At 39.9% G+C, this 60,948-nt stretch overlaps 5 protein-coding genes and 1 long non-coding RNA gene across 13 annotated transcripts in view; 4 read left to right on the top strand and 2 right to left on the bottom strand.

Annotated features, from left to right (window-relative positions):
* Positions 1-439: 439 nt before the first annotated feature.
* ptrh1 (peptidyl-tRNA hydrolase 1 homolog) lies at positions 440-8,131 on the top strand. Of its 4 annotated transcripts, none has more exons than XM_044333030.1 (6): positions 442-678; positions 1,025-1,150; positions 5,375-5,594; positions 6,899-6,998; positions 7,293-7,338; positions 7,438-8,131. In XM_044333030.1, exons 2-6 carry the CDS (start codon positions 1,043-1,045, stop codon positions 7,714-7,716), a joined length of 753 nt encoding a protein of 250 aa, XP_044188965.1. In that variant the 5' UTR covers positions 442-678; positions 1,025-1,042; the 3' UTR covers positions 7,717-8,131. The 4 variants fall into 4 exon arrangements, with proteins under 4 accessions (XP_044188957.1, XP_044188965.1, XP_044188980.1 ...); XM_044333045.1 differs by having other exon boundaries at positions 1,022-1,150; XM_044333038.1 differs by having other exon boundaries at positions 442-863.
* Positions 8,132-9,368: 1,237 nt separating this feature from the next.
* Positions 9,369-37,217, top strand: LOC122968063. The gene is made up of 4 exons (XR_006398741.1): positions 9,369-9,380; positions 19,485-19,496; positions 28,793-28,801; positions 36,151-37,217. It is a non-coding gene; the product is annotated as an uncharacterized LOC122968063 (long non-coding RNA).
* A 1,908-nt stretch (positions 37,218-39,125) lies between these two features.
* On the bottom strand, positions 39,126-44,624 carry tor2a (torsin family 2, member A). Its single transcript, XM_044333002.1, has 5 exons — positions 44,421-44,624; positions 41,486-41,751; positions 41,207-41,382; positions 40,691-40,818; positions 39,126-39,761 (listed from the first exon to the last, which is right to left on the bottom strand). The coding sequence occupies exons 1-5, from the start codon at positions 44,539-44,541 to the stop codon at positions 39,517-39,519; spliced, it is 936 nt and encodes a 311-aa protein (XP_044188937.1). The 5' UTR covers positions 44,542-44,624; the 3' UTR covers positions 39,126-39,516.
* Positions 44,625-47,269: 2,645 nt separating this feature from the next.
* sh2d3cb (SH2 domain containing 3Cb) overlaps positions 47,270-60,948 on the bottom strand; it is a 37,794-nt gene continuing 24,115 nt past the window's right edge. For all 3 annotated transcript variants that reach the window (XM_044332909.1, XM_044332920.1, XM_044332929.1), the window contains exons 6-11: positions 52,791-53,245; positions 52,530-52,645; positions 51,166-51,337; positions 50,095-50,206; positions 48,898-49,104; positions 47,270-48,002 (exon numbers count right to left, since the gene is read on the bottom strand). In XM_044332909.1, the coding sequence (XP_044188844.1) occupies positions 47,833-48,002; positions 48,898-49,104; positions 50,095-50,206; positions 51,166-51,337; positions 52,530-52,645; positions 52,791-53,245 (1,232 nt within the window). In that variant the 3' untranslated portion in view covers positions 47,270-47,832. The remainder of the gene's footprint in view (positions 48,003-48,897; positions 49,105-50,094; positions 50,207-51,165; positions 51,338-52,529; positions 52,646-52,790; positions 53,246-60,948) is intronic.
* Positions 54,366-58,496, top strand: LOC122968042 (UDP-glucuronosyltransferase 2B31-like). 2 transcript variants are annotated; one of them, XM_044332981.1, is made up of 2 exons: positions 54,366-54,455; positions 56,173-58,494. In XM_044332981.1, exon 2 carries the CDS (start codon positions 56,187-56,189, stop codon positions 57,765-57,767), a length of 1,581 nt encoding a protein of 526 aa, XP_044188916.1. In that variant the 5' UTR covers positions 54,366-54,455; positions 56,173-56,186; the 3' UTR covers positions 57,768-58,494. The 2 variants fall into 2 exon arrangements, with proteins under 2 accessions (XP_044188916.1, XP_044188924.1); XM_044332989.1 differs by lacking the exon at positions 54,366-54,455 and adding an exon at positions 54,626-54,698 and having other exon boundaries at positions 56,173-58,496.
* Positions 54,369-60,948, top strand: part of LOC122968030 (UDP-glucuronosyltransferase 2B31-like) — a 7,163-nt gene continuing 583 nt past the window's right edge. Inside the window, exons 1-2 of one of the 2 annotated variants that reach the window (XM_044332942.1) lie at positions 54,369-54,455; positions 59,547-60,948. The exon at positions 59,547-60,948 is cut by the window's right edge and continues 583 nt beyond it. In XM_044332942.1, coding sequence (XP_044188877.1) covers positions 59,561-60,948 — 1,388 coding nt within the window. In that variant the 5' untranslated portion in view covers positions 54,369-54,455; positions 59,547-59,560. Of the gene's footprint in view, positions 54,456-54,609; positions 54,699-59,546 lie in introns of those variants that run through there. The other variant, XM_044332953.1, reaches the window with a different exon arrangement.

The following is a 60,948-nucleotide window of genomic DNA, read 5'->3' as shown; positions in this document are numbered from 1 at the left end:
TGGCAAACTGAGGGCAAAGTGGTATTATTCCATCATAGGAGTACTGTAAGGCTGCAACCAACTATTATTTTCATTTTCAATAAGTCTTACAAGCTTACATTATTCATTTCTAGTTGACATTGTGAGTGTATGTGATGTGCTTTTGTGTGTAGCTTTGTATTTTGTATTATGTGTCCTGTGTGTTTGTTATTGTTCTGTTAGGGTTAGGGTTGTTATGTTTTAATTGTGACCTGCCGAAGAGACTGCAGATGAAAATTAGCTATAAGCTAACTTTGGTACAGTACATTAAATGGTAAAATTTCTGTTAGCACTCTACATGGTCCCAGTAAATAAATAAGACTTAAAAAAAACCCAAGGATGTTGAGGGGAAAACTAGCAAATATAAGAACTTTCTCAGTCGCCAAGCTAGATGGTGCTGCAGCCCCGCAGAGCAGGAAAAGCTGGTCGCCATGTTGTCTTTGTAAAACTCACTGACTTATATGAGAAAAGCATGACAGGAAAACTAGCTAACATCACCTCCAATGAGCCTTGAGAATACTCTAGAAATGTCATATTTTTTTAGTTTAAGCTGTATTTCATGTTAACCTCACTGCTGCCAGTGTACTAAACGTATTATGTGGTTATTTTAAGTCTGTACGTTGGTGTTTAGCTGCCTTGAAGTAGCTTTTAGCCGGCAAGGTACAGTAAGCTAACAAAATCAGTGAAAGTTACCTTCACACTGTTATGGCATAAATATGATGGAAAAAATCCAATTCAGTCTCTAATATAGCTAATAAACTAAAGGTGAACACAGTTAAATACAGCTAAAGATTCACACATAGAGAATCCCGTTGAGAAACCAGTCAGTTGACAGTTATCATGCGGTGTGTTTTCATTGGGAAATGTTTTATTAAGATGAATTATCGTATAAACTTCTGAAATTTAACTTCAGTGATAAGAGCAGATAGTCTATTTTATCAGCCGAATGAAAAAAGACACGGTTTTAAGTAAAATTTGTCGTTTTTTGTCGCATTTTTTCAAGAAGCTGTTGAACTTTTTCACAATGCGACGACTTTTAACGAGAGTCATAAACCGAGTTCTGCTGAGTGAACCGTTTACAGCAGCGATGATCTCTGAAGCAGAAATACACACACAAGGTCGCCGAAAACTGGTAAGTTTAAATCCTCCAACACATACTGTTTATTATAAACCAAATAACTAAACTGTAACTCAACGGATAATTGCCAATATATGTGTATTTATCCCCAGTAATCAATCAATCTGAGAGGATTGACACACCAAACACCGTTCAAAAATCTGATAATTTAATAATATTTCATGCACAGGTTGAAGGCTTTATGTCATAAAATAAATGTAAAGACATTTTCTGAATCAGTGTAAACTACTTCTCAATGCGGCATATATTTTATTAAAGAAAATTGCAAATTTACAAATGATCTGTGCTGCTTCAGAAAAAGTGTCATATCTAATTTGCCATGTTTTTTCTAAGTAAGCCTATTTTTAAATTGATAGATTTTACAATGGAGTTCTGTGGCATCATTTGGACAATCCTGTCTTCTTTTAATACATTTGTCATAATTTTAAGATATTATCTTTACTATAATTTGTCAGTTGTCTCCCACAACTTGTTCAATGTGTGCTGCTCAAGTAAAAAAAATAAATAAATAAATAAATAAATGCTCAGTGTGTAGAAGCAGAACACAATGTTTGCAATGTGTCAGCATCCATAGAGCCAAAGAGTCTAATACAATGTAGTCTATAGTATTTCTGTTAACAGAGCTGCTGCCGCTGCCAGTAAATCAGTACCATCAGTACAAGGCAGCGGCTGTATATGTGGTCTGTTGATATCAGTGTCCTCAGCTGACGTTAAATTCTCTCTGGCTAAAGAAAAAGGCTTTTAGCAGCTAAAATCCATCCTTCAATCCTCCTTTCAGTGTTTTTAAATAATTTAATTGGATGTCACTCAATCATGTTTTTATTTCAGCTACATACGGATCATGTGAGAAATCTCGTACTCAAACTCCAATAATCTCTAAACATGTGTACAAAAGATAAGTTTAAAAACACCCATCATAAAACAACTAAAACTTCTCCAACCCCAATTAAAAAGTCAGTTTTCTCTCTTTGTAGTTGTCACATCAGCCTTCATGTTGTTTTCTGTTACTTTTAATCTTAATTACAAATGCACAAATCTCATTTCACCTTAATATCTGGTCGACCAAGCAGTATTATTAAGGATGACAGCAGTCTTGCATGTTTTAAACTGATATTCTGAACATTATTTATGTTTGTCTATAAGCATCACAGTGTCTGTCTGTCAGTATTAAGGCTGCAACTAACAATTATTTTTACTATCGATTAATATGCCAATTATTCTTCCCATCAATCAATCATTTTATCTATAAAATGTCAGTGAATAGTACAAAAATGCCTGTTAGATCATTTCCTAGACTCCAAGGTGACGTCCAAAACCCCATATATTCAGTTTACATCTTCAGATCTGAGAAGCTGAAACCAGAGAACTGACGTCATTTGTGCTGAAAAAATGAGACTAAAACAATAATCAAAACAGTTTCAGATTAATATTTTGGCAGCCTTCATTGTTTGGTCTATGAAATGTCAGAAATCACTGTTTCCCAAAGATCAAGGTGACGTCCTCCGTTGTCCTCAGCTTCTAAAATTAATGTAATATAATACAAATGAATATTTTCTGGTTAGTCTTCACAGATTGTAGATCATATTTGTGATATTTTTGGGGTTGTGACTGTTGGCTTTTACAAAACAAGACAATTGAGGACGTCGCCTTGATCTTTAGGAAACAATGATGAACATTTTTCACCATTTTCTGACATTTTATAGACCAAACAACTGAGGCTGCAACTAACGATTATTTTGATTATTGATTAATCTGATGATTTATAATTGTTTTTTCTGTAAAATTAATAATAATTATTATTATTTTATTATAACCAACAGTCCAAAACCCAAAATATTCAGTTTATCATCACGTATGAAAAAGAAAAGCATTTGAGAATCTGGAACCAGCAAATTTTTGGCATTTTTGATTTTAAAAAATGACTGAAACGAATCAAAATAGTTGCTGCTTGATAATCGAGTGATTAATTGATCAGTTTAGAGCTGTAACAATTAGTCTATTAATTGATTAGTTGCCGACTATTATATTAATTGTCAACTATTTTGATAATTTATTAATCATTTTGAGTCATTTAGGTCACTTTAGGAAACTGTGATCAACATTTTTCACCATTTTTTGACATTTTACAGACCAAACAACTAATCGATATGACAAATGGAGAAAATAATCAAAAGATTCATCAATAATGCAAATAATTGTTAATCTAAAATATATAGTTTCATTTTTTTCAAAAAAGGTTCAGTAGGGGAGACCAGGGACAGTTGTAACACTTTTTTTTCCAGATAAATCAAAAACCATTTTCACTGGAACTGTCCATTTGCTTTATAATAAACTTCAGTGTATCAACTACTGGAACGATGCATTTCAGTGGTTTTATGAAATATGTTGAGGTTGCAAAATTGATTTAAATACAGTCACTCCACTGTTACAACCGTCACCAGCAGTGTACAGGGACACTATACATAATGAATCAATGAAAAAGATTATTTAACATTCATATTATTGTGACTATTCATTTCTTTTTTTTAAATAATGAATACATTTTTCACTTTACATGACAAAAAAAGAGGGGAAGCCATCAAATTATAATGCAAGAAAATTATTTAATGAGTGGAACACAAATCCTCAAAAAGGTTTAAACTTGAAATCAAAATGGATTAGTCTGAGGACAACATTCAGTACAGGGTCACATGGCAAACACCGTATGATTCGTTTATGTAGGCCTTTTATAAATGAATCCCAGTATCACCAGCCATTCTTTCACCTCATGTTAACTAGCTTGACTGCTAGTTTGACACATTAGCCATTTCTATTTTTAGCTTACGAGACAGTGATTCTAATAAGGCTGTAGTGTCCTGGTCGACTGGTCGATTAGTTGGTCGATATGCTCTCGTCCAACCAAATTCTCAATGGTCAAATAATCTCCGTGTTACTTTCATAAGGAGAAAAGTGCGACATCAACAGCCTTCCAGGATTAATCCATTATTTCCTGCGGCGGGAGGGACAGACTATATTATGTATTCAAAACACCCCCGTTGTTTTCACAACTTTGAACTCGCCCAACCTGATGGAGACTGCTGGGTCTAACTGTACTCAACGTTTACTGAATCAGTGTTTCTCCTATAATTATAACAACAAGAACTCCCGCCAGGCCAAAAAAAATATTTTTTAATGTCAAAAATAACGCCAAATATCCATTGATTTGGAAATCAATAGTGTTTGGGAGTGTCTGTGCAGCGCTGTTCCGGTACGTGAGTCAACCACTGTGTCGTTACCAAGGAAACTGTTGGTTAACTCCGTTAAGGAATACGGCATTACGTAGTACGTTTGCGTAGCGAGCGGCAGGAAAGTGACGGTGGATACGAGCGGAGCAGAGGAAAAGGTTAGCAGTAAGTTGTCAGTCTGGCAGTAAATGTACAGTTCAGACTCCAGTGTGTAACAGTTAATAAATGCTAAAAAGTCAAGTCTGTTGTTTCCCCAAGTGCTGGAAAAGTGAAGGGGGTTAGCTCCAAAGTTAGCAACAATGGGTTAGCCTAAATGTGTGACTGCAGAGTTCACTGTGCACTCTCTCCCGTTACAGCCGACCCCCCCCCACCCCGCGACTAATCGATTAGTTGAAGATTATGTATGATTTCAGTCTTGACTACAGCTCTAGATTCTAATAATACTTGTTTGGATTCGTAGACATTTGATCTCAGGACAGTATCCAAAAAAATACATCTGATAGAAAAGTTACATTTTTACCTCAAAAAACAAACACTTTTGCTGGTAACTTTCTCTGGGTTAGTTTCAAACGTGGCTCCTTTTTTTGTGTAGAGTGAGTTTAATCACAGTAGCTTGTTTCTGATTGGAGGAATTCAAGGTGTTACAACTGTCCCTGGTCTCCCCTACTCTCTTGAAACAGCTGGTCACTGTAGTGTTTAACAAATGTTACTCAAACCGCAGTAAATAGTGCGTTTCTTGGGGACTATTTTCAGCAGCGGATTAATACACACTTTAGGAGCCAGGAGTATTGATAATATCAGAGCAGGATTTACTCAGAATAAACCACAGTGCCTTTGTTCATCATAATAAAGGAACATCAACAGTCCAACGTTGTGTTTTAGTCCAAAAAAATGTTTGAAAGTCAAATTTCTGGCTGCAACAAACACAAACGCTGCTCCGTTACAGAACACACAGCCTTTAATGTGTGTGTGTGTGTGTGTGTGTGCGTGCCAGGTGGTGGGGCTGGGTAACACGGGGATGGAGAGTACCAGACACAGCGTGGGCATGGCGGTGCTCGGCGCGCTCGCCGCCCGGCTCGGTGTGGCCGACCGTTGGCGCGGCGACAAGCAAGTGTCCGGTGAGGTCATCGTGTCAGAGGTACAACACACGCACGTGGTGCTGCTCCGTCCCAAGCTGCTCATGAACATCAACGGAGTGTCAGTGGCCAAAGCAGGTGAGGTCACCGTCTCTGTGTTTACAATCCGTCAGCATGTTTGTGTTTATTTATTTATTTATGAATAAAAGTAAACTAAGGAACAAAAGCTGCTTTCTTCAGTTTGGTTTGTTAGATTTCTTTTTTCTTTATGTCCTTTTCAACTCTGCACTCTGTCACTAATTGATTTTATTAAAAAGCAATTAGTTAAAAACAATTATAAATTGTCTGCGTGAGACAAATTATTAATTAAACTGAATGTAAATCAGCAGCAGAGTCACGCTGACGTCACTCAGCTCCGGCGTCTGTTGGTGTTTAAACCAGAACCAGTTTTCACATATTTAATGAACTCTGTGTTTTATATTCTGCTTAATAAAAGCAGTAATAACAGTCGTACAGTCACTGCTAATCACAGCTGAATCTCTTTATTGCTGCAGTCGATCCAAAGGAAATTAATCTGCACAGTTTCATGTGTTTAATCAAGCAAAAATGCAGCTTTTCTCTGTTTTGATATAATTATAAATGGGGCTTCAACTAGTGATTATTCTCATTATCTGTTAATCTGTTGATTATCTTCTCAATGAATCATTTAGTCCATAAATGTTTAAAACTCTCTAAGTAGTTGAAACTTGAAAATATTTGTCATTTTTGCTTGAACGATGACTTTAATGATTTATCAATTATCAAAATATTTGCAGATGAATTTTCTGTTGATCGACTAATCGTTGCAGCTCTGATAGTAAACTGAATATCTTTTGTTTTTGGACTGTTGGTCGAACAAAACAAGACATCTGAAGGGCGATTTTATATATTTTCTGACAATTTAAAGACTAAATAATCAATTAATTGATTAAATTGAATACATTCTGAAAATAATCTTGAGTTGCAGCCCTCTGCCAATCAAATAACTAAATGTTTGTTTTATTTTTATTATATTATTCTGATTATTGGTAGAAGTTTTAGTGAGTAAACTTCATATAAAACTAAGATGAACTGTATTTGTTTGTCATCAGCAGGTGAAGATGCTGATCTGAAGTTTTAATGATCTAAAGCAGCGACTCTATAAAACCTTCATATATAAAACCAGACGGATTGTTTTTCTCAGGTTGTTTCGTTTGAATTGTTTTTTAAGTCCGGAAGAAGTAAAAATATCTACTGCGAGTTAGATAACCATCAACAGAAATGTTTTTCCTTCCTAACAACCTGTTTTTCTTTCCTAACGTCTCACAATCTTTAGATTCATCTCGCGGCTCCGTTAAGGGTCGTTCTGACCTTTTTAACTACGCGTCCGCTGATCCTCAGTATCTGTTTTTCTTCCTCTCCAGCTGGTAAATACGGCGTCAAGCCTGAAGACGTCCTGCTGGTCCACGACGAACTGGACAAACCTCTGGGGAAGATCGCCGTCAAATACGGAGGAAGCGCCAGGTCGGTTTCACTCTGACTCATCAGGTTTCTGCCGGTTGCTTCTGCTTCTTTTTTTTTTTTATACCACAAGATACTTGAATTGTCACAGAATTTGAAAAACATGTTTATCTGTAAAGCTTTTGTTGTTTAACCCTGTGTGATCATCAAACCTTCCGTCTGTGAGTATGTGAAGCAAATAACAAGAATCACTGATGCAGAAATACATTTTAAGATGTAAATTTAAGAGGAGAAGTTTGTGCAACATCAACAAAGGACCCAAAATGAACTTTAACCCTGAATGATTCTTCCTCACAGAGGTCATAACGGAGTCCGCTCCTGCATCGACTGTCTTCAGACTGATGTAAGTAGCCTGTGAGAGTTACTACATGTTCTGCACACTTCCAGGTCGATATTTATGAATTTGTGTGTAAACCAGCGATCGTCTCGTCGTCTCCTGCAGGTGATGCTCCGGCTTCGGGTCGGGATCGGCCGGCCGACGGGGAAAACGTCGGTGGAGCGTCACGTCCTGAGCCGGTTCTCCTCGGAGGAGCAGAAGGTTTTGGACTCTGTTCTGGTCCAGAGCGTGGACCTACTCCTCGCTCAGCTCTCCCAGGAAGACTCCCAGCAGGACTCCCCGTCCCCCTCCTCACCAGCAGGGGGCAGACAAGCAGCACCGAAGAGGAAAGCGAGGGAGCGCTCAGCCTCTCCAGCTGAGGACTCTGCTGCCGGTCAGATATGAAGCTGAATGTTTCTGAACTCTCAAAGACACGACTGCCTCGAATAGAAAACACAGAGAGAAGGACTTTACTCAGATTTATTTCCTCTGTGGTGTGAGATACATTTATTAGAAGTGAGACACATCTAAGACAGAGAAGAGCTGCAACTAACGATGGTTTGTATCTGAACTGAACCATTTCCTGTCAAAAATGATGGAAGTCAGTCACAGGTTTCCAGTCTGACCAGCAGCCAGAAAACCCAAAGAATGAACTGTGTATTTACTCTTGTTTGTGTGATTATTGATTGAGATCAATACCTCAAAAACCTGTCAACAGATTTCAGTGAAATTCAGTGGACAGTTTGTTCTGTTGCAGAGGAATGAATTATAATGTTTTTGGTGCTGATCCAGAAATTAATTAAAGCATTTCTTAACATTGTAAGATATGAGTCTGTGTGATTTTCTCATAAAATACCCTGCGATCAACTGTCAGCGAGAGTATTTTGAAGCAGATCCTGATGCAGTTTAGAGATATATTCACATTTATTTGGATTAAAATAAATGAAGAGGATTGTGCAGCCTTGGTGGAGGTAATGAAAAGTCTGATGACAATAAATCAGCTGATAGTCTTTTATTTCCACACAAACAGCATAAAGAAACTTTTGACAAGGATTAAATTTTTAAAGAATTGTGATGAAGAAATGTACGAAACGTCTCTGATGAATGTCACCAGTTCGTGAGCAGATGCACCTGAGGAAGCATTAGAATAGTTCAACAAATTTAGCAGAGTCATTACTGGTGTCCCTTAACACCAGGCTTAAAACAATTAACTAGAAAATATATATTAATACAGCTGTTAAACATGTGTAATCAGAGCAGTTCTGTACTGTGACACACTGGGAATGTTTTTTTACATGAAGTAAGACGCTGAAAAACCTTTCTAAAGCAAAGCGCTCCATGACTAAAGATGAGAGGAGGTCAAGAGATGTGATCATTCAGGGAAATGGGTACGAACATATTATAGATGATGTCACACTGTCGGGTGTAACAGAGGATTGTCACCAGCAAAAAGGTTTTTATATATTTGTATATCACTTTCAACGAAAGCATCTGCAAAATTAATAAATGTAAATATAAAATGTTCCTGAGAGCTGTTGGAGTGAGAGAACATTTCTGACAATTAACAGGTATATGTTGCTGTGGGAAGTATGCCAATAAAATTTAAAAATGACAATGAATTCTGCACATTTCCAGGTGTATATTTATATTCTGGGGCTCTACTAGAATATCTTTGCATGATTCACAGTTAAAAACTCCTTATTGATCTTCTACTGGTCCTTCATGCAGCCTCTGTCTGAAACAGGCCGTCCTGTCTCTTTAAGGTCCCGCCTCCTGATGAGCCCGCTCTGTTCTGATTGGTCAGCTTCAGGAAGCTTCCTCCGGCTCCGGAGGCTACGTAAACAAACTATAGTAGCAGGATTTCGCTACTGTTTCTCCTTCTAGAAACTTCTCAAATCGGATCCAAAATACGCAAATAGACAACGTGAACGATCTTAGCAACAACGGCTAAGAAACAGACGGCCGTTTGTGGACATATGCGAATGGTCTGATGTCATCACAAGGAGGAAGTAGAGGTAACTCTGCAAACAAAGTCCTGACTTTTGTCTTACAGGAAGCATTTTACACACGTTCACCTCAAGTTAAACATGGACATCTGACACTGTGACAGTATATAAATGACAGAAAACCACAAAAAGCCTGATATGTCAAACCTTTCAGATAATGTTCAGGCATTATATTCAAGGAAATATAATTCTATTGCCTTAATCTGAACGACTATCTGTATATATGACAGATCTGGACCACATCTCGCTTGTACCAAAGAGAGAATAGTAAGTATGAGAAAACTGGTGAACTTCAACGAGTTCTCTTAAATCACTCGTATGAGCCACTTAAGAAAGAATCAGTCTCATCTTTCTTGTTACTTATTGATCGATAAATACGCAGATACCAATGTGTCTGTGATAAACTTTTCATGAGCTGATATATCAGCTGCAGCAAACTACAATCGCAGCTCTGGATTCCCAACAACAGCATCATCAGGGGACATTAATGAACTCACAGAACGTCAGCTGCATTTCAGTCACTTATTGATCCCCAAACGTGTTTTCGTCAGCTGGATCTTCTGCTGGAGGATTTGTGTCTCTAACAGTAGTTGGACCTCTTTTTTTTTTTTTTTTTACTCTTGCAGGAAGCACAGCTGTAGAAGTGAGCTTAAACTCCTTTATCATCAATAGTTTTAATTATAAGTAGTTAAGAGGTCAAAGGTCAGAACCGCAGAGCTTCTTTTGTCTACACTGTAAGAGATGCTTTTCCGCGGTGTGAGCACAGTAAACTTCTTATTCGGTAGCGATCGATATAAAAGTAAATTATAAGCATCAGGTCTCATTTGTGTGTATATGTGTTTGTGTGTAAAGTCAATAGACTAACAAGAAGTTTCTCCTAAGTGGTGCAGCTTTAACAAGCTGCCCGAGTGGAGAATTGAACCGGATAAAAACAAAAAAAAAAAAAACCTCTTTTCCTGCAGCTCGTTTTCTCCTCTTTTGTATCTAAAAGTGAAAGTGAGGCTCCTCGTGCCGCTGTCACCCCAACATACGGTTCTCCTCAGACGCTGCCGTCTTCCATCTTGTCCTCCCTGATGTGGCTCTTTTGGCTAAAAAACATATTGATTTCCTCTGCCGATTGTCACACTAATTACACTCTTCATCAATTAGGTGTCTTTAATGAGTTGCATCCAGTCAAGAGGCACTCTGCGTTCTCACACTGCGGAGAATGCCAGAGGAGGGAGGGAGGGAGGGTTCGGCGGGGGGGGAGGAGGAGGTGGTGGACACAAAAAAAAATCCAGAAAAGAGCATATAAAACAGCGGAAAGAGGCCGACGAGCCGCTGAATGAGGGAAATCAATACAAAAGAGGCCAGTAGATTGCAATGGAGGCCTGAAGAAGAAAGGCAGGCGAGAAACAAAAGGGGCCAAACATTGTTTAGACCCGGTTTGTTTGAGGCCTTCTGTCCTGCCGTAGCTCAGAGTCACAATAGCTGCAGGGACACACTTGTGGACATGAGGAGGAGGAGGAGGAGGAGGGGAGGAGGAGGAGGGGGGTCTCAAAGGATACACACACACACACCATGAACACCCCTCACCCTCCTAAACACCCCCCCACCCCCCGTCTTTCTCTGCTGTGACCCCCTTGAGCCACCCTTCGCCTCCATCAGGCCACTTTCCCAGCCCCTCCTGGCTGGTCAGCTTTAGGAGGCTTCACCAGCGGCTTCAATAACTTTTCTTCTGCAGGGGTCAGAGGTCAGCAGCAGGGCTGGACACCCGGGCCTTAAGAGGAGGCCCTAAATTTATTCAAGAATGGTGGGGGGTCCTCCCACAGATGTGCTAACTCTGCAGAATCACACAACAAACCTACTGAGTCTAATGCAACTGGGAATGCCAGAAGACCATCAGTGGAAACATTAATACACTCTTTAAAAGCTCCACTAATCAATATTTTTTTATCTTGATGCTCATTTAAAGTGACTAATCTGAAAGATGTTGCTAATGCTGATGAATGAAGGGAATTATCACCAACTCTGCAGCCCTACAGAGCTTTTTAACCTCTTTTAGCTCCAAGTTTTGGTTTTGTGCACCATTTCCTTTCCGGTTCAGTCTCAGCTGTTTTCTGATGGATCAACTGTACGTTACCGGCCCAGCAGCAAACAGCAGACTCACAAAGTTAGAGACTGGCTGGTTTGAAAACACCCTGAGATCAGTCCTTCACCACCGACCTGCTGCAGCAGCATGTGGTGTTAGAGGGTCGACACACAGGACGGTAAGAGCTGCTTACTACAGACATCTGTGGTTCCCAAACTGGGGTCTGAGGGCCATCGGAGACCACTTGCAATGACACCCAGAATGTTTTCACATTGGCAGTTTTATCTTTTGTCAACTGATGGATTTTTGTAACTGACATCTTCTGTTAATGTATTTCTATTTCCTGTTAAAAACTGGCAAACGCTCTGCGTCTTTCCTGAAAAAATGACACAAAGGTGCTTTTAGTCTTGGATGTATAGTTCTGGCGTAGCCTGTACAATGGCTGCCCTCGTTCACTCATTACACTTAACTTACCACATAGTATTCAGTAGTGAGCAGTAAGTTTGGACACTCACTAATCATCGTCATTTTGCGTCATCACTGTCAGCTGTAGAGTAAATGTAGCGTGTTGCATTGTGGGATTGTTAGCTAAAAGTAATATACATGCCATGGACTTTTTTTGTTCCATCGTGGAGTTTTTTAGGGCGCTATATACTTTAGTGGATATATTTACACACTCTGAGTTCAGACACTCAAATAAAATGGTGGAGGGTGAATGTGTCTTTTGATCATGTGACTCCAGAACGACACATAGCAGCATTTTCTAATTGGGCGCCCCTATCGGCCATAATCAGCAGGCCAACATTACACATCACTGCCAAAAGCGTTACACATCACTGTTAAAAAATAATGATATTTTATGACGTGACAAGATTGTGGTTAAAGTCTGAACCACTTGATTAGCTTTAGAGAAAGTTTGGGTTTAAATAATCACTTTGTTAAGGTTAGAGAAACATGGTGGTGTGGATTAAGGTTTCTACTTCCTTCCGTTGTCATGGCTACAATATACGGGGTTACCGTTAGGGGACGATTGTAATCACAGTATTTAAAAAACTGTTCCGATGTGTATTACAGTTCATGTAACCTCAAGCTAGCTAGCTTCAGGCTAATGAAGCGCTGTAAGCAGCACCATGTTCCTGCACATGCTCAGTGGCGTCTGCCGTACACAAAACTACTCTCCAGAGAATGAAAACCTGATCGCTGTTATTAGTCTTTGGAGTCGTTTCTAAACAAACTAACGTGATCAAACTCTTCATAATGAAGGAACATGTCACCCAGTGCAGCGATGTGAATCAATGATGCGTTTTTAATAGTTTTTGGACGACAACGGAGGAATAAGATATATCAGGCTTTGGATACACACACAATACTTGTCAGTAGATCAGTTTATTGTTGGTTTGGCTCCAAACATGAGTTAACAATAAGAAAAATATAGAACATACCATAGAAATAAGGTTGAAAATGTGTGTTTTAACTGTATTTCTTAAGTCTTATGGTCACATTATATTTCAATTTTATTTCCCTATATTTCTTTTTTTTGACAGTGTCTCTATGGTTCAGAATAGTGACATTATCATGCTTTACGGTATATTTATCTGCTTTGTCCTAGAGGTATCCTCATGATATTCCAATAATATTTCTACAGGGGCTCATCATGGAGCTGAATAGGAAGTTTATAGTGACCTTAATGTATTTTATCTCTTGGTGTATTACTGTAATGATCCAGTAGGGACCTGTAGTGTGTCTGACTGCCCTTCAAAATCACTACAGTTTCTTTTTTTTTCACAAGGCTTCTGTTTTTTTTCTTCAGCGTCACAGAGCAGACTGAAGCTGTCCTGGTTTCCCATGGCAGAGTGCTGTGATACAGTGAATCCAGACCCGTTGGGGATCCTTTTCTCATTCTCCTCTTTCCGATGAGCAAGCATTAATAACGCGTCCTTTTCCCCTTTCATAGCCATAATCTCCAGTGATCTCGGGCCTCCCGCACTAAATTATTCTTACAGGGCCATGAAAAGGCAGCAGCGGGGCCCTTTAAGAGGCAAATGAGCATCCAACGTGCAAAGATGTTCCCAGCAACGGAAATGTTAACTCACCGTACAGAGCCGAGCAGGGCAGAGGGAATCCACTGACATGTCTTACAAGAGGGGAAGGAAGGGTCCACCATCGCCCTGAAGGCAAAGCCTGCTGGGTAATTTATCCTTTAACCCCTTGTCTAGCTGTTTACATTTGGCTTTAAGCTGATAGTGTCGTCCAGAGCGGCTCACAAAGAGTGCAACAGTATAAAAAAGATGCACATGCTGGATTATCACCCAGGGAGCGATACAGATACAACAGAAAGCTAAATCCATCACATCAAATCCAGACCATCCTCCCCTCTGATACAGGTTTCCAAAAATGAGATGCAACATGTTCAAAATTCATTAATCCCATGTGCAATAAGTGTTCTCAATTCTTTATTCTTTTTGTTGATGTCTTCTTGGCTTTTAACATATAGTCCATCCTTTATTCTGAGTTGTAGTAGTAATAGTGGTACCGGCGCCTGTAATATCTTCAATTATTGTGTTTATCTTTCATGTTTTAGTGTTTTTTTCCAGTAGTATTCAGTGTTTCCCCCAAAAAAAGGTGTACTTATCAAGGTGTAAATGGAATTCAGTCCATTGTAGTTCTTTATTCGCCTCGTACGGTATGATGACTGTGTTCTCGTCTGATTATAGATGTGTCTCTCTTGAAAACAAGATTTCAATCTCAATGAGACTGTCTGACTGGATAAAGTAAATAAATAAATAAATAATCATAATAATAATACTTGCTGAAACCCAGAGTAAGGAAATCATTTCATGGTGAGCAGTTCTTGTTGAATTACCTCAAATGAGCACCTAAATGGACTTGTGAAAGCTGATATTGAAACCAATTTTCTTTTTAATTGCAGCTGAAAATTAACAGTTTCAGGCCCAAAACACGGATATTCAATATTTCCATAACAGTAAAATATTTGCAAGGTTGTAAAAACCTAATTTGAACTTTTGAGGCGTCGCAGTCGCCTCGTGATTAAGATTTATACCACGTAACTGCAACATGCTGTATCTTTCTCTCTCTCTCTACCTGTTTCATGTCTGTCTCTGCTGTCCTTATCCAATAATAATAATGTTGACCTTCATGTGACCTAAAAGCTCTCCTCTGCAACCAGACTAATCAAATTTTAGGCAAAACTTTGCAAAAAATCAGCCATAAAGACGTCAATCAGGACTCTGGACTCTATGTTCTGCAAAATTCTTGCAACCCACAACATCGTTTTTGCACAAAATCCAGTTCATTCAGGTTAAATCATTACAACTTGTGTATTTTCTTCTGAACAGTGACATGATTTGGTGTCAGAATCAACCTGGATATAAGAATTTGCACCATTGAAAGTAGTAAGTTCACAATGGAGGAAGTGATGGTTCAGTTTTGTACCAATCTTCACCTGTGGCATGGTTTGATGTCAGTCAAGTTTGGGACACTTTCTTTCATACAGCATAAGTCTAAGGTCAAGTTGATATTGTTTTATTTCCAAATAATTCAAGAACAGATTATAAATAACTCTCTACAGATGCAGGTGTGGGTCAGGTCTCAGCTTCATGCCCGTGCAGACCTCCTCCTCCTCCATGATGCAGGACTGAACAGATGGTGTGTTCTCAACAGAGCGTGACAGTTTGTAGGACTAAAAGCTGGAAGTATTCAAACTGTGGGTTCATTTTTTTTACTCACTTTTGATGCATGTTGTCAATTTTGTTTCAGTTTGTGCAAGAAAATAAGATTTTTGGTCATGCTTTTACTTTACAGGTCCTTCATTTCCAAACAGTAATTTACAAGAAATTTCCTGGACAGGACTTGTAATCTGGGACTTGTATTGATAATAATAATAATAATAATAACATTAAATTCGATTTTAAGTGCCTTTCATGTAATTCAAGGACACTTTGCATGCAGAAAACAAGCAAAATCTACACACTAATAGTCACTTTTACCTAGTTTGGGTCAATATAGCACCAACACAACATTGTGTTAACAGTTGCAATCCGTTATTTTGACCCAGTGTTCAATACAACAAGCTTTAGCTAAAAACTGTCACAAATGTGTTGTTTCTTGTATGAAATGATGTGCGTATGACATTCAAAAGATATACAAGTTACTAATGATCAATAACAAACCGTGACATGTAAGTTTAGAAAGAGTAGAGTAGATTATAACAAGCTTAAGTTTGGGTAAATAATTCAACAGTAAAATAAAAAATAACACTGAAACTGGGTCAAAACAACTGCTTGTCTTTGACTTTCTGGGTAACATTAACCCAGTATTGTGTAGGTGCTATATTGACCCAAACTGGGTAAAATTTGAACCTAGTGATTTTTAATGTTCATAAATGAAAAGCTTGGCTAAAAAGATGGTCTTAAGTCTATATTTCAGGTCTCCATAAGCAGCACAGTGCGGAGACTACCCTTGTGAGAGTTGTCAATGATATCTTGATGAAGGCTGATGAAGGCTGATTAGTGCTCGGTACTGGTTCTGCTTGATCTTAGCACCTCGTTTGACACAGTGGATCAAAGCATTATTACTGAAAGGTTGAAAACATGGGTTGGTATCTCCGTGACTACCCTCCAGTGGTTCCCCTCATACTTTTCTAACAGAAAATTCATTGTGTCTGTTGATGACGTTACCTCTTCTCAAGCATTGTCTATGTATGGGGGACCATTTTTATTTTCTCTTTATTTACTTCTTCGGGCCACATTATTAACAGCATGATATTTAATTTTATTGTTACGCAGATGATACTCAACTGTACTTGTCCTGCAAACCATCTGGATCAGCTAAGTTATCTTCCATGTATAATTGCTTAGCTGCAGTTAAGGATTGGATGGCATGTAAGTTTAGAGAGAGTAGACTAAAACAAGCTTATGTTTGGGTAAATAATTCAACAGTAAAATAAAAAATAACACAGAAACTAGGTCAAAACAACTGCTTGTCTTTGACTTTCTGGGTAACATTAACCCAGTATTGTGTAGGTGCCACAGTTATTTTTAGTGTTCATAAATGAAAAGCTTGGCTAAAAAGACGGGTCTTATGTCTATATTTCAGGTTTCTGTAAGCAGCACAACACAGAGACTACCTTTGTGAGAGTTGTCAATGATATCTTGATGAAGGCTGATGCAGATTAGTGCTTGGTACTGGTTCTGCTTGATCTTAGCACCTCGTTTGACACAGTGGATCAAAGCATTATTATTGAAAGGTTGAAAACATGGGTTGGTATCTCCGGACCTACCCTCCAGTGGTTCCCCTCATAGTTTTCTAACAGAAAATTCATTGTGTCTGTTGATGGCGTTACCTCCTCTCAAGCATTGTCTATGTATGGGGGACCATTTTTATTTTCTCTTTATTTACTTCTTCGGGCCACATTATTAACAGCATGATATTTAATTTTATTGTTACGCAGATGATACTCAACTGTACTTGTCCTGCAAACCATCTGGATCAGCTAAGTTATCTTCCATGTATAATTGCCTCGCTGCAGTTAAGGATTGGATGGCAGTGAATTTTCCTCAGTTTAATTCCTCCAGAGCAGAAATCCTTATTATAGACTCTGAGCACACTCATGGCTGGGTTCTGTCTGCTCTTGGCTCTCTAGCTCAGCATGTGGTATCCACTGTTAAAAACCTCGGAGTGATTTTAGATCAGAACCTCACTCTCTAGTCCCATCTTAAAAGGCTATTTTTTTTCCACTTTTTTTCCACTTGAGGAATATCTCTAGAATTAGATCTTTTATTTCTTTTAATGTTCCTCAAAAGAGTGATTCATGCTTTTATTGCCTCTCAGCTGGATTATTGTAATGCAGTGTTTACATGCTTTGGCCCAAAACATGGTTGCACTGCTTCAGAGTGTCCAAAACGCACCAGCTGGACTTTTAACCAAATCACAAAAACAATGTTTTCATGCTTTCTTTTATTTGTCCTTGTTTGTGAGACACTTTGTAACGGTTGTTTTGAAAAGTAAAGTTTTAAAGTGTTCAACTACAACCTATTAATTGCATTGTCTGGAGAGAGTAAATGGTTGTAAAGTTGTAAAAAAATGTGAAATTTGTCCACAGACAAGCACACAATTCAACATACATGAACAACAGTGTCTCAAATAATGAATGCATGGTGAATCATCATTTACCAGTTTAAATTGAGCTTTTCTTTTAAATAAATTTCTCTAATAATTGGCACCAAATCACATCATTCTTTCCAGGAAACCTCCTAAAAAATTACCAGGGAATTAAAGACCTGTGAGGTAAACTATTACCAGGTTTTTAGTTCACAGAAACTTTTCTAGGAGCAAAAGAGTGAAACACGAGACGATATCGAAGAATGTGGAAAAAGGTGAGTCGCATATTTGTGTGCTCAAGATGTTCTTAATGCTGACTGTAATAAACTGAATAAAGATCATATTCATGACGTCTCTCTTGGTCAAACTGAAAACACCTTTCTGTCTCATCTGCTTCGTCCGCATCGACTTCTCTGTGATCAGTATTGATTTAATGAGGGGAAATCAATCAAGGATATCAGTGCTGACCTGCATTCACCTCATCATGACAAGACTACAAGCACACAGAGATGATGATGATGATGATGTGTTTTCCTTCATCAGATTTTGTTTCGTCTTGCCAGAAAAGTCCAGAAAGTCTTCCAGATTTGTTCTGGAACTGATAGATGTGTTTCAGGTTTGTTTTCATCCAGTTTTGTTATATTTGCTATATTTTATCACCATCCATGTTGTGTAATTATGAAGAAGAAACATACTGAACACACGTCGGTCAGATGAGACGAGTTTCATCTCTGTGCGTCCAGGATGTGGTTAGCTTAGCTTAGCACAAAGACTGGAAGCAGGGGGAAACTGCTAGCCTCAATCCATCAAAAGAGATAATAAAATACACTGAATGACAACTTTTCACACTGTTGTGATTACGATGCATCATCGTAGTAACTGATAATTACATAAATGTATTATTTTAATGAGGAAAAACATTTAATTTAAAGTCCTCCTCCATGCAGAAACATGTTTTTCTTCTTGTTCCTGCAGCTGGACGTTTGTTCTTCTTCTCTGTGCAGAATGATGATGATGATGTTCACATTCATCTGCTGAAGGAGGAAAGTTTCTCACCTTAAATCTCAAATAAATTTAACACGTGAACCTACGAGCAGGATTTGTGACATCACAGCTAGTTTGGAGCCAATCGTGGTCCAGTATGTAACTTACACAAGTGTGATGTGGAAACTTGAAGCCTCCAGTTGCACAAACACTGAGAATGAACTTTCCAGTGAAGGAGGAGACATCTGGTGTCCAGCAGGAAAACTTTAGAAATCAATAATATTTACATATTCAGAGATTCTGTATTATTAATAAAAAAGAAGGAGGAGATGTTGGAGGAGAAGATTTAATGATATAATTCTGGAAAAATTACATCAGACGCGATTAATATCTCAGGTAGAGTGTTTTATATACATCTTAAAACATGTCTGGAAGGGATCTTTAATGAGTTTTGGAGGCAAAATGAAGTGTTTATATCCCTTTCTTATTTATTTGTGAAAATCTATGAAGCAATAAACTGCAGATTATCATTTTTTTTTAAACAGAAAGGTTGTTAAATTGATTTAATTTGCTTAAATCATAATGATCAATGGCTTCTTCAGTTATTTCTCTGTTTAATTTAAAAGATTCACCAGCATTTCAGATCATGAATATTTAAGAGGTATGAATATATACCCTTTTATTACAGGTATTAAAATAAAATAAGGTCTTTTAAGGATATTACTTTTTTTTACCATGATCTTTTAAATTATTCTTTACTGTTTTTGTAATAAACTCATTTTATTTGAGTTTTTAGTGGTTAAACTGTTAAATATTATTAGTCTTTAACTTTAGATGAATAAACTATACAAAGACACATAAGAGCAAATTAATCTTCACAACAATCTGAACTAGAACCTCCACACGGTCTCCAAGGTCCATTTAGTAGCAGTTCTGGAGCTTTCAGTCACATCAGCACTTGTCATGGAAGTGAATGTTCACTTGGATTTCAGAAATTAAAATTTGTATTTTTAAAACTAGTAAAAGTTGGGTTAATAGTAAAGAAATATGATCAAAATCACCCAAAGAAGAATAATTCAAGCAAAATATAAACAAACAATAAATTAACTACAATCTTAAAAAACATTTTATTTTGCAAGAAATACAATATTTCGTAACAGTTGACTTAAAGTCCCCCTTTATGGCATTTATAGGCTTTACACAAACATTTAATAAATGGTTTTTAACACACTATGATGTAGTTATGAGCAGATTTAATGACTTTCTTCAGTGTAAAACTGCAACGATTAGTCGATTAATCAATTAAGTTGATTGACAGAAAATTGTCAACTATTTTGATAATTGAATAATCGTTTTAGTCGATTTTTAAACAAAAGTGCCAAAAATTCTCTGTTCCACCTTCTCCAGTGTGAAGATTTAATGCTTTTATTTGTTTTACATGACAAACTGAATATCTTTAGGTTTTGATCCAAACAAAACAAAACGTTTTAAGACATTTTTCACAATTTTCTGACAGATTAATCAATAATGAAAATAATCGTTAGTTTCAGCCCCATATAAGTGTTTATTAATGTACAGTATTTATTAACGTTACAGTCTTTTTAGTGTCAAAGTCCCTCTTCTTGTTACTATTCTTCCACCTGCAGCTCAACAGGGAAACACTGTCTGAGGAAACACAAAGAGGGAATTTGATGCTAAAAAGACTGTAAATGTGTCAGATATCCACTTGATATGACTAACTCAGACTGATGAAGCTGAATAGAAGCTTCACAGAGACTTTTAAATGACTGTGTGGACACACTGTGGATTTTATCCTCCATCACTTCCATTGAAAGCACATTTGAAGGATCTTTTAATATCCAGTATGAACAGGAGGAATGATTACAGCGAGGAAAACCTCTTTCACTGTTCATACGGACACCTGACTGCTGGTTTAACACACACTTGGAAAAAGTGTGAACCTGCCCTTTAAATAAAATAAATAAAACAATTTAAAAATTACTTCATTCACCTTTTTGTTTATTGTGTTTTCCCACCATCACATCATCAGTGAGGGAAGCCTCTGAGCTCCAACTGTCTCTTACAGCAGCAGCAAAAAGGGGAAAACGTCATCTATAGTACTCAATGTGCATGTGTGTGTGTGTGTGTGTGTGTGTGTGTGTTTATGCAGGAGGGTTAACAGTGTTTTGATTGTAATTGGAAATGAAGAAAAAAGCAGAAAAAAAGAGAGAAAGAAAGAGAGAAAAAAGGGGGAAAAATAAATAAGACTGTTGTGTCTTTAAGAGGTTTGCTGGTTGTTCATTCGCAGCTGCTCTCTCTCTCTCTCTCTCTCTCTCTCTCTCTCTCTCTCTCTCTCTCTCTCTCTCTCTCTCTCTCTCTCTCTCTCTCCCAGTGCAGATTCATTACTTCTTCTTCTTCTCCTCCTCCTCCTCCTCCTCCTCCTCCGGGGCACAATGGGCATTTATCATCAACCCCCGCGGTGTGTGTGTGCGCGTGTGTTTATTCAAATCTCAGTACCAAGAGCGGACCGGCCCCACTCCCGAGCTCTCCCTCGGTGACACCGGGGCTTATTGTTGGAGGAGCCCCAGAAAAAGCCCCCTAAAATCGGCCAGTGGGAGAGAGGAGAAGGAGAAGGAGGAGCCCAAAAGGACCGGTGGCGGTGATAGTGGCGGCGGATTCGCCGTCCTCCCCTGCAACCATCCGGGGGAGCATCCAGCCTCCCTGCCCGCCTCCCTGCTTCCATCATCAGCTTCTTTTTCCCCCTTTTTTTTTCCTGGAGGAGTAACTGATTTGTCTGCTGGAACTACACGCGGAGGAGCATCCTGCAACCTGTCATTTCCCTTTTTTTTTAATTTTTTTTTTTTTTTTTTAAATCTTTCTGTGCAGGTTTGTGTGAGGAAAAAGGTGAAAGGATGTGCAGTAGATGCTAGTTTTTTTTTTAAAAGCTTTTTTTTTTTGGAGGGTGGTGGGGGGGATGAAGAGAGGAAGGAAGGAGGAGAGAGATGCGTCTTAACAGGTGCAGATATGGCGGAGAGGAGTTTGGGGTAAAAAAAAAAAAAAAAAACTGTTTCCCCCCGCTTTGATTCCCGGAATTCCTCTTTTTTTTCCTCCAAAGTTATTATCTGTGTTGAGATGTTTATGAAAGGATGTTGATTTGAATCTCGGCTGCTGTGTTTTTTTATTTATTTTTTTTTTTTTTGGAGGATTATTTCTGATAAATTGGAGAGAGGCCAATTAGCGGCTGTAATTGGATAATATGGCTGATGTGGCCTCTGATGTGTTTGAGTGTGAACACGCTGCCTCTGACTTCAGTTTGTGCTCACACTCAATGTGGATCGTGGTGGAGCAGCAGGTTCACTTGTGAACAGGCCTTTAAAAAAAAAAAAAAAAAATCTCTCTTTGTTGCTTTTTTGTTCCTGCTTTTCTTCTTCTTTTCTTGGTTTTATATGTGATTATATTTGTATTAGTTTGAGCTCTAGCTGCTGATTGTCCAAACGCAATTCTTGTGAAATTTCAAATCCAACCCGAGAATTGTGCCTGGACATCTGTTGCTGGACGCTCCTGCACTTCTGATCCTCTTTCACCGGATATAATCTGTTTTTTTTTTCTTTTTATGCATATTGCTCTTTTGATTTTCACCTCACCCTCATGTTTTTGCATGTTTTTTTTTTTTTTAGTTTTTAGTCCATATGTTGTTGTAGAGTTTCTGTTTCAGGGCCTTTTGAGGGCCATGGTCTTTTCCTGCCACCTTAATTTGACTCTAATTAGCTTTTTAATTAACTTTAATTCCCCTAAAAGCGGTTATTTTACCTCTTTTAACCGATTAACCGGAGCAAAGAAGGCCTCTCTTTCTGCAGATTTTGTTTAATTATGGGGCCTGTAGAAGAAGGAGGCCAAAGCATGAAGAATAAAGAGTGATAATTAAGTATTTTACAAGCTGGGACATTTTTTCTAAGTTGTTGGAGTGAAACTAATATTTCCCAGGCAGGCCCATCTCCACAGCTTCTCTCTTTATTCGCACTTTTCCTCCTGAAAACCTCGCAGGGAAGGTTTATTGTCGCTCCACTGGTGAGCTTTTGTTGCCGCCTTTTGTTGGCGTTTTGGGGATTATAATTTGCATAATTCTTCAGGAATGTATCATTTTAATTTTGTTTAACAAACCGTGACCTTTTCCAAGCCCTTTATCCCTTTGATAAAAGATGCCATTACAAGCCAATAAAGACGGAATTCGTTTGTACTGATTCTACTGTTGGTGAATAATAAAGAATTAATGATCATTGGAAGCATCAGATTTATTTTATTTTTTTTAAATGTTTGTTTGTTTGTTTCATCTTTATTTTTATTCTTCTGTTTCCTGGTTGTTTTTAATCTCATGCATTATCCAGATTTCTTCAAACTAATTGCTTTTATTGTTCAGATTTAATTTATCAGTTTAAAAGTTAAAGTTTAGAAAAAGAAACTAAAGTCTGTGCAGTTTTTTTTTTGGTTAAAATGTTATTTGAAATTTTTCCAACAGGCCCAGAGTTTCTTTGGATGCTGCCTTCATTTTAAATCAGTCATGTGACTTCCATCTTCCTGATATTATTCATCAGGAATCAAAAGATGCATGAAAGATGATATTTTTAGTTTGTCTGGTGGCACAATAAGAAGTGTTTTTCTGTTTGAGATGTTTGTCTAATTTGAGAAAAATTAAGTTTCTGTCCACAAAATATTTAAAATTTTGAGGGAAAGTGACTGAATAGATACAAAAAATATATATGTTTTACAAGGAAGCATCTAAAGAAAGCTAAAAATAACAAAACAAAAGTTGTATTTTTCCAGAAATATTTATCATCAGAATGAGATTTGATTCTGAAACTATTTGCTGAAGATATTAGACGTCTTTTGGGTTTTTTGTTTGTTTTTTTTTGTGTCACAGGACAGAAAAATCTTCAAACATGTGGCAGCTGTGACAGGAGGCTGAAAAGGTGTCAGCAGCAGGGTAAATCAAACCCTCAGTTTGACTTTGGCCTCCTTTGGGTTTTTTTTTTTTTGGGACGGGGGTCTGTTTGATTTTCACACCACAGCGTCACCCCGGCTCGGATGCGTCGGGTCTCCTCAGACTAATTTGCTCCTGTAATCCGCTCTCAGCGTGTTGTCCCGAGGAGCCGAGCTGCTCCGGGATGGGAGCTCAGCCTCAGATCAGTGGATTAAAAACTCGGGGAGGTGTGTGTGTGTGTGCTGAGTCAACGCCACCACCCAAGTTGGGGGGTAAAACACACCGGTTGTCTGTTGACTGAGTGTCATTGAACGCCCCATGATGACAGGATCAGAGGGTTCAAACAGAGGAGACCTTTCTCATGTCAAAATCAGAACATTTGGAGCTCATGAGTAGAGCTGAGTGTCCTTCGTTTGATTAAATATAGCAGATATCTGAGTTTCACCACCAAAACAATACTGTTTTTCCCCGATGCCTTAACCTTGTTTTGAGATATATAAACATGTTTTCTACAAAACTGTTTCTCATTTAGCAAAAGACGCCAAAGTTCAAATGTTAAATGTGGTGAAAACACAAGAACTTTGCCTGAACACAATTAAAGTCTAAAATCTGACAAACTTTGATTGAAGTCTTGAACTATCTGATCGAAGTCGACGAGATCACAGATTCAGTGTCAGCTTCTGATTCTTGTTAGTTTTTTTTATTCTGGATGCAACAGAAACATTTTATTCAGTATAAAAGTATTAAAGTTTGATGCAAAGTCATGTTTATGAGTCCGAAATTTCCTAAAACTGAGCGACTTGTTTGCTTTGGTGTGAAACTGTAATGACGTCTGCAGAATTGTGATGTTTTCTGAAGCAAAAACACGACTGCAAAGTCTTAGTTTAATGTCTTTTAATGGCCAAATATTCATCTGTATAAAAACACCTCTGAGTGAAGCATCTTTATCTCTTGTTGTTGCTGTTTTATAACTTTACCGACCCCTTAAAAAGAAACAATATCTTCTTGCAAAACCTTGTGAAAAGTGATCATTTTATTTTTTAGAGGCCTGAAAGTGTCAAATAATCCAGAAATTCACAAGAAAAATGTCAAAAATTGGAGTAAAGTGTGAAAAAAACACTAAACTTTATGAAGCAGAAGTATATTTTTCAGTTTCTACTCCTGTTAATCTCTCAAGTTTTGTCTTGTGACGCCTTTAATGTTAGGAGACACTGTCCTGTTGCATCTTTGAACAATTTTAAGTAATTAAAGTTTTAAAAAACTTAAAAACTCAAACTCAAAAAGTGACATTAAAAGAGTTTTATGAGCCAATCATGACCTGAATGTTTTGTTGATCTTAAAATAAATGATAAAAGATTCAATTAAAGAACAGATTTCAGCTGTTTGACGACCAGAATCAATAACAGAAACCAACCGTGTTTGTTTCTCATCACTTTGTAAAAAAAAACAATCTGAATTTTTCGACAAATAAAATCATAAAACGTGCCGACATAGCAGATTCTTCTTCTCTCTCTGCCGGTCGGTCGGTTACTTCAGGTGCACTCGCAGCTGACTGCGCCTCAACGAGGAATTGATCGGTATCGACAATGATATTGATGACAAAGATATCTTGAGGAAACAATTAGGAGAGCGGTGTAATGATTAGAGAGATCATTACAGCCGTTTAACCTCTGCTGATGAGCTATAGAGCGATCGCTGCGCTGTTTCCACTCGTTCTTTGAGTCTTAAAGGCAAAAATATGTGACTGAGGTGTTTTAAAATGTGATATGAACGTCATCTGTCTGTTCTGTGTGTCTGTGATGTCACTTTCTTTTTTAAATCTGTATTTTCTGTCCTGTGATGCAAATATTCAGTCTGATTCGAGGCTTCACAAAACCTCTGCTAGTCAAAATGAAGCTGTTAGCTGATTCACGGTTACATTCGGTTAAAAATGCAACTTCATGAGCACTTTAGCTCGTTTTTTCCAGCAGAAATCTTTCATCAGAGGTTCGTGTGTCTGTTGAGGGGGAGTGACTGAAGATTAATGTGATTACAGACGTCGACGCAGCGTTAAAACGTTTGCAGAACGCTTCCCCTTCCGGTTTTCGGCCTCCATGTTGGACGCCGTCGAGCAGCAGGTTCAGTCGTCTGCTCTCATCCGCCCTGCTGCGTTCTGCTCCGGGTCACTCACTTCCTCCTTCATGCCTCCCCCCACCCGCCGCCTCCCATCCTCCCCTCCTCCTCCTCCTCCTCCTCCTCCTCCCAACAACACCACCACCACCACCTCCACAGTCACATGACCCGGGCTGTGTCATCACTGTGTGACACACACACACAAACGCACCGCCGCAGAGTAAAAGGCAGGGAGGATGGAGATGGAGATGAAGGGAGGGGACTGGATGTGGGCGGAGGAGGAGGAGGAGGAGGAGGAGGTGTGGGAGCATCACAGGGGTGACGTCACATCACGACCTCCTTCCCAGCATCCCTTCCTTCCTCCCTCCCTCCCATCACACACACACACACACACACACACACTCCTTCTTCCCTCCCTCCAGCAGCAGAAGCAGCATCTCCTGGGCGTCTGAGAAATGTGCAAGAATGTTGAAGGTCCGCCGCTGGAAATGACCTCTAGTGACTCTGCGAAGACACGTGACGGTCTTTTTTTTTTAAAAGGAGCGAACACAGGACGTGTGTGTGTGTGCGTCAGTGTGTGTGTGTGTGTGTGTTGCGTACATGCACCGTCTGCAATGTCAGGTACGACTGGAAGCAAGCGAACATGCTAGCGAGGCTGAAACGGGTTCATTCTTTCAGGGTTGGGGATGAGAGAGGGACTGCAGATGTCCATATATGACGTAGCACCTCCCCTCTCTCTCTCGTTATTCCCCCCACTCAGTCGCCCACCTCCACACACACACACACACATACACACACACACACATATATAAACACACGCCCCCCAAATAGCATCATCATCAGCGACCCATCACCTCCTGCAAAATGTCAGCGCCGCTCTGCTCGCCAGTTCTGGATTCAACCAGTTTTGTTCTGCTGTGTGTTGCAGCGGAGATGAAGGCAGGCGGCCATGTTTGGCCCTCAGAGCACCAGAGCGGACTGATGTCGCCTTCACGACGCCTTCATACACGACGCTCAGCTGCAAACGTGACTTTGTGAGCGTTATTTTTGGCCGCCGTTTGTTCCTTCCTTTCGTCACCGGCTGGAGACGCCCGGGACGTCTGCACCCGTCTCTGACTGAGCCGCCATCACCGCCTGCTACCCCCCCCCACCCCCACCTTCACCCCTCTATTGGTACCAAACAGCAGCCTGTCCCCCCCCCCTGTCCCCCCCCACCCCACCCCACCACACACTGCACCACTGTTCAGCAACAGCTGCAGAGTCACAGCTGCAGTTCACCAGGGGCGCTCTGACATCACCGCCTCCTCCCGACCAATGATCTGCTTTTGTTTATTTTAAGCAACACTTGCTGCCTGGCCAGAGGAGGACATGTCGGTCGGTGTGTTAGCTGGAAACTCGTCTCCGTCGTCTCGTCCTCCGTTCCCGTAACGAGAAGCAGAGATGCTTTAACGGTGCAGAGAGAAAAGTTCTTCAACTGCTCGGCTGCAGATGTAGAAATCACTTCCCCACAAGCAGCAGACGTGCAGCAGGTTGAACGTTTTGATAATTCATTTGCACATATAGACGCACACATACTGACCCGCTAACACGTTCAGTCCAACAGCTCAGACCTGCTTTAAAAAAGAAAAATCAATCGGTCGAATGCACTTCTCTAAGGCCCTTTCACACCTGCCTCGTTTGATCCAAACCATAATTACAGGTGTGAAACCTCCCCCCCGGACCACGATCTGGATCACACAGCTTAACCTCGGTCCGACACAAAGAGGAGGTCTCGGTGCGGATCAAACTGAACCATGTTTCGGTTCATTTCTTGCATGATAACATTTGCAGCAATTTACACCAATTACAGGAAGTTCTGGCAGAAGCAGAAAAAGGAAAAATGAGCCGCAGTAGCAGATGCAGAGAGGAGGAGAACAAGTCTTTAACTGAAATATAGTCTGACGACGTTATAAAAAGTCAACTGGAAAAAACTCATAAAAATGCTGAAACTTTCCAGGTGTTTTAAGACAGGATGAGAGAAGACAGGAGAGCAATGCAACCTGAAGATCAAGTAATGTTGTAATAATGATAATAATAATAATTTCTCTCCATTAATTCAAATGTCTGATGACGATTTAGCCTCTGAAAGCAATGGCCAGTATTTCAGGGTTCCAGTGTAGCCAGTAGATATCAGTTAACAGATAACAGAGATCAGGGTGATGGTCACTGTTTACAGTCCGATTAACAACTTGAGACAGTCCAGATGAGATTTTAGCATCTCTATAAACAGATATATGCATATGAATACAGATTAATTCTTAAAAAGCTAATAAAAAGCTACATCATCATCATCAGATGAAAGCTGATGGGTTCTGAGGTTGCGTTTCGCCTCTTTTGTTCTCCACATGGACTGTTTACCTGCAGGCAACCTGCTCAAACGTGATTGGTCAATACTACTCGGACTACAAAAGGAAACCAAAACCTTGTCCTGTTGCCTACAGATACATTCTTATGCAGATATCTGTTTATAGAAAGTAACTAACACACCTACATCAGATTCACACACATCTACAAACCAATCAGTGTTGAGTACAGGAGGACACGGCTCATGTAAGTGACGACAACACGATGTAGGTACGTCATGTAAAATCCTGTCATGTGCTCAGATCATTGAAATGTGAAACCGAAACTAACAAAAACATGAACCTTGATTCAGACTTTCAGGTGTGAAAAGGCTCTAAGAGACACATTCAAACATACCAGTGATATTTTATTGAACAAATCAAACAAGGATTTTGTGATTACACTCATCATTCGAGCACTTGTTGATCTTTTCTCGGATCTTGAACTTCCTCTGATCTTTTGAGTGTAAAGGTCGAGCATCAGGATGAGCACATTTCTCTAAAAGATCCAGATCGTAAAAGATTCTAAATATCTTGTACATTAAATCTGTTTGGTGATGTTTTCCTATGTAAACTTTTTTCACGTTTTCAAACCTTCATGGTTTAGTGGTTTCGGTTGAATCAAACTCTTTGGTTTTCCTCTTTGGTGAGATTTGTTTGTGCAGATCTGAACTCACACAGAGACCCTTTAGAGGAAGTGGTCTCTGTCCGCTCCAGTTCTGGAGCAGAGTGTTGGTGGTGATCTGACCTCCATCTCCCGTAGCCAGGAGCGCTTTGCATGCTGGGATTCGGATGAGTGAAATCATCAGTTGCTAGCAGCTAGCCGGAGAGAACCGAGGTCAGACCTGGACTAACAACCATGTACGTTTCTTCAGGAGCTTCTTCAGGACTTTCTTCCTGTGTTTACGTTCTCGCTCCTTCTTAAGACACATGTTGACCAGCTCATCCTCTGATTCAAACCAGAACAAACCAGCTAGAGGTTTGAAAATGTCTTCAGTTATTCAGTTACTCTTCTTTGAAGTGCAGCTGGATGTTGCATTTTGGGAACCATAAACACACAGGATCACTGTGGTGGATCACAGTGGAGAAAAATGTAAAGACAAATGACTTCAGGGTGGATTTCATGTCTTTTAGTCCATTGTTGAGCAGAAATCTCATTTTTAACTCACAAAATCCAACAGTGAGGTGAATTTATTTCACCTGTTTCTGAATCATCTTGGATCAACAAGTTTAATGTCAGTTTTATTTATACAACTCAACACAATAACAATATATAGACTGAATTATACAAATAAATAATAATAAAATAATAAAATAGCTTTACCAAAATTTCGGTCAGTACATCCACATCACATCTGTCTGAAACTACGCTTCAGACCCTCAAATCAGAAAGGAAAGAAACTCCATAAACATCCCCTGAAACAGGAAAAAAGAGTCAGAATAAAAATATAAAGTATAAATATATAAATATCAAGTCAATGTTAAGAGTTAAAGAGTCTAAAAGTGGTTAGACGTCAAGCGTCGTCCTGGCAACAAGTGTCGTATTATTGATACGAGTGCAGCAGGTTGTATTTATCTGATACGTGTCAAGATGTTGACACTAGTGAACAAACAGCTCCGACAGCTTTCATGTCTTTTAGAGAGAAATCTTGATGTTGAATTTTAAACCTGATGATTTAGTAATAATAGTTTTGCAGTGCAGAGCCGATATAAACACGACTGTCATCTGCAGTGTTGTGGTAATATGTATATATAATAACCTGAGGAGGAGTTTACATTCTATATTGGGTTTGTAAGGTTGATTCTGACACTTTTTAGACTAAATATCTTAAAATGTTATTCGTTTAGAAATAAAATAACAGGATTTCCTCCACAGTTACATGTGTGGCAGTGTGGAAAAGGCTTTAAATCAGCATTTGGACCATAATGTGGAAGATAAAATGTGCAGAAAACATAAAAAATTGTTAAATGTTTGTCATTTAGATGCCGTGATTGCAAGAAAAGTCAATGCAAAGAACGAAATGGACACAAATAAGATGCGGTTCACTCCGGATGATGCAAACTGAGGTGAAGACACATTTGTGCAAAGTGAAAACTTGAGCAAAAGCTCCTGGATGACTCCTCTTTAGTAACTTAGACAAACAGAAAAGCGAGAAACACTTTAAAAACATTCTCGCAGTGAAATTCATCAGGTGCAAATTTGCTCTGCGTTCAGTCTAAAAGGTAGGTTGTACAAAATCTTTGCTACGACCTTGATAATAAATGGAGATATTTTCTACAAGAAATCTATTTCCTAGACGTGGCTTTTGACTTTTAAAACATCTAAGAAATCATTCCTGCATGCTGAGGTGTCTTTTAACTCTCTCTACTTTCTACAAAGTGAAAGCTGAGGTCGTAACTCTGCTCGTTCGCTGGGATCAGAGAGTTGTGCAGAGCAGCTGCAGTGTTGCGGCTCCTCGACTCTTTCAGCGTTATTACCATAATTTGTGGTGGGAAAGGAATCGCTCATCAATCAGAAGTGTTGGGAAAGTGACCACGCCAAAGACCCGGGGCCCGCTGTTTGAGCAGCGGGCTCACAGGGGTCAGCCGGGGTGTGTGTGTGTGTGTGTGTGTGTTTTGTCATTAATCACTGCAGGTCTGAAGAGAGTGAGAAGCGTCACAGCTTTTATCCTTCTCTGCTCTTCATCCTCCTCCTCCTGCTTCACGGCCGGTGGCCTTCGCACCCCATCTGACCACAACACAGAGGCCAAGGTCAACCTGCCCCCCCCCACACCCACCACCACCACCACCACCAGCTCCTCTCCCATCAGCCCTCTCTCCGAGAATCACCCTTCTAGCCCCCCCCCCACCACTCAACCAAGCTCCCTCCTCGCCTCACATTCCCCCCGCCGCGTCCCCTTTGTTCACCTGTTGTCCTGGAGACTCGATTGCTACTGAGACCACCTCTCTGCTGTGTGTGTGTGCGTGTGAGTGTGTGTGTGTGTGTGTGTGTGTGTGTGTGTGTGTGTGTGTGTGTGGCAGAGGTCACAACAGAAGCTAAAATAACAGATAATCCCTTATAACACTGGTCAGGCCATGACACCATGACGCCGCTCAGAAACAACATAAACAACAAACGTAACATCACAGAACTGAATATTAAACACTCACGACATCATATATTCTCATATAACATAACATTTAATGTGATTTCAGGTAAAATAATGCAACATAGCAGAACTGTCACTTTTTATTTGAAATTTTAAGTAGTGTTCATCAGTAAACCAGACTACTGTTGGAGAAAAATCAGCTAGCTGTCCAAAACTGAAATATCCGAATAACTATAACATAGATTGCCATGAAATTTACAAAATATATTCATGATCCCAAGAGGTTAAATTCTAAACACTGTGGTGATCGTCTGACTTTTCCTCTAGTGCCACCAGCAGGTCAGAGGTTTCACTCATGCCGTGGTATTTCTCAACATCTACTTGATGGATTGATGTAAAACTTGGTTCAGACATTCATGGCTCCCAGATGATATATCCTAAAAACTTCAATGATCTTCCGACTTTTCCTCTTGCGCCACCATGAGGTCGACTTTTTAGTTCTTTATTTAAAATATTTCGACAACTATTGGATGGATTGCTGTGAAATTGTGCTCACATATTCATGTTCCCCAGAGGATTAATTATTATGACTTGAACTCCTGACTTTTCATCTATTGCTATTATCTTGTCAAAAAAACACGTTGGTTTATGACAAAATACCTGCAAAACTCATGACATTCCCATCAGCTTCAGCTGTACTTTTTATTTAGTGCTAATTAGCAAATGTTAGCAAGCTAACAGGCTGAACTGAAATGATTAGCCTGCTAAACATCAGCATTTTAGCAGGCTGATGTTAGCAGTTAGCTCAAAGCAGCCTCACAGAGTCATGGGGTGTTTTCAGACCAGTTCTGAAGTGGTTCATTTGTGGTGGGAACGTGATCCGACCTCCATCTAACTGACTACAAGGCTGCAAGTTTTAGCTAAATGGTTCAGGTAGCCAGGAGCGCTTTGCATGCTGTGAGTGAAATCCACCATTGCTAGCAGCTAGCAGCTAGCAGCTAGTAGCTAGCTGGAGAATGAATCGAGGTCCAACCTGGACTAACAACCATGTATGTTGTCTTCTTGATATTTAGGCAGATAGGAGCTTTTTCAGGACCTTCTTCCTGTGTTTATGTTCCCACTCCGACCAAGACACATCCAACCAATGCTTAATTTGTGGTGGGAACATGATCCGACATCCATCTAACTGACTACAAGGTTACAAGTTTTAGCTCAGTGGTTCAGGTAGCCAGGAGCACTTTGCATGCTGTGAGTGAAATCCACCATTGATGGCAGCTAGCAGCTAGCAGCTAGCCGGAGAATGATTCGAGGTCCGAACTGGACTAAAAACCATGTGTGTTGTCTTTTTAAGGACCTTCTTCCTGTGTTTACGTTCCCGCTCTGACCCGGACACATCCGACCAATGAGAAGAGAGAACGTTCTCACCTGGCTTTTAATGATGCATTTAGTTCACTTTTTCTGTGTCAAAAGAAGTCGAAACAAGTTTATGAACTCGTTCACTGATTCAGACCAGAGTTGCGTTGACAACATCACATACACAGAACACTTAAATTATCATGAAACACACAAAAAACAACATGTTGCTGTTTTAACACTGTTTTAACTTGTTATGCTGCTGCCATCATTCTCCTTCCGGGTTACATTCATAACTCCTGACTGTTGAGCCGGTCGTCCTCCTCTACCTCGGGCCCGTCTCATCCCGTACCCTCTCCGTCCTGCCGGGGGGGACGGCCGGCTGCAGGAATGCGAGGTGAGAGGCGAGAGCTGGGCCCGTCCCAACCGTCCCAAATGACTGCACACACAAAAAAGGATTTAACTCTTTGTCACAATTGTCCCCTCACACTCTGGCCGGCAAGAAAAAAAAACAGCACAAGACTCCTTAAACCAACCCCGCCTCCCCCTCTCCTCGCCACCCTCAACCCTGACCCACCCCCTCATTGTATCCACCCCCCTCCCCTACCTTTCTCCTGACCCCGGCCGCGTGCATAAAAGACCCATCAGAAGTATTGCTGGCCACATTTACAAGTGAAAGAGGCCCAATAATGGAGCGGTTAGGGAGAAGAATGAGGAGACAGAGGGGCACTCACAGATGTGGAGGTGGGTGAGGAGGAGGAGGAGGGAGGGAGGGGAGGAAGGAGCAGCGTCCCATTGTTGCCCCCCCCCCTCCTCCTCCTCCTCCTCCTCCCACCCCTCCTCCCGCACTGATGTAGGGGAGGAAGAAGGGAGGGCTGGGAAGGGGTGAGGAGGTAAATTAGGAGGAAGAGGAGAAGGAAAGTGGCTTTTTACACCCGATTTGTGACAGAGGAGCAGAAGGGGAGGAAGGAGAGGAAGAAGGTGGGAGGAAGTAGAAAGTTGTAGCTTATCTTTCTACTTTCTTTACTCTTCTAGTTTCCCGCTCTATAGTAGAAAAGCAAAGCTGCTCCAGCTGTTGTGTAGGGAGCGTGTGAACCGGCTCAGAGGTCAGGAGAGGTGTGTATTTATATATATATATATATGAGTGTGTGTGTGTGTGTGGTGGTCATCCTGGCGTCATTATATATATATATATATGTGTGTGTGTGTGTGTGTGTGTGTGTGTGTGTGTGTGTGTGGTGGTCATCCTGGCGTCATTATATGTATATATATATGTGTGTGTGCGTGTGTCCAGAAGGATGGAGATGGGGATGGCGACACGGCGACAGCAGCTGGTTGTGAAGAGGGCCCCTCAGCTGACCTTCAGACCCCTCCTCTTCCTCACACCGCCTGTGCGGTGGGTGGATAATGAAGTCATCATGGCAGGATCGAGGGCGAGATGTGGCATATATATGAGGCGACAGGGTGAAGGGTCTCTAAAGCGTCGTCAGAGGACGAGGAGACGTTTTTTTTTGTTTTTTTTTCCAAAAATGTTGTCAGCAGACTCGTTGCTGGCAGGTCGATCCGTCGCCTCCAGCAGGTAACACGGCGAGATTTGGACGTCTTTATAAAAAACCAAGCTGGTTGACGAAATTGAGGAACTGGTGGAGTTGAGGGACAGATTTTAGTTTAAAGGATGAGTTCACAGTTTTTCAAGTGTGTCTTAAATCAACAGTCAGGAGCCCAAATGAGCATTAAAACATGTTTTTCTTGCTGTAATGATTCCTCCTGTTCATACTGACCATTAGAAGATCCCTTCATAATGTCCTCCTTCTGTGCAAAAAATGAATTTAAAAGTTTATCTGAAGCTAATATGAAGCTTCAGCGTCCAAATGAGTCAAATCAAGTAGATATCTTTCAACAATTACAGTCTTTTTAGTGCCAAAGTTCCTCTTTTTGTTACTATACTTCCACCTGCAGCTCAACAGGGAAACACTGTCCGAGGAAACACAAAGAGGGAATTTGATGCTAAAAAGACTGTAAATGTGTCAGATATTCACTTGATATGACTAACTCAGACTGCTGAAGCCTCATATAAGCTTCACATCAACTTTTAAATGACTGTGTGGACACACTGTGGCCTCCATCACTTCCATTGAAAGCACATTTGAAGGATCTTTTAATATCCAGTATGAACAGGAGGAATTATTCAGAATGATTCGATCCCTTCAGGCAGTTGAACATGTATAAATCAGGGGGTGAAACATTATGGTTTTTATTGGGAGGGATGTGTATGTTCTGGTGTTTATGGATCTGTGTGTGATACTACATGTTAACTGATTGTACATGTATCTCTCAAGTGCCCAAGACAAGCGATACAATAAAGGTTAATCTTACATCATCAGTGTGTCATTCTCTCAAAACTTCTTTTTTCTTCCTCTTTCTTTAAATTAATAAATTTAATTAGGAAAACTTAGTTTACGTCTGAAGAAAAGAAGCACAACTGTCTCTGGGGCCAAAAAGAAATTTTGAGAGGATGACAGGAGCAGCAAACTGATGATGTCAGAGGGCTGTGATTGGTTGATCACAATCTTGATCCAGGAACACGCTCTACTTGGCGCGCGTCTGGTGGTTCACATTACAGATGAATAGATTGTAACACACTTAACATTATGCAACATAATCTAACACATGTAAAGTAACATAACTTCTAGGGTTCAAACATGGTCCAGTTCTTCAGGGTTTTTTTTATTGAGGGTCTGAATGTTTGTTTATTTCTTCTCTTGTTCAGGGCTTCATGTTTCTCATTAAGAGCTAACAGAATTACAGCTTATTTCAAGGCTCGTTTGGTTAATAACGTCTGTTGCTCGGTGTTATGTGACTCAGCTTTATAAACCTGAGCCTCCCACACGTCACAGAGACGAACCTGATCTCTTCCTCCTGAGCAGTTTTGGAACCACTGAGCAGAATTTGATTTGTCTTCAGGTTGTTTGTTTGAATCCCGTCCTGTTTTCTGAAATAAAACATCAAATCCAACCAAGGAGCCAGAAACTTTTACGCTCTTGTGTGACTTTGAAGGCACTTTTTTTAATAGTTAGACTGTGTTGAGCTCTACATTTATATCAAGATTAATTAAGAGCATTTATTTACTGCATATATTCATTTATGTGTTCATTTAAATCAACAAAAATAGGCAATTTCTTTCTTTACTTTGCCTTCATCTTGTTTCAGATGAACGGAACAAGTGAAACATCCTCACAACCAAACAGTATAAAGAGTGACACACACACACACACACACACACACACAGGAATACTGACGACCTCTGACACCTGTTCATTTCCGATGGAGAAACTATTAATTTCCTGTTAAAGGAAGGCGGCGCAGCTCCGTCTCCGTCAGAGAGAGAGATCACATCTCCTCCGCTTCCTGTTCGGAGCTCTGATGAAGGTGACAAACAGCAGCTCCGCTCGTCATCCGTCAGAGAACAACACGGATCAAAACTACACCTGTTTCCAGGCATCAAAACCCACTTTTAATGCCTGATAAAAACAGCAAAAGACTGTAGAAAAGCTTTTTAATGCTGGATACTGATGACATGTATGATGTTAAAGAAAGAAGGAAAAGCTGCACACTCATAACTTTGATGAAATATTTTATTTATTTTATTTTCTTCAGGACAAAATGAACCAATAAATGCAGAAAACAGTTCAAATTGATATTTAGAGTCAGTTTCAACCTTTATAAGGATTTTTTTTTATGCAAGTAGTTTTGACTTTAAGCACTTATCTGCGTGGAGTAACTGATGGATGGTGTTAAATCGCTTCAGATTATTGGTTCATAAACTGTCAGATGAGCAGACAATGATAGAAACACATGTTCAAATACTCTTTTCTGATTGGATAAGATTCTGTGGCACCTGTTTCCTGATTAGAAACAGTAAAATAGTCAACGGTAATAGTTAGTAAACAGCCAGTGAAGCAGGTCTTTAAAAAACGTGCAGCTTGAATGTTTTATATAATTTAATTCATATATATAATAAAAACCATAACTTACACAGATAGAGGGTTGTAATTGTGGTTTTGCATGTTTTTGGCAAATTAACAACCAACCACTTCATTTTTTACACTACTGTTGACTATTTTTAACATTGAACCATCGGTTTTTACAGGTTTTATTTCATCTCAGGCAGCTGTTGGTTTTAGTTCAAGTCTATGAAAAACAACTAGCAGAGACTTTAAATCTGAGTCTTTATTTAGTCCGTCACAGTCGATATTTAATCAAGTGTGTTATAGTGTTATAATATTCTCAAATCTCCATCTGCAGACGTGTTCAAACAAGACTCGACGGGGTCTTAAAATGTATTTCAGTGACTCTCGTTAACGTCGTTAAAGCTTAATTGCAGCGTATTCAACTGTGTGGACAAAGAATCCCAACACTGAGATGTATTGAAGGAAAACATTTACGTGTGCGAAGGTGTAAATATTATAACAATATACGACAGCTGTCACCCAACAGCTGTTTACCGGCGGTCAACAGACGGCTCATTTATAGAATCATTACATGTTTTCAACAGCTTCAAAAACGTTCGGTCAGACGTGTTTATTTGCTTTAGAAAATGTATTTGTCAGAATGTTTTTTTGTTAATTTGTTTGTTTGTTACTTTTCTGCATCCCTTTAGCAAACTACAAAATCAAAAACTACACAAAAACTGCTGGAAAACATTGTGAAGCACATTTGATTTGATCTGTTAACTTGTATTTATTTATCAGTATAATCAGTTATGAGATCTATCTTGTTATAATTTGACTGAACTGCTATTTATGTGTAAAATAAAATGTGTCTGTCACGTCCGTCCTCTGGTTTATAAATAAAGTTAATTGACACATCCAACACAGGAGATAATCATGTAAAACACATCAGAGGTTTTTCATAGAAATGAACTGAAACAAATCGCTGCCTGGAAGGAAATCAAGATTAAAACCTGATGAAATAATTAGCAAAATTATTATTGCATTTGTAAATTCAATTAAGCTGAATTCTCTTTGTGTTTTAACTGTCTGACTTGATTCCTGAGTCACAAAACCATCATTTACTACAACAAACGGTTTACAATCATTAATATGTTGTAATGGCAATAACTCAGAATTTAAAAGTATTCATTTTGGCTTTTTCATCACAATTACTTGAAACAAACTGCTCTTCTTTATCTCAATAGATCAGTTCCATTTTATCCTCCATAAAAGGTAAAGTGCACTTTAAGCCGTAACCTTTACATTAAGTTTTACAGCAAAGAAAGTAAATATAATACATGATTTTTTTAATTTTTTTTTTTTTACAGAAATCCCTCAAATGGGATTAATTTCATTACTGAGCTGCAGGTGAAATCTGCTTCACCTCCTCCTCATCCTCCTCATCATCCGGCAACATGAGTCTTTACTGCCACCTGATGGCCGAAGAGGAGACGTGATCAGTTTAAATAATAATAATCTTGTACTGAGACATTTTTAAGCCCTCAGATGAAAAGTCCTTAAAGACATTGTGCATTTTTAATAAATATCTACTTTTATCAAACACATGTGATAACATCAGCTGTTGGATGTTCTTTATAATTAAGAGGGAAAATGAAATTTATGGTGATAAAAGTTGAATTAAAACTGAAGGAGCTGAAATTTGACAACTGGGGTTTTATTTAATGAAGTTGGCAGCTAATATGTTATTATGTTATTGTCTATTGTTATATTATATTCAGGGTTTCTGCAGGATTCTCCATTTTAAATACTTTTAAAGACCTTTTTAATACTTTCATATTATTATTATTATTAAATCCTATTTTTTCCAGTACTTCCCAGCAGTATATAACAATAATTATTGATGATATAATGAATTAAAATAATGCACCTGGGACCCAGACAAGTGGAGAAAATGGATCGATGGATGAATTATTTAAAAATGTACTTAAGTTTTTACTAAACTCTTGTTTGTAGCTGCAGCAGTTGAGTGTTTTCTGCAGGTTCAATGCTGCTGAAACACATCAAATGATTAAAACAGACAAACTGCAGAACACATTTTATTACTAACAGCGCTGCATGTGGCAGGCAAGAGGAAATATGCAAGACTTCTGTTCATCAAATTTAATATTTTACTACTTTCTCAAGCCTTTTTCTTTAGCAAACTGACTTTTGAAGATTATTCTATACTTTAAGACCTGCAGATACCCTGTATATTAGTTAGATTTGGTTGTAGCACAGATGCCCTACGTTTCTTGCTAAAAGCTGTTTTCAGATCGTCTTTACACTTTGACACGAGTTGAATGATTACTGTGTTCACCTGCTAAGATTCCTTTAGATAAAACCAAAAATAAAATTGACACATTGAAGATACGAGGCTGATATCACTTCCCTCAAACTCCGTCACCGCCGCGTGCAGGAGCTTCGTATCGAACATAAAATTAAAACATTCAGACACATTTAAAAAAAAAAAAAAAAAAAAAAAAATCAACACATGAGAATTTTGATCCCTTTTGGAGAATCGCAGAAAAAAAATCTGCATCAGTGAGTAAAGAGACCGAGCTCTCTTCTCCCGCTGTTAGCCGGCTAACAGATGAGCAAGGCACCCGAACCTCCAGCTGGACCCTCGGAGGAGAACCTGCGAGCTTCCAGCTGTGACTGTATGAATGTGAGAGATGGATGTTGTTGACAAAAAAAAAAAAAAAAAAAGATGCATAAATACTGCATAAAATCAAAATTAAAAACAATCATTTTACTTTAGCAGCCTTTGGAATCCGAGACCACACTGTACCAACTTAGAGTTCATAAATTAAAGGAAGCGTTGGGTGTGAGGTAGAGCGTGGGAGGAGTCCTGGTTCGGATACTGAACGACGCTCAGGGGATAAACTCTCCCATGCACACAGCTGGACATGTACTGACTGCTACGACAACAAGGACTTCAGCGTCGACGGCACAAAACTGCTTCAGATCCGGAGAGTTACAGAAGGCGTCCTGCAGAGATGCTGCTCTTACCTCCATGCAGAGGAAACTGATTCCTCAGAGTTCCTTTTCCTCACAGACTAACCTCGGGTCAAGTTTCTCTTTCAGTCCGTTAAATCAAAAGAAACAAATTTCCTCTCAGCTCACAGGAAGAAGTTGATTTTGGCAGGGACGGCCTTGCAGCCGGTAGTAGAGAAGTACTGTCCCTGGACGGGAATGTAGATCATGTCGCCCCCTACCGACTTCACCACGTCGCTGCGGCCGCAGAAGCCCCGCTGGCAGAGCTGAGAGCGGACGCAGCGCTCCACGTGTTGTCGGGTCAACGGCAGGAAGGGAACGAAGCGGGTGATGAGCTTCTGCTGGATGATGTTGGAGTGGAAGAACCCACCTGGAGAGAGAAACTCACTTCAGTTCTGACTGTTTGAACAAAGAACAAAGACAAGTTCATGTTTCATCTGTGTGTCCGACGTTAAGCTCATTTTCTGCACAGAGCAGGTTTACCATCTCCAAAACATTATTATACACTAGATGTTAAATATCTATGTTAGTTTTCTTAAAGAGCCTCCTTGTGAAAAAAAGTTACCAGTATTCTTCTTCTTCTTTAACAAACAACACAGTTTCTGGTTAAATCAGGCTGACAGGGGAGCTGCTGAGCTTCTCAGCTAATGGTAATAATAAATATAACAAATACTAAATATTACAGAAGAAGACGAAGAAGAAGGCAGAAGAAGAAGAAGGAAGAAGAAGAAGAAAGAAAGCAGAAGGAAAAAGGCAGAAGAGGAAGGAAGAAAGAAGGCAGAAGAGGAAGAAGAAGAAGGCAGAAGAAGGAGGAAGGCAGAAGAAGAAGGAAGAAGACAGAAGAAGAAGGAAGAAGACAGAAGAATAAGAAGAAGGAAGAAGGCAGAAGAAGAAGAAGGAAGAAGGCAGAAGAAGAAGAAGAAGAAGATTTTCAACCAAGGAGCTGTCTTTCTAGGGATATAAGATATAAGATACTATCTAACAACAGCATAAAAAAGTAAAAAAACAACAATAATTTCAACATAAAGGCATAAAAACTATTGATGTGATAACTTGACGAGGCTTTAACTATTTTCTTGGGCCGAACATGACACAGAAATCTGTAACAAACTAAATATTCATTTGTTTGTTTGTACACTGTAAATCTACATAAATACAAACATTTTAAAAAGTTTTTCCAAATGTATGAAAAGAGAAGAGACTACATGGTAATAAGTATAAGTTACTGAAAAACAAGATAAAAACCTCTCGTGACGTAATAAACATGCCCTTAAATGTTCAGTAACGAAGGAATCTTACTTGTGCTGCTGTTGTAAACCGTCTGTGCGATGGCGTCCTGCAGGTCGGCCGGCTGGATCTCCTCTCTGTCCCGTCCAGCCTGCCGGTGCTCCAGAACCAGTTTGTTGATCACCTCCTCCCCCGCGGTGCTGCAGGGAAAAAACACACACACAAAACACACATTCAGAGTCAAAGTCAACACTTACCGACTGTTTTCATGAAAAAAAACTTCCTGTTGAAGCGTCTCTGGGAGAGAAATTTAACAACTACCTGCACATTCAGTTTAGATTAAATGTCAGCTAGCTTGTCAGAAACTTGCTTTTTAGATCAATTTCAGTTGATTTTCGAAAGACAAGGAGCTGAAAGTATCACAGCTTGATTCTATATTAGCGTGAATTCTGTCTTTAGTTTCTAAACTTGATATCATTCATAATTATTTGAATTTCTAGCCAGACGGTGAATTTTGGAGCAGCTGCAGAGCACATTTTTAAGCTGACATGTGTGTGTGTGTGTGTGTGTGTTTATTTTTGTGTGTACCTGATGAAGACATAGATAGCCTTGCGGTAGTTGGTGCGAAACACGACGTGGGAGGGGCCCAGGAAGGGCTCCAGGACATCGACGAGGCCTGGAGGCATCTTATCCATCTCGTCGAAGATGAAGACCGAGCGAGCGCAGTCCGTCAGGTTCCCCTGCACCCAACTCTTCAACTCCTCCTGCAGCAGCAGAGCAGAGGATGTGATCGCTCATAACAACTGCAAGAAGCGATTAAATCAAGATGGAAGCACACTGTCACACAGCAAGCGCTCTCTAACTCACCCTGTACTCGTCCACCCGGTTGTGTAAAGGGAAGTGCAGCGTGGGGATGAACTGGTGGACGTACGGGCTGCTCATCGCTGAGCCGTACAGATGATTTCCCAGCATGGAGCTGACCAGCGTCTTCCCCGTCCCGGAGGAGCCGTGGAAGGACAGCACCAGGGGCCGGTCTGGGCTTTTATTCTGAAGGAATTTGGCCACTTCCTCTGACACGATGTCCTGAGCCAGATGTTGTCCGTAAACATTTTTGTAGAGGTCCCACTCCAGGTCTGGTTGACAGGAGACAAAAACACGTGTGATGTTAATGTTACCACTCAGCCTCAACAGCTGACTGGCTAAAAGTAATATATCACATGACTTGGCATTCATTTCTGATGTACGACACGACAGTAAAGTGTTGTCATTAATTTACTGACCCAAAGAGTGAAACCTTCTGCTCTCTTAAAGCTTTATTGAGGATTAAATCACCTGTTTATTAATGACTGATGACGTGTTTATGAATGCAGAATAGCTTGTGGTCAAAGGTTTGCTATGAAGGCTGATTGCAGGTCAGAGTATGAACAGTGTGTGACGGCCAAGGTTTGATTCTTAAATAAAAAAAAGAAAAGACCAAACAGCAGACGGCCAAAGGAAAAGAGTCTGTATAGAAGTGATGAATTGTTGATAATTACAGAGTAATTATAACCAGACTGCCGAGAGATTGGCACCAAAAACAGCAAACAAGATAAAGAACCAAGTGATGTGATAAAATCAGTCTCACTTTGAGGTCTGGGTGAGAGCATTAAGCTTCCCTCAAGACAGCTGGAACAATTAAAAAAAGAATATGGAAAAAAAAGGAAGAGGGAGATAAAAAGAAAGCAGAAGAGATGTCAAATAAAGAGAGAAAGAAGTTCAGTCCGTTTACTGGAGATTGGAAAGCATTTATGCTGTAGCAGGAAGAGGTAAATAACAGAGAGATATGTAGAAGCAGCGAAGCAAAAAACAACAGCAGTAGGTCAGAGAGCAGCTTCTACCCAGTCTGTGCAGGGTCTCAAAACAGATACATGGGATCCTGACGTAGACGCGGCTCCGCCATGACAGCTTCAACCACTAAACAACCCTCACGAAGAAGAAGAGGAAGAAGAAGGCCACAATCTTCCATCCTACCACGGTCCTGGCATCTATCCTGACCTCACCGCCTTCGCTGAATACCCGGAGCTTCTTGAGCCGCCGCCACCGACAAGAATCCACAGGACGGCACCAGAAGGCCACTCCTACCCCCCCCCCCCCAGCACCTCCAGCCCAGCTCAGCCCAGGACAAGGACCGCCATATACGCAGACTAGAGGCAAGACACGAGCTGATCCTCATCCCACAGACCCAGAGAGAGATGAGGAACAGGAGAGGAGCGGTATCTTCCTCATGGTGGAATGTGTTCTCCCTCCTGATTGTGTGTTCAGACCACAGAAACATGGTACGAGTGGGTGATTTCCAGTACTGGTTTTGCCTTCCTCTTAAAAAGGAAAGACGTACACCTGGACTAGATTAGGGGTACTGTCAAAGTCCAGCAATCGTCTCTGCAGAATTGGCAGAAAACCTATCAGGGTTAAGTCCACTAGAGGGGAGCACACTCTTACAGTATGACTGATGACTTAATGATCTGCTCACTGACAGAAGAGGCCTGTGAAAATTATACAATCCTTGCAACATATAATATAAAAATAATATGATAACGGTCATCGATTTAGTCTGAGCTTTCTGGGGAGTGATCACAGAACAAATCAAAACACCGGGGTAAAAAGAGCAGGTTATTGAGGACCACATGAGACACTAAAAGCAGAACCACTTCCCCCCACGCTACCTCAAGGTCCACACGATTAACAAAGACTCTGTATCAACAGGAAAATGCAGCAAATTGCGTCGCTAACCATTTCCTCTTTATAGATGCTGAGCACACACACACACAACCACAGCTGGAACACCGACAGCAACACCAGATGAGAACATCAGGAGGATATATGACAGGTCCAAATGATCTGTTTCCCTTCTATATTGATACATGTGTCAAAGGTCGAACACTGATAGAAACGAAAGGCTTTTGTGAGAGATGTCTAATCTATGCAAATCAATTTGAGAATTAACCTAAAACAACACTGTGCCAACCAACTACAGAGTGGAGGGGTGGTAGAGTGAAAATAGCACTCTCAAACAAACAAACACAAAAAAAAAAAACCCAGTCCTGTATCTGTTGTGCTGATACAGGACTGAGCTGGACCAAGGCTCTCCTCCTGGTGCTTGACACATATGAGCATCTGATCCAGAAATAATCTAAGACCTTTTGACATCCTGTTTGTCAGACCAGTGAACACAAGTACTGGACCAGCTAATAGACAGCTCCCTGGCACAGATGTCAGACAGATGTGAACTGTGATGTGGCTATGACATGAAAGATATCATATTTTGTTCAAATACGCATATATCCATACTTATTTATAGCCAGTAGATGAATGGCTGCATGTGTGGGTTTATTATTTGATGCTCTGTGCTAATACAGAAAGTTGTTTTTGTTGTCTTGAGTGAGAACACAACAGAATATGAGCATGAATTTGTTGTTTAGCAAATAGAAACACATGTTTAGTGTTCGTGTCACTTTCACAAAGCCTTTTCTGTCCGACACTGCATCAAAATAACGGAGGAAAACTGTAAAAGCGATGAGAGCAGCCTGTTTTTCTAGCTAGCATAACAGTAACCTGACAGATTAGCTAGCAGAGCACACACTAAACTAAAATACCAGTTAACTAACACTTTCTACACTGGAACAAAACATATCACTGGTGTCTAAGCTACCGGGAAAACTACATATTACGTTGGTTTTACCTTTTCATCCCGGCTAGCTGGCTAACAAGAAGCAGCAGCCGTTAGTTTAAGTTAGCTAGCCCGGACACAAACATAACGTCTTACCTCTGATATTCGGCTTAAAGTCGCAGTCGCAGTTGTCAGATATTGTGCAGTAAAGTTTCTGAAAAACACAGCAGACCGGGTTAAAAAGACATAAAAGCAGCACAGACAGGATGGCCAACATTTTGGCTGCCTGCTGGCAGACAGAAACCCCTGAGCGGACCGTCTGCTAACGATGACTGATAGCCAATTTGTAGTTTTACTACTAACAGGATGTCGTCGCGTAACACGCAACGAAGTGACGGAGAGGACTACATTTCCCAGAAGGCACCTTCTGTGTCCTACGCTATGGGGCGTAGGACACGTTGGAGGATCACAGTCCAGAAAGCACAGAGATAAATAAAGCATCTGGAAAAAATTATACTATGTAATTATATGTTTTACAGCTGTATTAAAAAAATATATTATCTTATTAGAAATATATTCAAATTTGAATGTTTTTATATGTTTAAAAATATGTCTGACACTGTAGAATAGAATAGAAACCTAATGCTTGGAAACAGCTTTTATATTATTTAAAAATCAAACAGAAAAAATAAATGTGCAGACACTATAAACATGTATATTTGCAGTGGACTGATCTGAAATAGTGTATATCAGTAAAATACAGTAGAATAAACCAGCATAGAATATGTAATTTATACAGCAGAGGGTGCTATTAATGTGAAAATGGAATATTATGGAGCCATGGTGCAAGTCTGATGTTTGAGTTTTAATACATCATCATCCTCTGAGCATGAAAAAGATGACTATACTCTTCAGAGAGATTTAGGTTTGATCTCCAGGGGAAGTTGGTATTGATTTGTTTGTAACATCACAACATCCTCCGCGTCAGTTTATGACCTCACATTTCATCACACCTCGAAAGAAACAGGAAAATCCCAAACAAGTGTAAGATCAGTGTAAATATTTTCCTTTTGACGGTGTGCAGCATGAGTCAGGTTTCATTACAAATGTTTTCCTCAGCGGACGCTGAGAAATAGAAATAAGCATCAGACATTTAAACTGTCTTTGAGAGTGATGTAAACATGTTTTATTTACATGTCACATAAATATTACATCATGTTAATACTGTGTAAGGTGTTAGAAATGTTTGGTACCTTCACTGACTTCATTCCATGTCACACTCCAATGACAATAATGATAATAAGAGTTATGTGTGATAAGTTTTTATTATGAAGGACACAATGAGAGAGAACAAGAAGTGAACATTAAATGAACTAATCACAGCATCACTAAGCTCATCTAAGGTTACATTAAATATTCACTTGAAATTAGGAAATCCTAATGATTAACACATAATGATAACCATAATACAAATATGGAAATGTAGATACAATGTTATTCTGCTCAGCTGTTATTGCGTTTTACAATTTGACATACAGTTCAGTACATTTGTACCCCTCAGGAAGGTCCAGCCTTCAGGTAAACATAAAAACATATTTCTATATATTACATTAAAACAACAATGAGTTACCGTGCTGAGGCACAGCCTCTCTTATCATCAAAATACATTTCATTCATCCTGCAAAAGACAATGTGACTGTACCATGACAGCACTGAACCCGGCACAGTAGCTACTGTCCATTTCACTGATATCTTTTCTTCACATTTTGGTCCTCTGTCAGACAAATGTCCACTTGTAAGACATTTCCATATATATACTCATATATTCTGTAAAAGTTACTGACAGGATAACACACTGATTTCTGACTCTGGCATTGGTGCTTTGAAACAAGACCTCAGTTAAACACACAGAGTAGTCAATGAGAACAAACCGACCACTTTGGTTCCTCAGAAAAAAATCCAAATGAACACCAAAGCAGCGGCTGTAAACCTGTAATGCTGTATATTTTGCAGTTTCTTAGTCCCTCCACAGTGCTGTAGTACCTCCTGCTCCCCCGTACCGTCACCATCCTCGAACCTACTGACTTATTCCAGAAACTATCCTCAGCTTCAAAAGATGCTGCTGTTAGTAGTTAACCAATACATTAGGATGGACAAATCTGAAGCAAACATCCTAATGAAGTGCTTTTGAGTGGCTGAATCCAGATGTGCGCCCTCCAGACTCGTAGACTCCCGAACTTTTGTTGTACGTTCTGTGACGTGTTCATCGTCATCACATCAAGTATCTGAAGGTGATGAATCAAAACTCCTGACCATGTAACCCATTTAAAAGATTTTTTTCTGAATGCTTTTTGATGATACAGCCTGGTATTAAAGATCCCCTCCGGACATGTTCTACAACATATAAAATTTCTCTGCTTTGAATAATAATTTGTGTCTGAAATGGTTTCTCCACAAATAAGTTCAATCAAGGACATCTCCTCCTTCTCCCTCATTAAACATCTAGAATCTGTGAAAATATAAACATTGTTGATTTCTAAAGTTTCCCTGCTGGACACCAGATGTCTCCTCCTTCACTGTAAAGTTCATTCTCATTGTTTGTGCAACTGGAGGCTTCAAGTTTCCACATCACACTTGTATAAGTTACATACTGGACCACGATTGGCTCCAAACTTGTTGTGATGTCATAAATCCTGCTCGTAGGTTCACATGTTAAACTGAGATTTAAGGTGAACTCAGAGAAACTTTCCTCCTTCAGCAGATGAATGTGAAAACAAACTCTGTACATACATCATTCTGCACAGAGAAGAAGAACAACATGTTTTTGAGTGGAGGAGGACGTTAACAGTTTATGCAATATAAACCTCATTATTGTGGTTTAAAAACTGTTTGCAAACAGTAGACTTCCTGTTCTGCTTATACTTTTTTCATTCATTTAATTTTCATTAACATAATTTTTTTTGCTTGTTTTCTGTATTTAAAGTTTTCTCGGGTTACATGAAAGGCACTTAAAATCAAATGTAATATTATTATTATTATTATTATGACTCCAACATTTACGTCCTTGCTGTGAATTATGGGTAATCTAAGTGAGGTCTGCAGTCCAAGCGGACTCTCTGGAAGTCCACTTGAGGCCTGCTTCACAGGAATGCACCCGTTAAGTCTGCTAATCCGGAGAAGTTTGGACATTTGGATTCAGCCTCAGCTCAAACTCTATCCCTAAAGACAAAGGTGACCTCTGACCTCTGACCTCTGTGAAGAAAACACAGGCCAAAAAGGTCATTTCACCTTTTAAGTACCGCAGTTTTACATGTTTGGGGAGGTTCTGGCCTACTGCAACATCGTACTCTTAAGACTCTGGTTTAGATTTGCTGCTTGTTACTGGAGCATCGTCATGATCTCCCTTATAATGACTTTCCAGTTTTCCATTGAGCAAAACCTTTAACCCCTTAACTGCCAGGAAGAGCTGCTCGGTGTCCAACAGAAGAATATCTGATACTCAGTGAGCACGTAGGAGGGGAGCTCAGCCAACCTGGACTCAGGTTAAACGATGGGAACAGGTCTGAGGTCAGCGCGGTCTGACAGGCGGCTCCAGCTTGTTGGACAAGGCCGTCAACACCTGGTCAAACTTGGCGTATCTCAGGGACTGGATCTCCACGGCTCCCTTGCTCCCCCACAGCAGCCTCATCTGGAAGTCGGTGTGGAACAGCTCTAAGACCTCGGCCTGCTCCTGGAAACCTGAAACACCAGCAACACATCGTCCGGTTAATCAGTGTTTGTGCTTTATTCAAAAGTAGAAGCACAGAGGAGGTTTTACTCCAAAACAGAACAGACAGAATCTCACTTCCTATCATACTGTGACAAATATAGGGATCTGAGAGAGGTTTTCTTTGAAAAAGTAAATCATATATATCCTGATCTATGCAGAGAGAAAAGTCAATGTGCAGTAACAGCTGCATTATATGTTAAATCTTGTCATAATCTGAGAGAAACAAGCTCTGTAGTAAATGTTTCTGTGTGATTACATCTGTAAAAAATGCCTTTTATTATACTGTATTTAATATTATTGTTGATATTTGCATATTAGTTGTATTTTTATTAATTATCTGTCAATGTTTATAATTTTCTGTACTGCTTTGGCGATATAGGTTTCTGATCTGTTATGCTAATAAAGCTTTGAATTGAATTTAAATTGAACTGAGTCATTTACTGAATTTAATTGTTTAAACCAGTTTAAGACAGTTTTATGATAATTGCATCTCTTATGTAAAGGATAAGACTTTTGTTAAATATGTAATTAAAAAAAAACATATTCATAAAAACATTAAATACGCAACATACCATAAATATAAGATAAAAATGATACACTTAAATCACACAAAACAATAATCACACACACTCACAGACACACTAATTAAAACAATCACAAACATTATGAAATATTATTATTTTAACTCCAGCAGTGAGATGCACTGGAAGGAGGACTGAGCAACATTTCCATGACAAAGTTGGGGACTATTTTCAGCGGCGGATGAATCCACATTTGGTGCTCTACTGATTATTTGTGCGTGTGTGTGCGTGTGTGTGTGTGTGTGTGTGTGTGTGTGTGTGTTCATTCTGCTCTCATTCTTACCTTGCAGTTTGCTCTCAGTGTTGGAGCGGTAGATGCCTCCCAGCTGTGCGACGGTTCTCGCCGCCCCCAGGTGGAACATGACCACATCCACCCCGGCTTCCACCGTCTCCCACGGCTCCGTACCCTCGCCCACCGCCACGCTCTTCTCCAGCAGAGACAGGAGGGGGAGGACGTGGGGGAAGGTGGTGCTGGACAGTGGGCAGCTCTCTGGAGGAAAAAACAGACGGAGAGTCAACACTCGTCTGCTGCTTTTGTCTGTTTCCAAATGTTTTTCACTGAAATGTGTTCACCTGGTTTACATGATTATACACTATAGACATCTCTACCAAATGTTTTTATCTATCATCTGTCTATCCACGACAATCAATGAGCAGACAAGTGACTCAGAAACAAACCAAGATGGACAGAAACACTCAACTCTCAGTGTGGCCACACCTTCAGTGACACAACGGCTACTTCTGTTTCGACACTTTGCACATTTTTGCTCCTTTTCCTGTTTTTCAGTCATTAACATCTCCTGTTTGTTATTTCACCACCTGCCCTGTAGACATCCTCAGAGTGTTCCTGCCAGTTCCAGACACCTGGAGCTGGTTGCAGCAGCTGTTCATAAGTTCAAACTAGTTTTAACTTAGATGTTTACTTCATGCAGTATCATTAAATTAAAACCATATTGACTCATGTTTACGTAACTCATATTACGTAAACATGAGTCAAATATTCTACCTGTCAGGTGGAACTGTTGTGTAAGCAAGCAGATTGAACCAACTGATGAAGCTGATGTTATTTATCTACAGCAGCGTATTGCTGCCACTATGACAAAAAATTGCTGTTTCTCCTCATAACGAGAAAATAAAAGAAGAAAATAAAATGATCAGCTGTGATTTCCTTTCACCACTGAGTAAGATGTTCTTACTGGTTAGATTTACTAGAATCTGCATCATTAACTTCACTGTTAGTTTAGATGCTTTCAGAATATATATGGCTGTCATGTGAGAATAAGGGTTCACAAATGTTTAGTAAGCTAGATCTTGTATTAAACTTTACTTTGATAACTTTTTTACATCATGTTGTTGCTCTCAAGACCAAAAAATGTTGTTGAGAGGAAGGTGCAGCCCACATATCAGTATTAGCATATTTTTGTTTTGTTTTTTCAGAGGCATGAAATACGTGAGGTGCAAACTGTAGGAGGATCTCTACCTTTCCCGTCGTTCAGGCTCTTCATGAACGGCCTCAGAGTTTTCTCGTAGAGAATGGCGCCCTCTGTGTGTCGCTGGCGTAACGCCATCCAGGTCTGCTCCAGACGGGACACCTGAGAGACAGACAAAACCAATCACCAATAAAACCCGGTAGTAATGGTTTCCAGATGTGACCATTTCACATTTCCAGTTGCTTTTGGACTGAGAACTGTGAAATATCTTTAGAAGTATGTCTATTTTATTTAGCTCACAGAATATTTAACGTATTTGAGCTATAATATGATTTATTTAATGGTAAAAGTAGAGATAAAAATCTGTGATGGGGCTCAATTAGTTGTTACGTTTATTTTTACCTCCATGTTCATTATGAAATAACCAATATTTTATACTGCACACTATAAAATAAGCTTTTATTGGCTTTTTATTTTTTTAAAAGGACAGAAACTCGAAAGGTAACTTTGCCCTAAATTGTCATGTTTTCTGTTTACAGGTAATAAATGTTTAGAGTGAAGTAAGAAAGGAGAGTAAAGCTGACACACAGTATATTTAGATCAGTACAGTCACAGATGATGCAGAGATGTGATGTTTATAAAAGGCGATCATTTGCATACAAACTTAAAAATCCACATAGAGTTTATTATTCTATATATCTTATATCTAATTTGCTGTGTCACGCTACAAACTTTAACATGGAGAAATAAGGCACAGACGCCGTATTTACAGCAGCAGTCTTTATAGTTTTACAGCACCAGTCAGAGATAATGTGGTCATAGTGCAATTTCAGAGTGTTTATTGTTGATATACAGTGGGTAGAGGGTTATTCCTCAGCTTTTATTGCAGATAAGTGACAGGTTTTTATTGCAGATAAGTGACTTATCAGTATCATCACCTCTGTGACTCATAACTTATTAATACAACTAAAATTACAGACTGATTCAGATCCAGCCAGTGACCTTATGAGCTCTCTCTCTCCACTGTTCACTGTCTTGTTTCCACTATCTCTATCAATGGAAAAAAAATCACCCTAGAAAGAAATTACTGTGTAACTGAAGTCTGGGTAATGTGTGTTTACCTGCGGCAGCTCTAAGGCTCTCATGACGGCAGCGAAGCCAAACATGTTGCCCATGTTGCTCTTGAGCTCAGCAGCGATCTGGATGATTTTATGCAGCAGACCGGCCCGCTCTTCAGTCGTCCCCGTGCAGCCCAACACATCCACAGCCAACATGATCGCCATGGTTTGAAACCTGAAGTGGCAGAGAGAGAGAGAGAGAGAGAGAGAGGGGGGGGGGGGAGACACCGAGTTTATAGTTTAGCTCATATATAATCTTTTGACCAAGTACTCTAAGAAGTCTCATGTGACACAGATTCTGATTACGCTGGCTCCTCAGCAAAGTCAACTTCCAATTCAAGATTCTTGTGAACATTTTTGGAGCTCTGCATAGTCAGACACCTGCCTACATTAGAGAACTACAGCATCTCTTCAGTATATCACCAGTTAGACAAATGAGTGAGAAATCAGACATTATGTATTTTGTTGGGAGGTGAATCAAGAGTCTACAGCCAAGCTAGCAGCTCTGTGAGGCTATACAGAGGCCAAGAGGCAACTCTGGGCTTCAAACTGGCTCAAATGCAAAACAGCATCACACCTTTCTATGTCCATCTTTATATACAGGTTATGATTCAGGCACAGCTGTGATTTAAGCTAAATGCTAACATCAGCATGCTATAGCTGAGGCTGATGACTGTGCACCAAATTTCATGACATTTCATCCAACAACTGGAGCTAACCCTAACCACAATCTCATGTTTGCGCTAGAGGTAAAAGCAAATCTTTACGATAAATCCTAATCACCTGGAAACCATTAATATCTGTACAAAATTTTGCACCAATCTAACATAGATGTAGAGATATTTCACTGAATAAGTGAAAACATTGACCTAGTGGTGGCACTAGATGAAAAGTTGGGGACTATGGATGTCTGTATGGCAAGTTATCCAATAGTTGTTGAGATATTTCAGTCTGGACCAAAGTAGTGGGCTGACATCCCCAGTCACACCACTAGCTTGACTAAAAAAAGAATGAACAACTTTCTAATGCATCTCTGAGAAAAAAATAACTCCCTAATGCAGTTATCCTTGTATGTTAGAGATGTTTCAAACTATTTTTAATCCAATTCCATGTAAAAGCAATTAACAAAACATTCAAGTGGCAGGCTTCCCGCTTTTAGCTGTTGCTGACTGGCGCTTTTGGAGGTTAAAATGACAAACTTTGCAGATTATATCAGTATAATGTGGTATATGTAGCTAGTCAACATTTATTCTAAAACTGTACTCAGATCATTGTTTGTCAAGTAAAAGAAACACCACTAAATGATCATGAGGGGACCAATCTTCTGGATAGTCGAAGTCCCCACACAATTAAGTGGTTTGACTCACCTCTCCAGCAGGTCCAGTCTCAGCTGTTGGCCATGTGGGAGGGTAAGCAGCTCCATCCCAGAGCTGACTCCCATCGTCCTTTGCACCTCCGGAGTCACCTCCAGAATCCTGGCCACCTGACGAAACAGAGACACACGGCACTCAGTCTACTTTTGAACGTTTGAGAAGTATTATACTAATTGTAAGAGTAAGAAAACGCTTTTTTTCTCATATCTGGACACCTGGTTTTGCATTATCACAATTTGTAACATGTAACAGTACCATGCAGTCAGCCTTGGTGATGTGCTTGGCCGCCGTCCTGGGGTCGACCTCGGCCAGAATTTCCTTCACCCTCCGCAGGATGGCCACATCCAGAGGTTTATTCTCTTTGGGCATCAGCGACGACTGGTACTTGCCGGGCCTGAAAGATGACACCGTCTCCACCACTGGAGAGAAATACACGTTCCCGTCCTCCACCCTCAGCTGGTCGACGCCTGCTGAGCCTTCCTCCGCCCGCAGCCTCTCTACGTAGCTCTGAGGGCTGGGGTAGAGCTCCGTGTAGCAGCTTCCATCTGTATTAGAGGATGGAGACTCACGGTTCAGATGCGGCTGGGTTTTGTCGTTGGACTGTTTGTAGAGGGTGCTGCTGGGGGAAGGCAGGGGTCGGGCAGCATCCGAGCGCCTGGAGATGGACGGCGATGGAGCCAAACTGGCTGCCGGGCTTCTGGACTGTGGGACTGGAGATGGGAGAAGACAGGAAAAAGAAGGATATTTATAAACTCCGCTGCAGTCAACTTTTTACAAAGAAGACCAGTCTGTGGGCTCAACTCATGATTAGTCTTTTTGTCTATTTTGAAGAAAGGTTGTCAAATGGCTGACAGTTAAAGGATAGGTCCACATTTTATCAAATCTGTCTGAAAACAATAGCCAGGTGCCTGAATGAATAGTTTTTGATCCTGTCACTAAGACCTTACGGTATGCAGGAACTTTTTTTAATCAAATTTCCCTTTATGGTTTGTCAGTTTGCCTTGTCATATTTTGTTTTGTTTTTGTCATGATTTTGCTTCTTTCTTGTATTTGTCATTACACTTTGTTATCCCAGAAGAATTTAATGTGGTTTATTCCTGCTTTTCTATTGTATTTGTATTGTTTTAATCATGTTGTATTTTTTAAAAGTATATAAAGATGCTTATAGGAGGTGCTGAAGCTGTGATTCAATGAACACCATTCGCACACTCTGATCAGTGTAATATAAACCAAAAATGTTAAGTGTGCAGAGAGGACAAAAAGTAAAAAAATGTGATTTGAAAAGGAATACAGTGACGGGAATTCCAGCTCTTTTTAATGAGCCAGATCATTTGCCTCAACTCCCAAATGGCTCTTAATTTGGTACCAGTTCTGGCTTTTATAATTCTGCCAAATTTAGCAACGTTTTGACCAATGATTGGTATGTGTGTACATTGTGTGTACAGTCTTGTTCTTTGCAGTTACAAGAAAAAAAAAAAAAAAATTGGCTCTCTGATGGGAGAGCTATCGTTCACTTAAAGGAGCCGATTTGTTCACGACCGACACATCACTAAATAAAACAAACAAAAGAAAACTTATCTATGCCTTTCAGGTTAATTTGCCTTTGGCACATATTAATATGCAACCACAGGCCAAACCTATCCCAGTACTACATCTAGAGTTCAAGTTCTATGGTCAACATGTGAGCCTGTCCCTGATAACCTTACATAACCAACTTCCTACTACTGCTGCTGCTGCTGCTGCTGCTGCATACCTCACACTCTGAACTTTAGTCCTGTTGACTTAGTGTCAACACCCCCTGAACTGCTTTAACTGTCAGAGCTGGGCAGCAGTCAGTCAGCCTTCTGCTGTGAGGGAGGCTGGTCCCAAAAACAGCAGGATCGTGTTGACACGTGAGGTCTGTTTCCTGGGAAGCTCTTCGTAAGTGTTTAGATTAACTTTAGATTCAAGGTTTAAGAAGCTAAAACGATGATATAGTACATAGAAATAAAGTTTAAAAAAACTAGGTCCTAATGTTTCAGTGCTGCTGTTTTAGTGATGGATGATGTGAGAATTACTGTGTTGTGGGGTGAATATCCTTTTTGAAAGCATTCTAGTGAAGTGTGTCAGGTTTGGTTTGGCTGCATTTTACAGATATTCTTCAGAAAAGCTTCACTCTAAACTGTGAGTAGGTGTTATTTGTTCTTTTTTTAAAATAGCCATATTGTGCAATACCTTAAAAACAAGACACAGTCTACTATATTTAACCATGTTTTCCCAGCTTAGTAAGTTGTGCTTTTTCAAGATATTGCAATGGCAAAGGTTTTTATTGTTTGTTTATACAAGGATTCTACTGGCTTTAGATTGGTTTTATTGATGTGTCCCCACCTTGTCAGACAGTACATGATGTTTGGGAAGATCATTATGTTCATGAACATTTTAGCTGCATTAATGGTCATGCAGTTCCTTGTATTAGATTGACTCTACATTCCTTGCAACTCTTTTTTACATGTGATGTGAAAGACAGATTAGAGTCAACAGTGATACTAAGGTATTTAAACTCAGACACAATCTGTAGTTTTTTTTCCACAGACGATGATGACGGTTAAAATCTCCCATCAAAAGAATCTTTTTTCTAGAATCACATTCCTTGAGTGTACTGTACAATTGTTCATAGAACACATTATTGGCAGAAGGAGGGCGGTATATTACAAAAAGATTACACTTACTCCAATACGTTCCAAATTGTTACAAGATGACCACTGTATTCACTCACATTGGAAAGTATCTCTTATATATATCATCACTCCACCGCCTTTTCCCTCAGTCCTATCTCTCCTAAAGATGTTATAGCCTGAACTATAAAAAATGCTGTTGTGTAGAATATGTCTTTGCCTAAAGTAGACCTACAATTTAGGATATTTTATTAGATATTATAATACGATTATATTCTGATTATAATATGACGAGACTTCATCAGTAATTATGTGCACCAGTGCTATTTAGCATCATCCAGCACACTGAAGTTGTCTTCCTTATGTCAGCTAGCAAGGCTCAGAGGGCATTTGACTTTTATCTTTGTATGAATGAATCAATGTAGAAAATATAAGAGCATTCACACACTGATCTGTGCAGTATTCAAAAGTAAAGAAAAAGTTAAAAAAAAAAAAAAAAGAAAAAGTAAAGAAAATGCAAATAAAAGAATGAGCTCATATACAGCAGGTGAAATTCAAGTAAAAGAAATAATAGTAAGTAAACAAACCTTAAATATATAAAACAGATAAAAGTGCAAAATATATGGAAGTGCATATAAAAATACTAAAAATTATTTAAATGACAATTAAAATTGTAATGTAAATAAAATGAAACCAGATCCTCAAGAAACTGAGTGGACATCTGCATGCAAATCGAAGCAGAGTAACTATACGCACATCATGTGCAAAGCTATTAGAAAACGGCATCAGTGAAAAAACAGCAACGCCTGCACACTTACTCCGAGTCACAGACTTTAATCAGGATGTTTCGAACCAACTCAGATCTTTGTTAGGTCAGAATATTTGGAAGTCTGAATTTTAAGACCGCACACATTCTCCAGAGCCCAGGAACTTTAAAGCCTTGTTAAGAATGACAGGTCTAACATCCTTACACATCTTGTCAGATTCTCTTTCAGAGATGTACCTACCGACCTTGGTGGCACTTTCTGTGCTGCTCTGCTCTTCACTCTTGGTAAATGGAGGGAAAGTATTAGTGTTCTCTTTAGACGGAAGCCACTGGATCAACATGAAAGTCATCGTTGAAGAGCTTCACTCCAGAGGCCATGAAATCACGGTGTTGCGGCCATCAGACAGTTGGTACATCAAGGCAGAATCCCATCAATACAAGACCATCACCATAAATTCTCCAGGTGGTTGTGATGAGGAAAGCTTGGGGTCATTTACATACAAATTAATGAACATGCGGCGGGAAGGCGCCTCAATTTGGACTCGTATATCTCTGGAGTATGAATTTCTGACACAGTTCTATCAGTTGAATAAGCAGATGGTGAAGATGATGGTCGATGTGTTTGAGAACAAGAAACTGATGCAGAGCCTCCACGATGGCAAATATGATGTGTTTCTGACAGACCCTGCAATAGGAGGAGGGGTACTTCTGGCTCACCGTTTGGGTCTTCCACTTGTTTTAAACGTGAGGTGGACTGTTCAGGGTGAGGCTCATCATTCAATTGCTCCTTCCCCATTGTCTTATGTCCCAATCCCACAAACAAAGCTGACTGACAAGATGACGTTTCCCCAGCGGGTCAGGAACTTTCTTTTCTATTTCTATACACGTTTTCAAATTAAGTGCATCTCAGACCAAAACTACCAACCATTTGTCAATCATTACTTCGGCCCTGATGTTCACTACATGGAGCTGTTCCAATCAGCAGACATCTGGTTGATGAGGAATGACTTTACTTTTGAGTTTCCCCGCCCCACAATGCCAAACGTCATCTACATGTCAGGATTTCAGTGCAAACCCTCTAAGCCCCTCTCTAAAGAACTAGAGGATTTTGTGCAGAGCTCTGGTGAACATGGCATCATTGTTATGACATTGGGCACCTTGGTCGGAAATCTTCCTGAAGACATGACTGAGGACATTGCTGCTGCTTTTGCCCAACTTCCTCAAAAGGTTATCTGGAGGCACACAGGCAAAAGACCATCCACCCTCGGCAACAACACCTTGCTTTTGGACTGGCTGCCTCAAAATGACCTACTGGGTCACCCTAAGGCCAGAGTGTTTGTGGCCCACGGAGGCACAAATGGTGTTCAGGAGGCTGTTTACCATGGCGTTCCCCTGGTCGGCCTACCCCTCATGTTCGACCAACATGACAACTTCTTCAGGATGAAAGTAAGAGGTGTGGCCAAAGTGCTGGACATTTCAACTGTGAACAAAGACAACTTCCTGGAGGCACTAAAGGAGGTGCTCTACGAGCCGTCCTACAGGGAGAAGATGAAGGCGCTGTCCAACCTGCACAGAGATCAGCCCATGAAACCCCTGGATCGTGCCGTATTCTGGATTGAGTTTGTCATGAGACACAAAGGAGCTCCGCATCTAAGGACAGAATCTTACAAGATGTCCAGGATCCAGTACCACTCCATTGATGTAGTGGCGTTTCTGCTGGTAATTATTCTGCTAGTTGTAACTCTTTTCATTGCAGCAGTAAAGATTTTGTGGCGGATGGTGTTTTGTAGAAGCAAAGTCAAAAAGGAATGATGAATGTGCCGCAACGTAGTTTTGATACTGTCACTTTCTGGAAATTGATTTCATGTAAAGAAAACAGCATTTGTAATCTGTTCCGTTAGGGTTAGGGTGTATTTAGAGTCATGAACTGGATAAAACTGTACTGGTCTCTGAACATGCCTCTGAGTATGTGGTTGCACACAGTGTGTGATGAACTCCATCAAGGAGGTGATATTTTCTTTCCTGTTTTTCTTTTCTTTGGTCTGTTTGTTAGTTAGCAGCGTATCTCAAATCTTTGGTGAATGTTAGGACTTTACTCAAGTGATCAGTTCTTTGTTCATATCCAGGAACGTTTTGAATAGTTCTTAACAATGCAGGATTTTTATTATTCTCATGAATGACTACATTTAGTTGAATAAAATAAAATGCATTTTATTAAAATCAATATATGTCTATCAGTTGGGCTGGGTGATAATTCATTATTGTTTATTGACTTTACATGAAACAACATTGTAATGATATGCTCTTAAAATGTTATTATTCCACACATTTCTGTTGTCCAAATGAATTATTCTGAGCAATCTGTAATTAGAAAAATCACCTGTTTAAATTTTTGACTTTTGTACATGAAGAGTTTGGTCTCATGTAATGCATAATAGTTCATTGCTTGGACTGTTTTTATTATTTTATATGTGACTTTATAAATATTTCAAGGATTCAAGGAATTTATTATCATGTATATTAAAATATCACATGTGCATCTTCTTATAAATGAAATACCTGTGTCCTTGTTGCTCCCTCTACAAGTTTGCCCAAAATATCTGACCATAAAACCACACAAGTGGACATTAAACACTAGCATATCTAATTATTTTCATGCCAACTACAACCAGTCCCATCAGATTTGGCAGTAATCCTGCAAAACCATTGCAAGTTTCTAAACTGAAAAACATCTGCTGAGGATATGTAAACTCTGGTTTGTGGTTAAAACGATGACAGGACTTTCCATCTTGGAAGGTCCTAAACCATGTAAAGAACTAAACACTAATTTAGTTTAAAATCTCTCCACAAGGTATGGGACCTCTTCAAGATGGCAAGTCATGTCATTATCTAAACTACCAACTAGAGTTTGTGAATTAGTCCAACTTCCCCATGACAATCAATCCTAAGCAGATGCTTTAACACATATAGAACTAGAGCCATATCTATTGCAGATGTGAAATGAAACATGGTTCTGCAACTGCATGGTAGCTTGTCACCTAGACCTATAGACTGTGTAGATAATATAATCTAAAATACTTTTTCTACAGTTCTAGATTAGATAATCTACAGTTTTAGATCTTCATAAGGTTCAGGACCTTTTTTAGAGGGGGGTTTGCCAATTAGTCAGGCTTCCTAATGACAGACTCAATTGATCCTCGGTTTGCAAGAGGTAGAGGGATCTCGCAATGGTCCTGACCTTTCTGAAATAGGCCTGTGGATGAAGGTACATGATGGTATTTTCATATGTTTCTGGACCTTTGCAAGACAGAAAGTCACATCATTATCTCCATCATTAACCAGAAATAGCAAATTGGCCCAGTATTCAGATTCCAGGCTAAACTGATCCTCAGTAAATGTTTTTCAGACTAAAGATTCACACTAATTTTGCAGGACTACACTCAAATCTGAGATAACTGTTCAAAGTCAGCACAAGTTTTTTCAATTATTATGTATCTATTTTCTATATATTTATGTTCAATTCTCTAGAACTCAAGAACTATAAAGCCTTGTTAAGAATGACAGTTCTAACATCCTTACATCTCTTGTCAGACTCTCTTTCAGAGATGTACCAACCGACCCTGCTGGTGCTAGCTGTGCTGCTCTGCTCTCAACTCTTGGTAAATGGAGGGAAAGTACTGGTGTTCCCGATAGACGGAAGCCACTGGGTCAACATGAAAGTCCTCATTGAAGAGCTTCACTCCAGAGGCCATGAAGTCACAGTGTTGCTACCATCGGGCAGCTGGTACATCAAGGCAGAATCCCATCAATACAAGACCATCAACATAAATTCCTCACATGGTTTTGATGTGGAACGCTTTGGGTCATTTGTAATCAAAATGGTGAACATGCGGTGGGAAAGCCCCTCAATTTGGACTCGTATATCTCTGGAGTTTGAAGTGGTGATGCAGTTCTATCAGATGAATAAGCAGATGGTGGAGACAATGGTTGATGTGTTTGAGAACAAGCAATTGATGCAAAGCCTCCACGACACCAAATATGATTTGGTTCTGACGGACCCTGCATTAGGTGGAGGGGTATTTCTGGCTCACCATTTGGGTCTTCCACTTGTTTTAAACGTGAGGTGGACTGTTCAGGGTGAGGGGCATCATTCAATTGCTCCTTCCCCATTGTCTTATGTCCCAATCCCAGCGACAGAGCTGACTGACAAGATGACATTTCCCCAGCGGGTCCAGAACTTCCTTTTCTATTTCTTCACACGTATTCAAATTTGGTACGTCATAGACCCAACCAACCAACCATTTGTCAATCATTACTTCGGCCCTGATGTTCACTACATGGAACTGTTCCAATCGGCAGACATCTGGTTGATGAGGAATGATTTTACTTTTGAGTTTCCCCGCCCCACAATGCCAAACGTCATCTACATGTCAGGATTTCAGTGCAAACCCTCTAAGCCCCTCTCTAAAGAACTAGAGGATTTTGTGCAAAGCTCTGGTGAACATGGCATCATTCTTATGACATTGGGCACCTGGGTGGGAAATCTTCCTGAAGATGTGGCTGAGGACATTGCTGCTGCTTTTGCTCAACTTCCTCAGAAGGTTATCTGGAGGCACAAGGGCAAAAGACCATCCACCCTCGGCAACAACACCTTGCTTTTGGACTGGCTGCCTCAAAATGACCTACTGGGTCACCCTAAGACCAGAGTGTTTGTGGCCCACGGAGGCACAAATGGTGTTCTGGAGGCCAGTTACCATGGCGTTCCCCTGGTCGGCCTACCCCTCATGTTCGACCAGCATGACAACTTCTTCAGGATGAAAGTAAGAGGTGTGGCCAAAGTGCTGGACATTTTAACCCTAAACAAAGACAATTTCCTGGAGGCACTAAAGGAGGTGCTCTACGAGCCGTCCTACAGGGAGAAGATGAAGGCGCTGTCCAACCTGCACAGAGATCAGCCCATGAAACCCCTGGATCGTGCCATATTCTGGATCGA

Source organism: Thunnus albacares, chromosome 2 (assembly GCF_914725855.1).
Source record: "Thunnus albacares chromosome 2, fThuAlb1.1, whole genome shotgun sequence".
Classification (NCBI taxonomy): Eukaryota; Metazoa; Chordata; class Actinopteri; order Scombriformes; family Scombridae; genus Thunnus; species Thunnus albacares.
Note: the sequence above shows the minus strand (reverse complement) of the source record. Positions and strands in the feature narration are given on the sequence as shown.

What these genes read in the sequence shown, in the direction of transcription:
- ptrh1 (XM_044333022.1), top strand. Translation starts at nt 965, where the DNA reads ATGAAAAAAGACACGGTTTTAAGTAAAATTTGTCGTTTTTTGTCGCAT. An exon ending in CACAAGGTCGCCGAAAACTG is followed by an intron (nt 1,151 to 5,374) that starts GTAAGTTTAAAT and finishes TGTGCGTGCCAG; the next exon opens with GTGGTGGGGCTGGGTAACAC. An exon ending in TCGACTGTCTTCAGACTGAT is followed by an intron (nt 7,339 to 7,437) that starts GTAAGTAGCCTG and finishes CGTCTCCTGCAG; the next exon opens with GTGATGCTCCGGCTTCGGGT.
- tor2a (XM_044333002.1), bottom strand. Translation starts at nt 44,541, where the DNA reads ATGTTGGCCATCCTGTCTGTGCTGCTTTTATGTCTTTTTAACCCGGTC. An exon ending in CTTTAAGCCGAATATCAGAG is followed by an intron (nt 41,752 to 44,420) that starts GTAAGACGTTAT and finishes CCTGTCAACCAG; the next exon opens with ACCTGGAGTGGGACCTCTAC. An exon ending in GCTATCTATGTCTTCATCAG is followed by an intron (nt 40,819 to 41,206) that starts GTACACACAAAA and finishes TTTTCCCTGCAG; the next exon opens with CACCGCGGGGGAGGAGGTGA.
- LOC122968042 (XM_044332989.1), top strand. Translation starts at nt 56,187, where the DNA reads ATGTACCTACCGACCTTGGTGGCACTTTCTGTGCTGCTCTGCTCTTCA.